At 38.4% G+C, this 63,156-nt stretch overlaps 2 protein-coding genes across 3 annotated transcripts; one reads left to right on the top strand and one right to left on the bottom strand.

Annotated features, from left to right (window-relative positions):
• Window positions 1-3,504: 3,504 nt before the first annotated feature.
• kcnj20 (potassium inwardly rectifying channel subfamily J member 20) lies at window positions 3,505-7,152 on the top strand (the record flags this gene model as incomplete). Its single annotated transcript, XM_084418854.1, is given in 11 exon segments — window positions 3,505-3,670; window positions 4,021-4,043; window positions 4,047-4,056; window positions 4,059-4,112; window positions 4,115-4,258; window positions 4,261-4,290; window positions 4,293-4,333; window positions 4,337-4,468; window positions 4,471-4,511; window positions 6,886-7,000; window positions 7,003-7,152. Coding segments are annotated over 11 exon segments (906 nt in total).
• Window positions 7,153-12,550: 5,398 nt separating this feature from the next.
• zbtb32 (zinc finger and BTB domain containing 32) lies at window positions 12,551-29,455 on the bottom strand. 2 transcript variants are annotated; one of them, XM_084418824.1, is made up of 5 exons: window positions 29,344-29,455; window positions 24,758-25,759; window positions 21,576-21,676; window positions 13,318-13,491; window positions 12,551-13,153 (listed from the first exon to the last, which is right to left on the bottom strand). In XM_084418824.1, the coding sequence occupies exons 2-5, from the start codon at window positions 25,684-25,686 to the stop codon at window positions 12,924-12,926; spliced, it is 1,434 nt and encodes a 477-aa protein (XP_084274950.1). In that variant the 5' UTR covers window positions 25,687-25,759; window positions 29,344-29,455; the 3' UTR covers window positions 12,551-12,923. The 2 variants fall into 2 exon arrangements, with proteins under 2 accessions (XP_084274950.1, XP_084274951.1); XM_084418825.1 differs by lacking the exon at window positions 29,344-29,455 and adding an exon at window positions 28,801-28,930.
• Window positions 29,456-63,156: the final 33,701 nt, after the last annotated feature.

The raw sequence follows: 63,156 nt of genomic DNA, 5'->3' as shown, positions 1-63,156 counted from the left end.
AAGATATTCCTGTTTATTTGTCAGCAAAACTGTCATGCAAACCTTCCCTTACCTTCCCCGGTTTCAGAGAAAAGGCTTAAGATAGTCCCAGACTAAAATGCATGTTTGAACTGTCTTAACTGGAAGCAACTTGCACTGACATATCTTAAAATATTTCAGGGCCACTGTTTTGTCTCAAGATGCACAACAGTAATGTTTTTTTTTTCCTTCTTTTTTTTTCTAAAGTACATTTTAAAAAGCTACTTAAATATCCTAATTTAACTAAGGCCTAATCCTGGCTTAATCTAAGCCCTGTGTGTGAAACCGGGCCAATGCAATATAAGGATAATATCTGCCAGATTTGTGTCCATCTATAGTTGCCACCATCTGAAGTCTTCGTGAGTGTTGGTGTCATTAGAAGTCTTCACAAGTGAGGCTGGATCCAAACTGGAGCTGCTGTAATCTCTAGTGAACTTGCTGGGCATCCTGAGATAGAAACAGGGAAGCAACAGGAGAAAGATTAGCATAGCTGCTGTCATATTATTTCAGGCAAAAGATGATCATGTGCACTTTTTATTATTTCATCACATATAACTAGTGCAAGATGATGAGATGTGTAAATTGAATGCTTGGCTACAGACATGTGTCTTTAATCTAGATTTAAATTAGGATCATGTTTCTGGGCCCCAAATATCAGGAATTATTAGGATTATCAGGAAGGTTATTCTAGAGTTATTCCCTTACATTCTATTGAATTAATAGGAAATCGTCAGATTTCAATGAGAAAACATGACCTAACGAGTCAGCATTTTTATATTTGAATACTATACATTCTCACAATGCAAACATCCTAAACATTTCTGAGTATTATCAATGTTGAAAACAGTTGTGCTGATTAATATTTCTGTGTAAACCAGTCTAACAGTTTAATCCATTTTCTTTTCTCTTTCTCCAGGATTAATTGTTAAATAGACCCAACTTATATAAATGGTAGTTTACACTACTATTAAAAAGTTTGGGTTCAATAGAATTATTATTTTTAAAGGAATAGAAAATAAATATTTTTATTCAGCAAGGATGCATTAAATTGACCAGAAGAGAGAGTAAAGATTTTTCAAATAAATGTTTTTTCTTTCTTTCTATTCATCAAATAATCCTGAAAAACACAAAAATGTGAAGCAGCACAACTGATTTCAAAACTGATAATAATCATAAACGTTTCCTCAAATCATCATATTAGAATGATTTCTGAAGGATAATGTGATGCTTCTCCATAGAAAACAGTTTGTTTTAAATGTTTTAATATTATTTCACAATATTATTGTTTTTACTGTATTTTTAATTAAATAAATGCAGTTTTGGTGAGCATAAGAGACTTCATTCAAAACATTTTTTTTTTTTTTTTACCAACAACATTAGTGTATGGTTGAAGTTTTAGTTCCTTTATTGTCTACAAGTGGAAATTTGTCTTTGGCTTGGTTTTACTTACTAGTCATATGGGTGATCACGCCTTAGAGATGATGATCAGCTCAACTCTGCTATGGTGCAGGACATCAGCATGGAAGGATCTAGGAACACAACAAACCATTTGTCACAGAGCCAACAATATTATTATACAATGACAGGTTTATTAAAAGGAAAGAAGATACAGCAGAAGTGAAATGCAGAAAAGAGAAAGAACAGACAATGATTTCTTAATTAGGATAACAAAATGTATGTTTTTAGGTTTACTTTTTCATTGTGTTGTGTTTAAAACCCTATAACACTTGTGGTGTTCCCGGTCAAAAATAACTGGCCTACAAAAAAATAGCTTATAAATCACTTGTTATGCTATATTATCACCCAATTCTGGATTCAATCTTTTTGTCAACTTGTTTTCTTTCAGTTACGACTGTTTTTATATTTCTATTTGCATCTGATTAATCGTGGGCCTCATTTATCTGAGAGTAGGCATTTCTGAATAATTTTGGAAATATTAAGTAAAATATGAACATGTTCATTATGTTCATGTACACATATGTGCATGTGTGCTTGCAAACATTGAGCCCTTGGACCTGAGCATGTGTGGATACATGCACACACACGCTACCCAAACACACACACACACACACACACACACACACACACACACACATTAAAACACAGAAACTATTTTGAGTATTACACACATTCTTTTTCACAGAGAGAAGCTTGATCCTACCCTGAACTGCACCTAATATTAATTTATCCATCTGACATTGATACACACAAAACAAATCAAACTAGTTTGATCAACAGTGCAATGTTTTTCATATTTTATTTAATATTTCCAAAACTATTCATAAATGCCTACTCTCAGTTAAATGAGGCCCACGATTAATCATATGGAAATAGAAATATAAAACCAGTCCTAAATGAAAGAGAACAAGTTGACAAAAATACCAATGAGATCACATTAACTAGTATTTTCGGGAAAAAGAAAATCTTCTGTTATTTAATGAGCTTCCTCACCTCACCCGTGTTTCCGACTTCTCTGGCAGCAGCTTTCTTCAGAAATGTTGACATTTTGGAGCTTTCCTCTGTTGTACATGGATTATTTGTGTTGCTGCTGAAATCACAGAACAATTTTTATCAATATTTGTTAACCATTGAGCTAGTTTCAGCAATTTTTAAGCACTCCATGTAAGTGACGTCACCGATTAACAGTACGTTTACGTTAAATAAATTAGCTCACGTCCAAGCAAAATCTTTACAAAACTATCAAAACCTCTCATCTACACATAAGATGTGATTAAAGGCCCAAACTTAAAGGCCCAAGCTATAAAGTTAGCATAACGTTAACGTTACCTCTTCTGAAAACGGTTGATGCTAACGGACTTTTTCGAAGACACTAAACCATTTCTATTAAGTAAATATTCAACAGAAGCGTGTCAATTACAAGTAAGATAAGTGTCAAGAACAGTTGTGTGTATTATTTGTGTGATTTTAGAGGCTAAACTCACCTGAAAGCAGTGAAAACAACAGCGAGAGACGTAGTTTTGCTGACAGTTGCAGTAGTGCGGTCCCGCGCCGTTTCCATGGCAACTCATCTCTGCTTCCGTGTTTGAAGGCGACTCGAGTGTTCACGCGCACGCACATTAAAACGCGTCACAGTCACACAGCATTTACAAACATAAACATCTAGAATAAGAAATTACTTGAATGAAAATCTCATTATTAAATCATGAATTTAAAACTCATTTTGAAGTTCTATGACCCATTCATATGTGCAAATTACCACAACTGCACGTGATAGTGGGACAATTGTGGCTTTTTTTTATAATTTAAATATTTTTTGTTGTTGTTTTTACGAACACTCAAGCCCCATATTTCATTTGAACGCGTGTTAAAAATGCTCATAGGCAGTATTTTTTATATCACCAACATTTTGCTTTTGATATTGCTGCAGCTATTAGGTCAGTTTCACCATTTTTTTTTATTCTGTGCTTTCAGATTCTTTTAAACTGTAAAAATTAATTAAAACAAATATACATTTATAAATTAAAGATGTCCTGTAAGCGCTCAGAAACACGTGGACCGACTATCGGCTTGCCACTGGTGTGCCGACGGTGGCCCAGCCGCGGAAAACCGCTGGTGGCGTGCCACCCAAAAAACGCTGGCAGACCGACGGGGTTTTCAGATTGGTCGGGTTGCCAATGGTGTGCCGCCGGAGGTCCGACCGTGTCAAACCGCTGACTTTGTGCCGCCCAAAAAACGCTGGTGGACCGCCGGGTCATTGTTAGCTGGGTGGGTTCCAATAATTAACTAGTGTATATTATAATCAACTTCGTCTATATTAACTTATTGTTTGTGTGTGTGAATTATTATTATTATTATTATATTATATATTCAGTTGATCTCTGATACCTCACCAAGTTAGACGTTATGATTTCGACAAAATGCGTCGGGGCAGTATATGTTGACGAATCAACCGCATTTCAACGTTGAATCGATGTTTTATTTTCGACGTAATAACGTTCTGATATACCGACCAAATAGTGAACGTTGACATTTATCTTGAAGTTCCTGCAGACACTGATGTTTGCTAGCCCAACGTGGATGGTTTGTGTCAGCGCTGCTCTTCTCGGTGGAGAGACAGATGACTATTGGTTATGGTGCCGCACGGTCTCGCCGAGCTGCTACGGAGATGTGCTTTTGGTCATGGCGCAGTGTATTGTGGGATCCGTGATCATGGTGGGCTGCATGTTCGTAAGAATTTCGTGTCCCAAGAAACGCGCCGAAATTCTTCTTTTCAGCCGGACTTCAACCGTGATGAACATCTCTGCCTTATGTTCCTTTAGGCGACCTGCGGGAGAGCCACATGGTGGATGCCAAATAGTCTCGGCAGATGTCTGAGGGGGAATTTCTCCCGCTGGAGCAGTCTGAGATAGAACTGGGCTATGAGAGCGGCTCTGACCATCTGTTCCTGGTGGAGCCACAGGTCATTCAACACACCATCGATTCCAGCAGTAGCCTACTTTCTGTGAACTTGGGATTATTGTCATCTTGCAGCTGTTTGCAATGAACAAATCAAACAAAAGTAATTGAAATAACTCAACACAACCTTTTTTAAAGTGATTTCCGCAAATTCAACTGAAAATGTAACTTTTAATGACTTCTGCAGTCGCAAAATTATTTAACCCCTTCATGACAAGCATCTTTAGTACTTAGTAGAACACCCTTTTGCTGTTATGACTTGCTGCAAACAAGATGTATAACCAGACAGCAGCTTCTGGCAGCGTTTCTGAAGAATCTTAGCCCATTCCTAATGAGCAATGTCCTCCAGTTCAGTCATATTCATGGGTTTGCGTGGTACAACCACCTTCAAATCCCAACAGAGATTTTCTATGGGGTTCAAGTCAGGTGACTGTGAGGCCACTGTAGAATCTTCCAGGACTTCTTCTGCAACCAAGCCTTGGTGGAATTTGAGGTATGCTTGGGATCATTGTCCTATTGGAAGGTTCAATGACGCCCAAGCTTCAGCTTTCTCACTGATGGCATGGCATTTTTTCCTAGGATTTCCTGATATACTTCAATGAATCCCTCTTGCCTTCCACACACTACAGGTTTCCAGTGCCAGAGGATGCAAAGCAGCCCCAGAGCACCACTGAGCACCACTATGATTAACTGTAGACAGAGTGTTCTTTCTGCATATGCTTCATTCTTCTTCCTCCAGATATACCACTGATCCAAAGAGCTGAAAAGTTACTGTAAGAGCCATTTTGTCTTTATTTAAACTTTGATATTTAAGTGTGTGTCCAGTAGGGGTCTCTCTTTGGTTAATTGGTTACTGAATTTAGGTGGGAACCTTCCTTCGGTTGACAGGTGTTGCTGGAAAATAAACTGTAAAATAAATCTACAATGTAAGCATATTAACTTATGTGTGCACATTGCAGTGAATAATAACCAGAGCGTTGGCTGCTTTAAGTAAAAGACTTGGCTGCTAACAGTTACAGTTTTGTTTCATCGTTCCACAAAAGAGAATTCCAAAACCTCTGTGGTTTATTTATGATTTTGAGCAAATTGGAGAGTTTTCTTGTTCTTTTGTTGCCACCAAGTCTTGCTGCAGGTCTTTTGCAGTCACTCAAGGGTTTTCTGAACCTGCCTTCTCAGAAATCTGGTTGCAGCCGTTGATAGCTTCCTTTTTTTGCCCTGTCCAGGTAATGTAACCACTGCTCCTTTAACTTTGAACTTGTGAGCTATGCTTCCGTTGTCTCTAGGAACATTTAGTTCCTTTGCTATCTTTTTGTATCCTGTCCTTTGTTTGTGATGGGCGATGATCTTCTCTTAACATTTGAACCATTCTTTTGACTTATTTCTGCCATATTTTTAAATTGGAGTCAAACGTGACACTCAACAAACCTAGCTAGTTCATGTATTTCATGTGTTCTAGCACACCAGTTGCAACTAATGAAGCCCTTGATTATTTGCATCAGGTGTGCTTGAGACAACACCGGTTTTGCAGATCTGTGCTGTTGTGAGGGATTCTATTCAGGGGGTTGAATAATTTTGAGACTGCAGAAGTCATTAAAAGTTGCATTTTCAGTTGAATTTGCAGAAACCACTTGAAAAATTTGTTGCGTTGAGCCGTTTCAATTACTTTTGTTTGATTTGTTCGTTGCAAACAGCTGAAAGTCTTTACATTTTGCTAATAAACCTGAATACATTTGCAATGGGGGTTGAATAATTTCGCATAATTTCGCAAATATTAAGCATTCTTTTTTTGTACATTTTTGTATATTTGGGATATTTTATTCTTTTTATTTGTTGAATTTTTACTAAATCTGGTATACTATTAAAGTATATTGTATATGTAATGGGAACAACAAATTAAATGTTACAAAAATTAAACATTTGCCAATTCTCACATTTGTGAATCTAACAGAAACTTGAATGAATGAATATGAATACATGAATATATTTATAGTAGCCTAGTAAAGTAGTATTTGTAGTAGGCTATATACGATTAGTGTTTTTGTTGTTTGTCATCTAACACTGATATTTTGTTTCTACTATATTTTAGTAGTTTTAGTCAACAACACTGATTACAGCAATGAAAATGAGAATTACTATTAAAAACAAAAAAATATATAATTTAGGTGGATGAATTGAGAGTAATGTTACAATTGAATGATTTCATGATTTCGAATTAATAAATGAATAAAATAAAATAAAATAACCTGGGCATGTTTTCAAGATATTCTCATACATATATTCTCACACAAATAAAATCTAATCTACTGAAGTGGAGTCACAGGCTCACAGCTCCAGTAAAGTGATGTATTACATTATAGTGCCATCTTGTGGTCAAGTTTAACGTTACGTTAGAGTGTCACTTTAATAAGACGCAATGCTTTCTCAGATCGTTTGACAACTTTGTTTTGACAGGAAAGGTGTGACGTCCTATATCGAGACGGATATCGAATGGGGAGCCAGCTTTGAGCCGTGCATGACATTGGAGAAAGGGGCGTTCCGAGTCGACCTTAGACGGTTCCACAGCACATATATCCGGTGCCTCTTCCGCAAGATGCGCTGCTTCATCTACAGACTTTGCAAGTCGGACTGGAGCTTCAGGAATCTCTCAAAGAGAGTGTGAACTGGAAATTGGGGGGGCGATCAAGAAGACGACATCGTGAAACCACCAGGAGCATGTAGCCTACTTTCACTATCTCTTGTTATGAGTGCGATAGTAACCATCCACTTTATGGATGGTTCTCATGTAGAAATTACCCTAATTATGAGATTCTATCAAAAGCGTTGACGTCCTCTTAGAACTCGTAATTACAACGTGTATCTCCGAATTTTCTGAGTTAATCCTTTTGTTTCAATCAAGCGTTAAAAGTTATGGGAACTGCTTTTGAGTGTTCTCCTGAACCATAAAAAAAAGAAAAAAAGAAAGAAAAGAAAAGTAGGCTAGGCTTTACAATCATTAGACAAAATAATGTCCAACTAAACTGTTTCAGAAAAATGTTCCATAAATGATGCAGGCTATATGCCAAATACCATTATTTTGTGGTTATGTTTTAGTGTTATAAAAGACCAGTCAGATACCTTTAAAAAAAGTTTTTTTTTGCTCATACTTTTGAGAGAACCTTGCCAGAATGTCCTAAGAACGTTCACTTGGCATTATGGTAGCTAACACTTTTCGGTTCCAGAACGTTCTGGCAACGTTAGTTTTTGGTTCCTTGTAGTTTCCTCGTTCCTTGAACTTTCTTATTTGGTTAAAAAAATAAAAAAACATCAAGTGGGAACGTTCTGTGTTTGCTGGGGACATTAGCCTATTACATTCATGTAGGCTATGCAACATTTCTTAGTAGTCTAGCTTCTGGAATGTTCCCATATATTTTCTTTTTAGGCTTCAAAAATATTCAGTAAAGAATTCTGTAAAATGAATCAGTGAGACTGAATCAATAATGGCATTATTTTTATGAGAGTGTGTGCTGCTTTTTTAAAAACAGGCATTCACTTACTGAATTTGCATGTTGCGCGGTACAACATGGGCTATTCGGTAAGTGGATGCCTGTTTAAAATCTCAGCGAAAGAAAAACACATAAAAAGAATGGCATTATTGATCCAGTCTCACTGAATAATTTTAGATTTCTTTACTGAATATTTTTGATGCCTTACATTTTTGTTATCTCTAAAAAGCTAAAAATCTGAGTCTGCCATACACGATTTTCATGAAATATATAATAATTGGTAACAATCTTTCCCATGAGTGACCTAAATTAAGTTTAAAGTGCTACATTTCTCTTTAAAAACTAGGAAAGAAAGAATAAATATGACAATGAGAAAGAGACCAACATTTAACAAGTAGTATTTTTCTAGAAACATAACAGTATTTTTCAAGAAATTCTTTCTGTTTTAAACACAATAAATAAATCTATTTTTCACACACACAAACATTGTTGTGAAATGTTTGGTTATTTATTCTTGACCTACAGAGTTGCAGTAAGCTATGATAATCATCAAGGTGGTGTTCTATGGTGAACAATCTGTGGTCGCCAACTAAGAGGTCACACTTTCAAGACACCATTTCGCTTGGCGGTGTGGCACGACTTTTTTTGTAACAGCGCGCGCGGCTCCTCATCCGAAGATGCACAACTTTACACAATACACAACAGATACACAACAGTGCATTTCTGCAAGATGTCTGTTAAAGATCACTTCATCTGGAAAGCATCTGCTGTTTACTAACATCTGATAGACATCTTTAAGATGTCAGTTTAACATGCATTCAGTTTAATCATTACATCTTACAGTTTTTTTCAGTCGCTAACAAGCGTTTGTCCAATCAGTGTTCACATTTTCAAAACTCTAAACACAATTAGCACAGCATCGGGCTTTTGTGGCTGTACCATTCACACATTTCTTGTCGTTTTCACACAATATGCAGTCAGTGAACACATTTCCATAATGCTTACATTTTCTTAACAGACAAGCTATACCTCCCAACAAAATGATGGATTGTTTTTGTAGTATTTACAAATGTTAACACACAACATCCCACAATAGCAAAAACAATATTCCAAACCTTAGATACAGTATGGACTGCATTTATTTATTTACCATTTACATTAACTTTTACCATTTTTGTACATTTCATGATTTTAGCAAAATGTGATTTTGATTGCTAGCAAAATGTGTTGCTTTTGAACAATATCATGAAGAAACAAGCTTTTCGAGTCCATATGCATCTTCCTGGAGTAATGATGCTGAAAATTCAGCTTTTCATCACAGGAATAAATTACATTTTACACAATTTATTACATGACATACATATTTTTAAACAGAAATCAGTTATTTCAAATTGTACTAATATTTCACAATATGAAAGTTTATAAAAACCTCTGCTTCTGCAATGATATCAGTTCAACAACAATATATCAGTGAGAGAGTCAAGGAGCTACAACGACAATATGTCCAGGTATAGTGTACTGTATATTCAATTCAATGTCCAGTTCTATAAGCTTTGCACTTTGCAAGTAGGTAACCTACACAGTAATAGGTTACAGTATAGTATACAGTAATGACATGATTTACATAAACTTTGTTTTGAGAGTTATGGAATTGGAGGCCAGCCAGGCCCCTCATGAATTCATATACATATAGATGAGGCAGGATTCAATCTGGCCAAAAGGCGTCGACCTGGACGAAATGTAATGTGAAGGTGGAAGGTTTATGACCATCAGCCACATGACCAGATGTCCCTCCTTGAAGCCATGGATGCTGGCTCCAAGGGTGGATCCGACATACCAACCAGTTTTATCCCAGGTGCATCGCCTTGGATGATATCAGATGTGATCTTGATGAAAACATGTGGCCTAACCCTAAAGATCGCAGAGATTAGATACAGTAATTTTGTGGGGGGTTTTGTCCTCCCCCCCTCTTGTGTGTTTCATGGATATTTTGTTCACTGTAAGCAATACTGTAAAACTTTTTCTGTTCTATCAAACCGTGTTTCTACTGTACCTCCTGTAGTAAACAGTAAAGGAATAAAAACTGATTTGCTTTTTACTGGAATGCTTATGAATGTGAACAGTACTGTACATGTGGACAGTTCCCAACCAAGAATTTAGTGTAAAACGGTGGATTGCATGTTTTGCATGCAAATACCTGTAAAACTGAAACATAAAAGTCTATGCAGTTTTAGTAATGTCAACAATAGCCAGGATTTTGAAACCTGGTGTACTTTGATTGACTGCATGTACCTTGTGAAGTGAAAACAAGTGTTATTCTTTGACAGAAAAATTTCATTTTGAGTCAGATTTCCAGTGTTTTGGTAAAGTTAGTGTGTGCAGAGAAACATGTGTTCTGTTTTGAAATGAAGAGTTAGTATATATTTAACTAAATGTGTTTTTGAGAAGACAATTAACCATTTGGCCAATTGTGTTTTGTAGGTGTGAGTCTGTGTTAAGAGTTTAGAAAAAGTATCTGAAGTATGGGTAAGCGCTTGTTAGCGATTGAAAAAAACTGTAATTTGACCTGTTTGTCTGCCCCTGCTGGTTGATGCCACAACTACACCATTAAGGATCGTTTACCATCAGTGGCCATTAAAAATGTCTGCACTTTCGCCAGTATTATTGTTACTTTCCTATAAGCTTTTCATTTTAAAATCTGTTATAATCATTGTAAATGAGAAATGTTGTATTTGAATTCCAGCAAGGATATATAAATATTTATGTAGGCTATGCTTAGTTTTATCTTAAAGGGATACTCCACTTTTTTCGGAAATAGGCTCATTTTACAACTCCCCCAGAGTTAAACAGATGAGTTTTACCGTTTTAGAATCCATTCAGCCGAACTCCGGGTCTGACGGTACCACTTTTAGCATAGCTTAGCACAGATCATTGATTCAGACGAGTCCAGTAGCATTTCTTTCAAAATGACCAAAGAGTTTCAATATTTTTCCTATTTAAAACTTGACTCTTCTGTAGTTAAACCGTGTACCGTCATATCATTACGCCTGCTGCGCACCCATGGTACAGCCGCACAGTTCCTTGATTATTACGCCGGAATGAGAGTAGTTCCTAGCCATATAGGCTTAGAAAATCGCAACTTTTCATTTTCCGTCGATCTTAGTACACGGTTTAACTACAGAAGAGTCAAGTTTTAAATAGGAAAAATATTGAAACTCTTTGGTCATTTTGAAAGAAATGCTACTGGACTCGTCTGAATCAATGATCTATGCTAAGCTATGCTAAAAGTGGTACCGTCAGACCCGGAGTTCGGCTGAATGGATTCTAAAACGGTAAAACTCAACTGTTTAACTCTGGGGGAGATGTAAAATGAGCATATTTCCGAAAAAAGTGGAGTATCCCTTTAACAGTAATTGTCATTTCAATCATGACAACTCTGAATAAATTTAAACAGTATTTATTGATAAGAATAGAATGTACATAGGCTTTCTTGGCAGACTAGATCTGCTGACGATGACGAGTTAAAGGGATAGTGAAAATTCTGTCATCATTTACTCACCCTCATGTCATTCCAAACCCATAAGACTTTTGTTCATTTTCAGAGTACAAGTGAATATATTTTTAATGAAATCAGAGATTTCTGACCCTCTATTGACAGTCTACGCAACTATTACTTTGAACCTGAAAATAATTCATATGAATCAAGCTTTTTAGTCCAAATTTTCTGAAGAGACATGATAACTTTATATGATGAACAGATTGACTTTAGGCTTTTATTCACATATAATTATTCATCAACTCTCACATCAGTTGCAGTAAACAGAAGCTCAAGCATGCTTTCTTGACGTGTGAGAACCAGTGAGGTTTATTCTCGTGTTGTTACATAGCAAGTTTGAGCTTCAGCAAGAACTTATGAGGTTCATTCCTATGCGTCAAGCTCGGTTGTGCTTCTGTTTATGTTCCCTGATCAATGATTATATGTGAATAAAAGCCTAAATTCAATCAGGTCATCATATAAAGCGATCGTTTCTCCAGAAAATTTGGACTAAACCGCTCAATTCATATGGATTAGTTTTACGATCTCTTTATGAACTTTTTTAAGTGTCAGAGTGGTTGCGTAGCTGTCTATGGAGGGACAGAGAGCTCTCAGATTTCATTAAAATATCTTCATTTGTGTTCCGAAGATGAATGAAAGTTGTACGGGTTTGGAATGACATGAGGGTGAGTAAATGATGACAGATTTTTTTTTTTTTTTTTGTGAACTATCCTTTTAAGGCTTCTGCCAAAACATGCAATAAATACAGTGAATAGAATGCGAGCTGCCGCGAGGAAAGTAGGGAGAATCCCCTAGCAGATTTAAGCAGGTGGTGATGGGGAAGGTGGAGGGCTTGGAAAATTCCCATGTCCAATTGGTTCGGAACAGAAATGAATAGGCTACATAGATTGAACAAACAGATTGATTCCCCAAAAGTGCTCGGCTGACAACAAATCAGCTGCTTGGAAAAGATTCAAGACTAAACCATGTATTTATTCAGAATATAGGCCAACTGTCATACTCTTCTTCATAGGCTTTCATGTAGATTGATTAATTTGCATATTTCCAGACACAGATTAAAAAAAGCCACAAACTCTTTCAGTTTCAATCATAATGCTTTTATTAAAAGATTGCATACAGTGTGTAAATAGATCACATAGTGAGTGCTTAGATAAATGTGTCAGATTTCACCAGCTCAATAAATAAACATGCATTTTGTATGCTATTGTGATGATTGATATTTCACCGAGAAAATAAGCAATGGCAAATTACAATCTACATCATCTAGACGTCTTCAAAGAAAACTTACATCATTGGCACAAATGTCCCTTGTATGTAAATTAAATATATTATCACATTTGTAAAATGGCTTCAAAATAGATTCATAAAATTATTCAAAATAACAAAACTGTATTAAATGTTCTATATCTACACGTTAACCCCCTGGACTCAAATGTCCAGTTTTTGCATGGTCAGGTGTGGCAGTTGTACAGGTATGTGCTGCTCAGGCTCCAGTCTGGAGGGAAGTCCTGCGTGGAGTGATTCTTCAGGTGTTTCTGCATGGCTGCCAGGCTGCTACAAAACTCCAGGCACAGGGTGCACTGGTACGGTGTGGCGCCGCCGTGAGTGCGCAGGTGCTTGATCATGGCCGAATAGTCACGGGAACGTTGGCCGCACAGCCGACACTCGAATGGTTTTTCACCTGGAAGAACAGAAAATAAAAATGAATTCAAAATATAAAAGGTTACACTACTAACTCAATGCTACTAAAACAGCACTGATTCAGATTACAGATCTTATCTTGATACAGTGAAACACAATGTTCGATTTCTCAGAAAGTGAAAACGTTCAAAATGTTGGCTGTACCTGTGTGGACCCGGTGATGAGTGTCCAGCTGGTGTTTAAGGCTGAACCTCTTGCTACACTGTTTGCACTGGTAAGGCTTCTCTCCCCCGACACCCCTCCTGAGCGAGCGCAGTGATCGCCTGTCCCGTCCACCTCGGCCACAGAACTTACACCTGAACGCCACCTCCCCCGAACCTGCCAACGGGGTGATGACAGAACAACAGTAGGTGAGTAACTGTGAACAAGTGGACTAGAAATAGAACACTTCTCTGTTATCAGTGGACGATCTTTTTAATGCAGTTTCATTTCAGAAGAAAACCACAGACAAAGAGGTTTGAACAGTCATATGTGGCTCAGTTTGCATTTAATCTTCAAAGTCTATTTACCCGTTTTTTTATGCATTATGTTTTTATTTTGCATGAAAGCGGATTCATTTTTTAAAATTCATTTTGGCACTTAATCAAAACCTAAACATTCAAAGGTTTGCGGTCATAAGATTTTAAAAAATGTTTCTGAAAGAAGTCTCTTCTGCTCACCAGGGCTGCATTTATTTGATCAAACACAGGAAAAACAGTAATATTGTAAAATAATGTATTCCTGTGATGTTTTCAGCATCATTACTCCAGTCTTCAGTGTCACATGATCCTTCAGAAATCATTCAAATATGCTGATTTGATGCTCAAGAAACATTTCTTCTTCTTCTTCTTCGTGTTGAAAACCGTTGCTGCTTATTTTTTTACATTTTTTTTTTGAAAACTTGTGACTTTTTCCCGCAGGATTGTTTGATTTAATAGAAAGTTCAAAAGAACAACATTTATTTGAAACAGAAGTGTTTCGTAACATTATAAATGTCTTTACTATCACTTCTGATCAATTTAAGGCATCCTTGCTGAATAAAAGTATTATTTCTTTAAAAACAAACAAGCAAAAATCAGACTGACCCCAAACTTTTGAATGGTAGTGTAAGTTTTCAGTTCAAATATATGCCTGTTGTCTATGCATGTTCTTTAAAGACAGAAAGAGTGACCATTCGACTAAAACTCTCAACACATCATCATGGTCTCTGAGGCAAAAACAGTTTCAGTGCTTGATGAGAAAGCAGGGTTATTTTTGGTCTGACGCTGGTCAGCTCTTTGGCCCCTCATATCTGCTCAAATATGTTTAAATTTGATGTGCTGCTGGTGATGATTGTTCCATCCTGTTAAAACACCAGTTAACCACGCGTGAAAGTGAAAGGAGTCTTAATATAAAAATAAGGGTGACACATAAGGTTCCATTTGTTACAATACACTACATTAGTTAAAAAATGAACAAACAATGAACAATACTTCTAAAGCATTTGATAATCTTAATGTTAATTTCAACATTTACTAATACATTATTAAAATCAAAAGTTCTGTTAACAAATATTAATAATTGTTCATGTTAGTTAAAACATTAACTAACATTAACAAATGGGACCTTATTGTAAAGTGTTACCAAAATAATTTAGCTTTACATTTACCAAAACATTTACAACAATATAAAATATATACCAACCTCTGCATCTATATTGCATTTTCTAATTTAATACAAACATTCCCATTTTAAATGATATTATCACAGCAATTTGAGTGAACTGAATTTCACACTTTTAGACATTTATTAGTAGGCTAAGCCTTGAATGACAGCAGATCTCGAGCTACACGAACATTCGAAGGTTGAGCATCTTGTTTGTTTCACTAACTTTGTATACAAAGTACATTTTCATTTGGACCACTTTCAAAAGACCACAACTTTATCAGCATTATTGACATTATCGATGTGGTCAATCTCATTTCCAGTCGACCTGAGATGTCTGCACGATGTTTGATCAAATGGTTTGCAGCATGGCCAGAGAAATATGTTGTACAACTTTCTTAAGAAAAAATATGTGTAAAGAATAATGTATGGCATTTCAGGGCTTCTGTACAGTATTCAAAAGTATTTTGTTTAAAATGTTTTTGTTTAAACTATATTCTGTGTATAACTATGTTATATTCTGTAAACTATATTCTATATTCAACCCGTGAATGGTCATGCAGCTCGAAATCTGTTGTCATTAAAACAAAAGATGGACAAACCAAAAACTAATAAATGTCAAAGTGTGAAATAAGTTCACTCTAATTGCTGTGATGATAATATCATTTGTTGTGGAAATGTTTGTATTAAATCAGAAAATGCAGAAGATGCATTTTGATCGGTGCTATCAGACTTTCTTTTTAGAAATGTTTTAGCTGCATTTGATATTTTCTGTAATCCTAAAACTTTCTCGTAATTTCCATGTTTAAATTAACCTATGAGAACCTTACTATATATAATAGCTGATGCTAATATGCTTAGACATTTAAAGAAAATAAAAAAAATAAACAGTCCGAATGATGACTGAGAGACATACCAACAACATCTTGACTTGACTAAATGTTTTTTTGTGTGTGTGTGTGTGTGTGTGTGTGTATATTTTTGATTAGTTTCCTCAAGTAAGTCAGACAAAAAAACGTGACACTGCTTGTTAAGGAATCTTCATCGGAAAGAAATCAAAACATGAATTTAAATTCTAGCTGTTAAATATCCAGTTCTGTTCAAATAATAAACCAATCTTATGTTTATTTTATATCAAATGTAAAAACGGCAAGATTAAAAGTGATTTATGGTCAAAAATAAAGTGACATCTAAGCTTTGGTAGTGCGCAGCCGAGGGGCCCAATTTTAGATAAACACATCCTGTGGCAACTTGGTGTGCGGCCTAGTTTATAGCTCTCCCTGTCCCCACACACACACACACACACACACACACAGATATACATTCACACACCACATCCTCCCCTGTACAGCTCAAAGTGTGAAAAAAAAGCATGGTTAACACTTTCTGCCTTTATATTCGCTAAGAGAGCGTTTATGACAATCATATGGACATTTGCAAGGTTGTGTAAGCTTACGCTTCAGAGCATGCTGAAAAAAAAAAGCAAACACAAAAGTAATGTGAAACTAAAGCAAACATACTCGCACATGACAGACATTGTATTCACACATATGTAAACACCCACACATTCCCACATACCCCACACTCTCTCACACAACACTAAACCAGGATGCAGCACAGTAACATAAAACTGCTGCAGAAACTTGCGCTATTACAGCACAAGTTTGCTGTTTGAATAGGTGACATCGTACAATGTGCCCAACCGTTCTTAAAACTGCCGGCTAAAGTTATCGAATGCATTTTAATAAAACCAAAACCCATCTGGACACTTTGGAAACTTTGCAGCTGGTACCCTAAAATGACTTGAGTTGGCGTAACCAAATGTTGTCAGGTTGAAAGAGTCATGTGAAGCACATTTTTAGGTTTTGTGACAAATATTTTCATGGAAGTTCATGGAAGAAAATCGGATATTTCAGAACTTAATGTATAGGTTGTTGACATGCTTTTCTTCTAAAATTAATTTAATAATTATTAGACATGCAATTGCGAATAAATAAGGGACTACATTAGAATATGATTTAAAAAAAAACCACAGGACAATTTCAGTTAATTGCAAAAAAAACAAGGTGCTACAAGGTGTAAAAAAAGCTGCATTCCCTAAAATATACACTTCACCTTTTAATTCATAGAAATATGCATTTATATTTATTTTAAAACTAAGACTACCCACATGTATGTGATAAACTAAATACAGTATAGATTACATAGTCTCTTAAAGATAACATCTCATAAAAATGTGTTACTATCATTCTCACCCCAAAATGATCCGACGTGCACACAAGCTCGACACATAAAAAGCGCTCTAACCCCAAATTGGATGAAAAAAGAACAAGTCGACACTTCTCTTTTGGTACTGTATTCAAACCACCATGGAGCACAGAGCCAATCAACCGCAGGACTGTGCTGATGCACCACGAGAAGCCACAGTTTTCTCTCGCACACAGCTTTACACCCCAGTTTAGAAGGTAAGGGGTCATTTGGTTCTGTACAATGAGAGAACACTATGTGACCTCACAAAGCACAACCAATATTGTGACTACACAGTGATCCCTAAAAAGTATTTGGACACTTAAGTAACTTACAATGCATGAATGTCATTGCATTAGATGCCAAGCGGAATCTGAAAACAAATGCTGCAGGAGTGTTTCTCAGAAATAACTTTTCATTTCATGAACATTTAACCAACAGGTGTCAATGTGATCTTTTTTTTTCTTTTTTTTTTTATCTGATGCATGAAGTAATTTCCCTTCAAGTTCACACATTTGTCCTAGCAGATTAACCACAGTTTTATTGCACAGCTTAATTGCATTAATGTCTGATAACGAGAAAAAACTCCAGAAAAACTCTAAATACTAAATAAATGCATTATAATAAAAAAAATATAAAAGCAAATTTATTAATTGCATTGTTGGGGAAAGTTACTTTTAAAAGTAATGTGTCAAAATATTACATTACTTCCTAAAAAAGTAACTAATTGTGTTAGTTGCTTTTTATGTAAAGTAATGCGTTATGTTACTTTTGCTTTACTTTTTCTCGCCTCGGCTGGTCTTGCTTGTTTGTTTTTAATGACACAAATAAAAAAAGGTTTATTAGAAAAAAAATATTTAAAAACAGGTTACATTTTATTTTTGGCAAATGTAAAAGTCCTTTCAACAAAAGTGAAATGAATAAGTCTCAGGCTGAAAGAAATGCAAATTCACGCCTGTCCAGTAGAGGGCGCAGCTAAAAAAAAAAAACGTTCAGCTGTGCTGCTATTCTGGATTGCAGGAAAATAGGATGCAGAAGAAACTTCAACTCTCTTACTTCAGTAATAAAAAAAAATTAAAAAAATTAAAAATAAAAAAGAGACAAATGTGACTGTGCCGAGGGGAGTGTAGTAAAGCAGAGTCTGCACGGGGAGAGAGAGTGAAGATGAGCGGTGACAAGTGCGTGATGATTAACACCTGTCTCTAATTCCAGTAACTGACGGAGAGACAGAATAAATAGAGCCTGCAGACTCTGAGGACATGTTTTATGTGTTGGAAATCTTTGCTACTGTATATTGAATGCGCAAGATCGCTTTTATTTATGAACATTGTTACAGTGGTGCCGAAGCCCGTGGCGAAGAAGTGTGCACGCCGCCATGCAGCCAGCACAAATACCACTTGCGGAGCTGGTCAAATCGCTCACCGGTTTCCACCAGACACAACACCAAGCCCTTATGGACCTCAGACTGGAGCAGGAGGATTGATTCCGTCTGCTGGACAAGGGGCAGGAGAAGGACTGGCGGGTCATCCAAAGCTTGTTTGGCCGGGAGGTCACCCCGGACGCAAAACGACTCGGAGACTTTTGTGGACCTGTTTGAGAAGAAAGCGGAGGAGGCCGGTGCGCCTGATTCCGCTGCTGTCCGGGGAAGCACAGGAAGCAGCACAACCTCCTGAACCTCCTGCCAAATGGCGACCTCAAGCTATGTGAGAAAAAAGATCTTGAAGAATCCATTGTTTCATCATGACTATGTTAATTTAATGAATGATGTAATCACCAAGGGCTATGCAGTGAAGGTAACAAACCTCAGCCGTAATGATGGAAAGGTATGGTACCTTCCTCATCCTTCAACGGATCATCCGCTCCGCCAAACAACAGCGCCAGCGTTTCCGGTTAGTGGAGCTGGGGGATTGGGGGATAGGGGGATTGGCCCAGCCCCGCGACGTCAAGGAAGTAATCGACCTGGTGCTGGAGCAGTTCATCGCTCGTCTGCCGCGCAGGACTGCCGAGTGAGTCCAGTGCCACCACCCGACGTCACTGAACGCTGCCATCCAGCTGGCCGAGGATCATATGGTGGCATGCACAGGGGGCGGCGAGCCCCTCCCTAATGTTTCTCTCTCCAGCCCTTATCTCTTTTTCTTCTGTCTCTCGTCCCATCCCTATTCCCAGGTCATGGAGCAATGCGCTCCCTCGACAGCCACAGCAGGGAAGAGGCAGTCTGGCCTCTGAGGTTTCCCAGGGTTACGGATCTTGGACACGAGGAGACGTGTCCGAGAGTGCCGAAGCCTCCGCGTCTTTTTCGCCTCTCCCCTCTCTCTGTCAGTCTCTTGGCCAACTTTCTGCCGGCGGGGCGGTGGGAAGGCCTGGGCCTGTCTGTTGGAGATGCAAGGACCCAGGTTATTTCCAGGATAGGTGTCCAGTCATGGAGCTGCGGGGACTTGGATCAAAGTCCCCGACTCCCCGCAGGCTGGAACACATCTGCATCTCAGCATCTGGAATGAATGCGCACTGTCCTGAGATCGCTGAGGGTGGCGGAACTCACAGCAAACCCAAAGAAGTGTGCAATTGGGAGTTTGGAGGTACAGTATCTGGGCTTCCACTTGGGACATGGACATGATAAGAGCAATTCAATTGCAGCCTGCCCAAATCCCAAGACCAAAAAGGAGGTGAAACAGTTCCTGGGGCTGGTGGGATATTATAGGAGCTTTGTGCCTAATTATTCAGAGCTCCCCAGTCCGCTGACTGATCTTACTAAAAAGAAAGCTCCAAATCTGGTCCAGTGGATGGAGCTGTGCCAATAGGCTGTAACCAAAGTGACAGCTGCTCTGTGTGAAGGGCCACTCTTACAGTCTCCTAACATTGATCTCCCCTTTTTATTGCAGACAGATGCGTCGAACAGGGGGCTGGGAGCCGGAATAACTTCCAGTAAGTGAAAATCCTGCATAATGCCCCTTTAATCTCTTCTATTTTCTGATGACATGTTTACTGGAGCAAGGGCGGGACAACCCGTCACTCAAGTGAGATCAGCCAGTAGCAAACCACAACCATCTAACAATTCCCCATGGACAAAATCAAGTCTATCGCAACTTCTGTTTCAGGCTCAACAAAGATGAACAGATGTTTCAATTCATCTATAATGCTAGATGCTAGCATTTATTTACATTTATGCATCTGACAGACACTTTTGTCCAATGTGACTTGCATTACATCACAATTTATCAGTCATGCATTCCCTGGAGATCAAACCTATGACCGTGGCATTGTTAGTGCCATGCTGTGCAGTTTGAGATGTAGGAATGATAATAAAATATATATTTTTTTATATAAGTAATAATAAAATAAAGCTGAATAAATAAGCTTTCCATTGATGTATGGTTTGTTAGGATATGACAATATTTGGGCGAGATACAACTATTTGAACATCTGGAATCTGAGGGTGCAAAAAAAATCGAAACATTGAGAAAATCACCTTAAAAGTTGTCCATTAATGTTCGCGATTGTTCTGCATTCACTCACACAAATAAATGTTTTATATATTTATGGTAGGAAATGTACAAAATATCTTCATGGAACATGATCTTCACTTAATATCCTAATAATTTTTGGCTTAAAAGAAAAATCGATAATTTTGACCCATACAATGTATTGTTGTCTATTGCCACAAATATACCCCTGCGACTTATGACTGGTTTTGTGATCCAGGTCACATATATAGATAAATAAAGATTCAAAAATGTCACCTCTGCTCTACCTTGTTTCATAGTCTAGCTTTCCACTCTTAGAATAAAATGTTCTATATAGAACCCTAGGGTTCCTGACTTAGTCTACTGTTTATGATCCATTTATTCATAAAGTTTAATTAAACAAAAAACTGAATAATACAACAAAAATAATTCATTAAAACTAAATCTATAAAATGATCCTATGATGGGACCCTCTAAAAGGTTCTATATACAGTATGAAGTGCCTGACAGAACACTTTAAGGTTCTATATTAAACATTTTCTTCTAAGACATAAACCTGGCATTGACTATAAATATTGTTGGCCTTTTGACGAATAGCTTTGTTCTTCTGTTGTAAGACGCTTTAGATAAAAGCATCCGTTAAATGCATAATTGTACATGTAAATGAAATAAAATAAAAACCATTTAATGGGAAATTCTGTCTGAAAGATTTCATAGGAATCAAGTTCAATTGATAGATGCATGAATTTTACATTTCAAAAAACGTTGTCATTTTTTCCACTGTCTTCTATCCTTTCTTTTACTGCTGTCAGAGGAAGGGAGGCAACGGCCACCATCTCTACTTTAAATTGCTTTCAGCTCTTTGAGAGATACACACCATTTACATCCTGTTGCGGGCATCCATTCCTCTGAACTACGAACAATGTCAATGCATCCAAGGCAAAATCAAAATCAGTTTGTGTTTCTGCAAGCTGCTGCATGAGTATCTATATGCCTTCTTTATTCTGTGCAGATGTACGTGTGTATACAATTATTCCAGATTCATTTTTGTGCATTTACACAACATATTACCTGAGGTTGATGACCCAGTGGTTGGCCTCCAGGGGTTTTCCAGGGCCGGCTTACCGCAGTGTCTGCAGCATATCTCCCTCTCCTCTTGAACCTTTGGCTTCCTGTGGAAAATGTTGTCATGTTAACGCTTATTCAAAGATGTCCATATTTTCCATGCATAATTAGTGACATTAGCTTTTAGGACTTTATTCATCATCAACTTATAACTTCATAAAACCGAGTCACTGCATTTTCCTCTGGTGTTTTTTTTTTAACCACTTGTTGATCTGGTCAGCTAACACCTGCAAATTGAGATCATCTAGAGATGTATTTCAACACATTCAAGTGCTTTTGCTAGACCACAGCTAATTATTACCAGCAGGTAAAGGTCAGTGAGAAACCCACAAGCTTTAAGGTGTTACTGCTGATGCTCTCTGTTAGGCTTAGTGTGTTATCACATTTGTGCTATTATTTAGGAGAAAGTGCACAACAAGTTAAAAGTTTTAAAAGACACTTGCCTGAACTTGTTTCACATGCTCTTAAAAAACGTTTGATCAAAATGTTGTAAGCAGTTCCTAAGACAAATATAAATACGCCCATGGAATGACTTTCTTTACTACTTTATTTTACCTTTTAATCAAGTAAAGTGTCAGCTTACATGTGTATTCCTTCAACGCTTTAAAAAGCATCTCAGGATGCACCTGATGAAGTATAAAAATAATAAGAAATGAGTAGGTGTGGAGAATACGAAGAGGAAATGTATGAACAAAACTCTATATACAGCGCTCTGTAGCCTCACACATGTAGACACACAAGGCGGCAAATTGCCATTCAAATGCATCTCAAATCTGTTTAATCAAACGATTAAGACTTATCAATTATCAATTTAGACTTACATCACCTCCTTCTGTCTAAAACAAGACCAAAAAGTATAAGAACAAAGGTTTTGCGCTCAGGTAGCAGGAAACAAAGCAAGTCGACAATGGTTTCCTCTGCCAGAGTAAAGCAACCTGCAGTGCATCTACAGTGTGAAGAAAAGATCATCTGATTTTATATCCGATTCAAATATTTAGAGCCAAAATAATAATAATAATAATAATATGCTCTTCAAAATATAATAAGTGATATTCTATAAGAGCCTTCAGATATTTACATTATTTTCGATGTTTAATCATGAACTTGATGAACTGGTGAGTGGGTGGTTTGTACTGTTTCTATGTATGTGCATGCATAGAAAAGAAAGAAAAAAAGTTTCAATTTTACACTCACATTGAGCAAAACAAGCATAAAGATCTCTGTCTGAATGGGGCACCTGTTTTCGTGTGTGGCGAATTGGGGAGTGGAACAGACTTTGGCTAAAAATGAGCCTGAAATAGAACATCATGCTCTGAGGGTGGAGATGGCTGACTTTCATATTTGCTGTTTCTAAAGTCGGGGATAACTGGGGGGCTCCCCTCAGTTTCAGCCTTGATAGTAAGTGTTGTTTTCCAAAACACTCCCCCGACATATCCAGTATTTAGTGCACATGATGCTTCTGTGCTTTTATCCTGGCTCAAACACTTAAAATATCGACTAACAGATCTTTATGACCACAAGCATATCTATATACATCATACATGTCTAATTACAAACAAAAGTGATCTTAACAATATTTATTATTCATACCCCAAAGTGTTTCATTACAAGAATATGTCATAACACTATCCATAATTGTCTTTATTGAACTATTATTCCAGTGCCACTGAACCAGAGGCCGTTATTAGTTCCCCTCAATTTAATGGAGCCTGTTGAAAGACTATTCATGTAGGTGGAACAGGGGGCTGGTTGGGGAAAAAGTGTCTGTTGGAAAGTACAGAAAGAGAGCATATACACTACCCGTGAAAAGTTTGACATGCTTGATTGAATTTGTTTCTCAACTTGCTATAGAATACTGTTGTTGATGTATACAATGCAAAGAAATCACAATTTTGAACAAAAACTATTTTTGATAATTATTGTATCTAAAAAGATGGTTGGAGAGGACGGTGAAGATTAAAAAAAAGTGTGCATGTGAACTTCAGAATTTTATATTTAACAATCAGGATAAAAGTCTAATTCGAGCAATCGTGGTCTTCTTCAGTATAGTATTGCATAGTAGTAAACCAGTCCTTTATTTAAAGTAATGCAAAGTTGGATTTTGTGGTGTTTGCTTTGGTTATGACTGTAAATGTGTTGTTGCATTGGTGAAAAACGTGTTTACCAGACTTACGGTGTTCCGCTGAAATTAACTGACTATAATGTGGCTTCCTGCCGAAAATATCGTTGTAAAAAGAGATTTCTTTCACCATGCTGACAATACCCAGATGTCTCATAACCCTGGACTTCTCCCTGCAAAAAAGACTATGGACACTGGACTGCTGAAGGTCAAAGTTTAAAATATATATAGTTTCTTAATGTTTAAATGTTATTGCATTTTTAATGCTCATACATACAGACAGCCCAAAAGTATTTGAACACTTAAAAGAGGTCACTTTCTTCACGAAATATATTTGGAAGGATGTTGGTATCCAAACAGTTTCCACTCTATGGACAAAAATATTATCAAAAAATAATATATATGATGTTCCACAGAAAAAAAAAAGAAAGAAAAGAAAGTCATACAGGTGTATAATTACATGAGGGTGAATAAATGATGACAGAATTAAAATGTGTGGGTGAACTTTCCCTTTAAGCCACCCGTTAAACATGAATATCATTGCATTAGATAGCAAGCATCTTAATGTGATCAATATCTATTGTTTACCATTTAAAACCAATTTTTTTGTAAAATGTTTTGCTTGAAAAATGTGTACATTGATATTTATTGATAATTACGCACGAGTGATAAGTTCAAATGGTAAGATTGCGTCTGTTTAAACCACCTCTCTCTGAACAAACTCATTTTATTTATTGGCTTTGATTGAATCATTCATCAATTTCTTTATGTATCTGGCTTTATGTTTTGTCTGTATATAAAAAAATAGATAATTAATAGTACAAATCAAGCTAAAAATCACTATCATTATGACCATTAAAAAATAATAATAATAAATCTAGTTTACCTCAAGCTATTCTTATTCACTTGTCTTTCTTTAAAATCAGTTTAACATGGTTGGATATTTGATCAAATCAATAACATTTTCATTTCGTTTCAACATCTAGCGTTTCAGAAAGTCGTTTCTTACCTCTCTTGACTTTCTGACTCGGACTCTGTTAAAGCTGTACTGATAGAGGTGTTCTTTCCTTTTAGACCCGAAACAAAGGGACTGTCTTGAGTCATCTGAGAAGAGTGTATGAGAGGGTGATAGGGGTGAAGCAACCCGGGATAACCCATAAGTGAGGAAGAGACATGTGGTTGGAGCGAGCGGTGCAGGAAGGGGTACATGGGTGTGGGGTACGGGTACGCTCGGAGCGAGTGGAAGGTCATAATTTCTCTACACACCATGCTACGAGACGGGTTGACTGGGGGCCAACAGAAGCGAGGGGTCGAAGATGGGGTGCTGGAGGAGATGACGGGTTCTCTGGAGAACACCGGAGGCTGAAGAGACACAGGGGAACAGCTTTTCTTGTGTGGATCATGGACCGACCTCTTGTGGTCTTTATTGGTGGAAGAACGCTCTTCTTCTAAAGAACAGTCGAGGTTGTCTTTATCCGTAGAGTGGCTTCTTTTGGACAACTCGGTGCGCTTGAATGTTTTGTCGTCTTGGAGTGACTTTGCCACTTTTGTGTCTGTCTTAGTAGGGGAATTTGGACTACTAAGTTGTGCTTGACACTGTTCCACCAAAGACTCCACTTCCAGGTACTCAGCACCCCTCAGCAGCTCTTCCAGGTCATCTTTGGGCACCTCCACCGATTCGCTGTACACATAGTCCAAGATTTGCTTGAGTGTGTGGGGAGAGACACTTTCTATTGCGCATCTGTACCCTGGACCTGGACCGTGCTGGTTTGTTAACTGACGCTTGAGCCGCTTGCTCGCCAGCGCTAGGATCAGAGCGTGGGCTTTAAATGAAAGGCCTTCCACGGTGAGAAGCGTGTCACAAAGGGTCCCTGCCTGACGGAGCTGCTCCGTCTGATGCAGAAAAGGCACGTGGTGAGGGTTATGAATGCGGATCATCTTCAAAGAGTGAAAGGTGCAGCTGAAGTGAGATGATCGGGTTTGATGTCGAGCTGCGAAATCTCATGTCAGCCTTTGGAAGGGGGAAAAAAAACAGAGGTTCAGTTTGTCAAGGGAAACTTGTTTAAATTTGTCAAAGGAATCGTAGTCGATGTGAAAGAGAGACAGACAAAAGGTTCTCAGCTACAAATCTTAAAATAATCTCTCATGAAATGAAAATGATCAAAAATCAGTAATTATATAAATTGCATATTTGTTGTTGTTGTATACAACAAAATATGCGACATTATTAGAAAATAATTAAAATGCTAATGTTATAAACTCTATGTGCTGCCGTCTTGACCTGGTCTCTCTGGAAGATGAGATAGCAATATCTCAATGGGATTTTCCTGGCTAAATAAAAATAAAATAAAAAATAAAACTACGGTCACAAATAGTAATAAATGAAAACACTGAAAAATATTTCATCAAATATTACATTATCTATTGATAATGCAATGTGCAATTGATGATGAGATTTATTCTTTTATTTTTTAAACCCATCTCTCTCTCGGATGCAAACTCAATTTATTTATTGGCTTTTAGTTGTTTATATTTTTTATTTATTGACGTGTCAGGTTGACTGGATTTTTGAAGAAATAGATCATTGATAGTCCAAAAAAAAAAAAAAATCCAATTACCCATTTTTTAAATCTAGTTTCCTAAAATCAAATTAACTGTTTTGTCATAGCTATTCTTGTCCATTCATTTGAGGGTACGTGGTAGAGTGTACAAATCATATCAATCTCTAGACATTAAACAGTCATGTATAAGACAAGAAGATAGTTTAATCCTAACCAGTATCATTGCCATTTTACAAGCACCCAAGGATTAATCAATCTTTCATAGTTAAGGTTTACAGACAGACAGACCGAAAGAAAGAGTGAAACACAGATAAGCCCGAAGCTTGAAACTTTGCATTTCACTTAATTTCAGAGATTGTGAAAGACATATTCAGAAGAATCAGTAGGGTTGTTTTTTTTCGGAACTCATCAGCGTCACAACACCTTCAACCTACTTTCAGCCATCAGGCAGACAAACTAATTCACAAAATGAAACTCTAGCAATGTTTAATCATTTCTATCTCACAATAGATTCAACCATGAACTGGAATTGCATTGTCTAGGTATGGCACAGAGCGGAGGCGGGCATGTCTGGTCATGTCAAGGTGCAAGGGCCTTTCGAATTTTGCATCACCTTTGAAATTCTGTGAAGTACTGCGATGAAGCCACAGACCTCTTCAGAATGTGAAACTCTGACTAATGCCGGTACGCTGAGACTCGTAAGAGTTCAAGTTTGTTTGATCAACAACAACAGTATCAAAGCCATACAGTAGGTCGGTTTAGATATGCATCTACTGTAGTAGCAGTGTGATGTGGTGTCTGGTGGAACGTTTGATTACAGTAGGCCTACATCGCAGCTGTGTACTAATTCCTCACAATCGCGCAGAAAGTGGACACGATTTCAATACTCGATCTTGAAGTGCGTGCCAAGAATGACTCTCCAAATAACATGACCATTCTGGAATAAAAAATGGCCGCTTTTAGATATTATCATTGAGATGTACATGGTTCGAGATGCAAGTATCTCAATCGGCGATATTCCTATGACCCATTGTCTGTTTTTGGTCATCGATCTCACAATTGCGTACAAAAGAAAGTAAGATTACCGAATGCCTGCAAAAACTTGCTGATACGATCACTCCCCCTCAGCGCAGACGCAACGGTGACGGATTGTGGAACATATTGTTCTGAGATGACGATGCTTAATGTTCGAATTACTAGAACTGATGCTAAACTGGCTAAAAGTGAGACACACACACACACACACACACACACCACAAAGCATGAAAGAACAACCGAAACAACCTTAACATTAATATTGTAAAAAATGTATCAAACAGGTGTGTGCAGATACTTATTTTTCACAACTGTCCAAATTAACTGATGGGAGTTTACACACTCAAGTCAGGTGTTCTGGAACCAAGTTAGCCTATTTAAAGCGATAGTTCACCCAAAAATGAAAATTGTAATCATTTACTCACTCTCACGTCGTTCCAAACCTGTATGACTTTGTTTTCTTCGGCAGAACACAAAAGAGGATCGTTAAAGAACATTGGTGTCTAAAAACATTGAATTTTCAAATCACAGAGACATTTTTCGAAATGTTTCGGATGACAAACAAGTGTGAGTAAATGACCACAGAATTGTTTTCGGTGAACGGTACCTTTGACAGAGAATACGCTCGGCTAAAAAACAGAGAAGGCTTCTGAGGTCCTTTGCAACTTTATTTGTAGCATTAGCTTGAGTGTGTGTGTGTGTGTGTGTGAGAGTACCATTTAAAAAAAAAAAAGCATGAGTCACATTTTAAGCTACAATATTAATAGTCTAGTGTATTGTAATATAAGTGAGTCATATTACTGTACTAATGCTACACCATAAATGCAGCGAACAGTATGTCGCAATTAGTGTTTAAACATGCAAAAATGAATATCAAATAGCCAAAAGCTACTAAGTTTTTGCTTTTCATAAGTCACAAAAAACGTATAATCCAAGCCGATTTGGCAAAAATTATCTAGTTATGTATTGTATGTAAAGCATATGGGATATGCTAAGCATATTCTACATTTTAAATCTAAAATAGTTGAATAAACATGAACTGTTTCATGCATTACTGCATTTACTGTATATTCTACAACTATCGTGATCACAGCAACTGCCAAGAAACAGGTCAGAGGTGCAGAAAGTTGTTTCTATGTTTATGACTATAGTACAATTAGTAATGCTAAATGAAATGCATATGGATACACCAATAACTTATTTTGCTTTCTTAAGGTTTTGCTAAATTATTTCTAAGACCAATTTGTTTTACATTTTAATGCTCAGCTATAACACGCTAAATAAAGAGTGTCACATACCTCACCAGTTCCTATTCTTTTTTCGTCCTCTTCTAAAGCCCTAGTGAAGTTGAATTCTCATTTGAGCGTGAGAATAAGAAGAATGAAACTGAGGAAAAGGCTATGTAGTCTATCTAAAACTGCAAATTCTGCAGTAGTGCAATGAGCAATTGACTTACCTGCCGTACAGGCCCGTGAATGTCTTAACGTGATACGCAAGTTACACTCTGTCCCATCACCAAACCAAACCCTTCCCTTCATTGTATGAAACTACAGTACATCAGATGTCAAAACTATTATCCAATGACAGACATTAGCCCAGGCCACAAAAATCTATGAGCGACAAAAAAAGTCACCTATAGATTGTACAACAGACAATCAAATGCAGGTGATAACTTTAGAAAACTGCACAAGTGCATCGGTCAGACCCACATAAAGACACAGCGAGAGAAAGAGGCCCATGAGTAACAGGGGAAAACCTGTCTGCACAGTGACACATCCTCTCCGGGCCTGCAGTCAGAAAAGACCTCAACACACAATCAGACACTTGCACGGATGCTTTTGTAATCAAAAGATGTTTTTCCAGATATAGAAAGCACGGCACTTGGTGATGGGGGAGGGGAGGATGTAGAGAGACAGCAGACAAGATGAGAAACAGCAAGATGACACTAAACGATGGAAAAGAAGAAGAGCCTGACTCACAGAAACTTTCAAAGACGTACCTATGAGCTCAAGGTGGAGGCTGCGTCCTGCCGCGAGCAAGTCAACAGAGACGCATTACCGCGCATTGCGACCTCAACCAGAGGTGTCATCGACCAGTGGATGCCTACATGTGGGTGAGATATAGCAAGGCCACCTCTAAACTCAAGCCAGCCCCTCCCCTTGCACCTCAGACATCTGTGATTGGTCTTTTTTTCTTCCTTTCTATCACCATATGTTTTTCTAGAAATCAAGTGCATCTGTGCTGTTGACTTATTTATCCATCAAAACCTTTTATGATAGCTGCAGAAATACGGACCTGGTCAAACTCAGAAAGTTGATTAATGATAATATTTCCAATTAAATAAACATTTTATAAGAGGAATACAATAAATTAGTTTTCATGTTAGAAATAGCACATATTGCTCAAACTTCTATGTTCACTTAATAGCGATACTGTCATAGAACAAAGCTAATATGATTTCCATATTTCTAAATTGTGTTTAATATTGTATCCGACACATTCAAACATATGATAGAGACATGAAAAATACTAATGAAAAACTAAAAACTAATGCCCAACTCACTGTAAAAATATTTACAGTGTAATATAAATATTACATTTTTTAATATGTTTTACATGAAAATACCATTTTAGTCTTTCTACTTCAAAATTTCATGTTTAATTCAATGTGTTACTATTTGTAATTATTTAATGAATTAACTAGCAGTTTCTGAGTGAAACAATTGTTTCAAAGCAAATCCTACACCACATTTTTTTCAATCTATTTGTCATGGGAGTGAGGTAAACAATCACTTGTGTTAGTTGTTGAACAGGACTAGATTAATAAGCTTAATAGAAGTGAATAGAAATTAATAGTGGATACGTTGTTTACTTTTACTAATAGGTTTGCCTTAATTTTCACACTTTTTTTTGTGCCCTTTTTTGGTGCAACTGCCCACTCTTTCCCATGTTCCACACCATAATCACAAAATATCATGTTATGGAAAACAGCCAGTTTAACATGAAAGGAAAGGCGAGATGCAGAGGTAGCTGTCGCTCTGGCCACAAGTGAAACTCACAAAAAAAACTGTTGAAGACTCACCTCTTCTATCATCACCTCACCTCTCTGAAGATTTATCAGTGCACACATGCATCTTCCAGTACCCACGCTGATGATACAATCATATTTTTCTAAATTAATGCCATTGGTTCAAAAGCAACTCAACCCACAAGATAAGAACAATTCCAAGAAGAAAAAAGTGAAAGTGAAGGTGTGCAAATTAAGTAAAATCATCTTATCAGTCATTGCAGTGGAGGCTGCAGATCTTATCAGTTTATGATGTGCAATACTTCAAATTTTAACGGAAACTATCGTTATAATGTGGCATTTTCTTCATACTAAGGAAAGGCCTGTCTTTCCAATGGTGTTAGGGGGTCCCTAGAGGTTACAGTCAGAATGATAATCTCTGCAGAACATGAAAAGGCCAATATAATTAATCAATTAAATAAAAAAAAACAAAAATAAAAAAACAGTTGAGTCATCGTTAAATTATCATTTTTCTGTCTGACTTAACTTAATTTCTGTCTCTCAAAATTATCATTTGGCCTTAGAAGACGTGAATATAGCTCACGTTACAGACCAGACTACTTTTGCTTATTTTTTTCCTGAGGTTTGTAATGAGGTAACAACGAGTCAGAGTTGTCTTTTTTATGAACCTTTAGAATATTTAGCAACTTTTGTTTGTTTTCAATGATTGAACTTGAATAGTTCAATTTCTTTCTTGAAGACTGTGCTGACAACTTTTGAGTTCAGCTTGGATTGAGAATTATTGACACAAATTTCATGATTAGATTCACAAGCTTGCGAATCAATCTCGATTTGGACATGGATACATGATCATTTTTCTCAAGAAAAAAATATTTCTCAACCAATGTAAACTACAGGGAATCATGTCAACTATTAAGTTAAAATTAACAACTGATTTGCATAAAGTTGCACATAAGGTCATTTTTCTAATAATAGCACAATATATTTTTAATATAAGAGTAATAATAAACATAATATAGTGATTTTTTTTGCAAAATACTCTCTAGACTAGAGTAAAGTTTCGTTTAATCTTTAATAGAGTTTACAATCTGTTGTTACATTGAAGTCTATCTGCAGTTGAAACACTATTGCACGATTACATGAGATATGTGATACATTTCAGTAAGTTGTACAGTAGGCTACTGTATCTTTCAACATACCCTCGGATGTTCATTCATGTATAGGCCTATTTTGTGATACGCCTACAACTAGTAGCCTAAAGAGGAAGAGATGGTTACTTCACAATCACATGCGTTCCCGCTTCGCTTGAACTGAGGCAATACCGTAACGCCACATTGAAGAGCGACAAATGCAGGCTATATCTTGTTTAATATTTCGTAATAGAATTTACATAATTTGAAAGCTGAGACTTTGTTTCATATCAAAAGTAACCTGCTCGGTCATGTCTGTCGACACGTTGTTATGTCCTCTTTGCTCCGCGATGTTTTTTCACTGCGTGAGAAAATGGACGTGTATGCGAGCGTTACCCCCAATTTCCACCAGATGCGGAACGGCTGCGGAACGGCTCCGCTGCGTGACAGCTCCGTGTTCCGTCGTCCGTCAATACCCACCAGGTCCGACCGTATTTGTTGCGGAACGGCTGCGGTCATGACTGACAGCTTAACCCCTCATTTACACTGCACACGTGTGCGGTGCATTACGTCTGCAACAAGGTTTTATTCCATCCTCCACGCGGTGCCAACTCACACCAGGAACATTTCAGAAGCGGAGCGACTGGATGCGCGAGACCACGTGATTTGCCTGTCCGACGTGGGTTTTCTTGATTTTTGGGTTTCTACCATACAGTCTATGGTTTCTACCAAGGATGTTGGTGTGTAATACGTTTGGGAGTTTGCACAGGGTGTTTATTTTGAATTTGACAATGTTTTTTTTTACTTTTATTTTGTATTTCCGGTGCGACTTGGACGCGCGTCCGTCAAAAATAGACTAGGCGCCTATATTTAGCGAAGCGGCGCGGAGAACGCTTCTGAAACGCGCCGCGTCGCGGCCGGTGTAAACACTTGCATTGACTAGAATGGGCGCGATCAGCTCCCGTGTCGCAGCCGTAATGTGCCGCAGACGTGTGCGGTGTAAATGAGGGGTAAGTCACAAGGACCCACGAGATCTCGCAAATTCACGTAGGCTATGATCGCGCGATATAAGTGCTGAATTGCTGCGGAGCTCTCCGGCATCCGGCAAAAATAGAAGCTCTGCGTATCTGCTCCGGAGGGCTGCGGATCGCCAGAGTCGGAACGCAGCTGTACCGCATTCAGTGGAAATACACTCATTGACTTTAATGGAAACCTATTGACTCCGCCGCCGTGCCGGAGCCGTAACCCAGCCGGTGGAAATTGGGGGTTAGAACACCCTCTGTAGCGAGTTCCGGGTTCAGCTTGAGAGTTGACAGCCGTATTCATAAAACTATACAGGGCATCAGATTTAGTTCTTGATTGCTGGGTTTTGTTGCTGTTTGGTTGTTGAGCAATCTTGATAATCTTGATGACAACCAGTTTTTCATAGGGCCAGAGGAGTTAATCTAAAATCCGGCAGCTCCTCAATAATTTAATTGTGCTTGAGGAACAAATGAAATAAAATAAAAGCATGTTAACCGTGACGTGACGTGCGTGACGTGAATTTTTGTAACGTCATAACATAAAAAGGAGCGGTTCCTTGTGCCAAGTAAGTGACCTTGAAATTGTAATTTACTTCCTGTTTCTATTGAAATTAAGATTAAAAACGCAACTAACCACAACTGTGGGGATGTCCGAAACTGTAAACAGTAGGCTAAGTGATAATGGATGAATACTGTAGGACATTTCCCCAGTGCTATGGGTGATTTTGATGTCTTATTGCCCTTGACTGAAATTGTGTTCAATGTCTATTTGCAAAATCTTTGGGGGAAGATTTGGCTGATCTATGTGTGCTTGTTTAATTTCATAAAATGAAAAATTTTGAATAAATTGTGATGAATAAAATAACAGAATATTAAAAATCGATTGGCCAAGTTTTGCTAACCTTTATTTATATATAAAAAAGAAATTGTTTTGCTCATATTTATTATTAGTAGGCTTATTTTCAGCACCCCCGATCAATGATCTAGTGTCCCCTCAGCACCTTCATTCAAAATGATCTGGCGCCGCCCCTGCTGTCAGTACAGGTCAAATAACATAAACGATGGCGTAGCAGGTGGCTCATGCAGTCCTTAAACAGGAGGCCCTTATTTAAATTCAATACTTTTAAAATATATGCAGGAATTGACAGTCCTGATCACTGTTTCAGTGTTTGATTGCTTTAAGGACTGTTCACACCAAGGACAAGTTAGAACAAAGTTAAAAACATTGACAGCCAGTCCATCCACTGACTTTGCAGTGCACTTATAATAATGAACGCTATTATCCATTGGGGTGGACGGATGCTAATATAGTTATAGTTTATAGTTTACTTCTTGGTATCGTTCTTAGTGTGACCGGGACTTTATTCTCTTCCCACTCATTCAACACCAGTAGGAGCACCTGCGTACTGATTATTCACAGTTGCATTGGTGCAAACGAGGTTTTAAAGCTCTTGTTGTAGATATGCTTTTTGGGTTCAGTGCATAGGCTATTCTGTTCTGAGCAAATGGATATTAGTTTTGCTCAGTTATGTTAATAATGAACATAATGAAATTAAGATTTGACAGTCCACTTTCGGTTTATATCTGGTTTCTCTCAGGTTTCTCTCAGGTTCTGGAAACACTTACTTGATGAAACCACAACTGAGAGAAGTAGCTTGTAAAGTAGCTTGCCAAAAGCAACTTTTCACAAACCATATATACTTTTTAAATGTGTTTAGGCTGGGTTTTATGAGTGAAATATGTGCATGTAGGCCTAATTTTTGAGTGCTAGATGCCAACAGTTTTGGGTGGGTGGGTGGGTAGGTTGGGGTTGGGGTGGTGCTAGTGGCTCGTCTGGCAGTTGCAACTTTAATGGTCCAGTAATTTCCAGACTGGCTCCCCCCCACCCTTTGAAATAAATGTCAAGTTTTGCATACTGTACGCAACGGTTTTCAGAGCCACATGAACATTGTGATGCACAATGAAACTGTACTACAATGACTGAAACCCCTCAGGGAACCTAAATCACTTTGAAGAGACCCTCTACTCCTCTCCTTCTCTGATGTATTTTTTTTTAAAGAAGGGTATCCCCACCGCTAAGGTTACATATTTTAGATGTGTTTGTACTGGGGTTCTGCCTATGTCATGTTCTTGCTCAGCTTGGGTTAATTTACAATCAACTGTTTTAAGTGAGAAAATTGAAAATTTACTGGCAAGCATTAAAGACCCCTGGCTTCATATTTTGTCACTACTTGTGAAGCAATACTGTGTTGGTGTAATTTCAATTGAAACAGGAATTTGAGAAAATACACATATTATGTATGTATGTATGTTTATTTGGCTGCCCCCTATTATTCGACTAATCGTTAGTCGACTAGAAAAGTCTTAGTCAACCAAAATTTTATTAGTCGGTTGGTGGCAAAAAAAAAAAAGTAATAATAATTGAGGGACAGACTGTTAACGGCGGGTTCTTGTGGTAATTACAGTATGTTGGGCACGGGCAGGAAACCCAAAAGTTTGCCTATCAACGACCTCAAATATGGCTTTTAAAGGGCACCTATTATGCAAAATTCACTTTTACATGGTGTTTGAACATAAATGTGTGTTGGCAGTGTGTGTACACAACCACCCTATAATGATAAAAATACACCCAGTGCTTTTTTTATAATCCCCATAAATCATAAGCACTGTCTCAGAACGAGCTGTTCTCAGATTCGGGGCAATGTGACGTCACTTTGCACAGGCCCCTCCCACAACTGTTGATTGACACTGCAGTTTGAGCATAGACCCGCCCTGAGTGAGATGTACACAGAGTCTGCCATTGTTTCGACGCTTGAGCAGCTGTAGACAAGAATGTCTCCTAAGCGATTGAGGTGTTTTGTTGTTGGATGTAAGAATGAACATAGCAGTCTTCATTTACTCTCGTTGTTACTCGAGGATGGATCAGTACTGTTTGTGATCCAGCTTACGGTCTCCGGAGCGACAGCTCTGACGTTACTGACCATGGCAGAAATGAAAGTGAGAGCATGCACTTTATGACAGCTCATCGAGTCATTTTACGGATATAAGGTTTACCAGTTTATTAAGCACCCACTGAAAAGGTGTGTATATATTTGTTTACTGTTAGTTGTAACGAGTGTTTTGTGTACTTAGCTGTGTATGTTGATGATAATGAGAGAGAGAGAGTTTATGGATAAGACTTTAATGCGCACTTCTTTTACTGTGTTTATTCAGCTCTTACAGTGATTCTCTGGAGTAAAACTAACGCTCATCTTTTGTGTGATGTACAATAAACTTCACTGAACTCATCAGTATATTTTGGTCATCATTCGGACGGAGGTTTCAAAGGTTTGCAACAGCAGGCTTGTATTAATAGTGGATAAAAGCAGATGACAAATAAGTTATAACCATAATTAAACTAAACTATACCTGTTCTATCTCCATACAGCATATATTCTCTGGCTCTGTGGGCATTATTGTCCGACTCCGAGTCGAAATGAACACCGCAACTGAGAGTTTCTGTTCTGATATTATCAGATGAGATTGTCCTGGCTCTGAGCGAGCTCGTGATGCTCCGCCCCCTGGGCCGGCAGCAGCAGTTCATTTGCATTTAAAGGGATACACACTAAAACAGCATGTTTTTCTGAGCTCCAAAAAATGAAAATTTAAACATGCTGTAAAAAATTATCTGTTGGGTATTTTGAGCTAAAACGTCACATACATACTCTGGGGACATCAGAGACTTATTTTACATCTTGTGATAAGAGTCATAATAGGTGCCCTTTAATTTGAAACATGCAAGTAGCATCTTTACATGGCCGCTCGCTCCAACGTTAACCTAGATAAATGTGCCCTATTATTAGGCGCATATGTGTTCGTGCGGAGTGTGGAAGGGAGCTAAAGTAGCCTATAGCGCGCTTACTGCATGACATTTCCGGTAGATTTTCGAAGTGTGGATCCGTGCACACTCTATAGGCTAATATTGCCCACAACCCATTGCGCTTTGGAGGAGGAACTACAAACGTGAAGAACTACAAAAAGTGTTAAAAAAAAATACAAAACATGGTGGATATGCGTGACCGACGGTGAGACTCAGAAAGGTTTGAGTGTCTAATCAGTGATAAAAAAATATTTATCTAATGTTATCCGTGTTATATTTCATCTGCAATAACAATGTGGACTTTTATGAAGATCTGGTTGGCTATTAACTTTTAAATGCATCATTATGCATTAATATGAGGAGAGTCTCCGCATGAAAGACCCTCGACTGCAGATCAACGTGCTACTGCATTTTTCTCTGATTCAGTAGGAAATGAAATGAAATGTGGAGGATTTTAATTGTGACAAGATGATTGACAGGCCAGTTTACTGAAACAGGATGCGACAGAGAGCAACCGTTAAAGACGCAATTGTATGACGTGATAGTATGTCCCAAAGCTTGTGTACTCTTTTGTTACACACTCAAAAGGATCTACTTTTTCTTCACAAAAAGAGTACGTGCTTTTAGGCAGTAGTAAAAGTAGGCGAATTGAGACAGCATTTACTTCATTACTGGATGAATCAGTGTTTTTGAACAAATCTCTTGAATAAATACAAATCTCTTGAGTCACTTGTCGCCCTACTGGTGTAACAATGTAATTTATGCAGTCTTTATCTGAAGCATCAAATTACTTTAAAAAGGTGATTTGTTCTACCGTAGACATCAGTGTTTATATTCGAAATACAAACTTTTTTCCTAGTACTTCTGCGATCATTTGGATTATTGTAACACAGATACAGGCTACTGTGTGGTTGAAAATAACTGTTTGTGAAGCTGTTTTATACCGATCCATGACAACTGCTCTCTCTGGCACAGCAGCAGCATCAAAGCAGATCTGAATGTTCGCTGTAATTGTACTTGACAAAGGTTTAATAATAAACATCTTTTAACGATTAATTAAAAGCTCAAATGTCAAGCTTTTTATAGTGAGCTTTTCTCTCAGACATTTTATATTTTTCCCTGTCTGCTTTCTTTGACAGTATAGGTATAGTTAGACTCAAAGCTGAAAGACATGGACTAATAGGCACAACATTCAATTGGGGCAATAAAAGTGTCAGGTTGGAGATTATTTCAAAGACGATGTCCTCTTAACATGAAATGAGGCCAACTAATATCATTCACCACCGATGTGGTGCTCACAAAGATGATGTGATGGAAGCTTTAACAGTGCAGTTACTACAAAAATATGTTACAAGGGCACCAATTTATTTCATAGGTCTTTAATTTTGCACTTGATGCACTTTTTTTGCAAAGAGGATTCCATGTTTTAAGATTTTTTTTGTTGCTTTTTTAAAAAAAAGTAAATGTTTTTAAAATAATTACCCAACAAATATATGAGTACACCAGTTACAGAGGTTTATGCGTTTCCATGCATACTGAATGACCTAGTGAACTTAACAGAGTTAATCAGTAAAAACTGTATGAGGGTGGTCTGATTAAAGTCCCTGTAAACCGAAAGTTACGTCAGCATTGTGACATAGATCTAAGTGAAATGGAATATTGAATAGAAGGCAGGGTTTTACTTTAGTGCACCTCCTCTCCATCCCTCGCTCATAGCAGACTGAAGGTTGGAGGGGAAGGGTTAAGGATATTCAAGCCAAGCCGTCAAACTGACATCATCAGAGAAAGAACACCGCATTCCAGAGCGGAAGCAGCAAAAAAAAAAAATTCTGTGTATTAACTTGAACGGATTCATTGTTCACCACACGACTTCACTTTAACCTACTATATCTAAATTGGGCTAGCTTAGGAATTTAGCTCCAAAATTACATTTTAGTTAAAATGACAAAATATTAAAACTACATTTTTTCTCTTTTTGTAAAGAAAATATGAGTGATGCTTGTGCAAAACTCTCTGATGACAGAACATTGGTATGCAGTTGCAAATGTATTCTGGATTTGTTGCTATGTTGTTGATAGGGTGTTCTATTTTTTTTGTTTACTTACTGGCCCAAGTCACAAAAAGCCCAACCCCTAAGTCATATCATCAAACATCTAAAGTAATAGCAACCTGCATAATTTGAGGTATCATTGTTTCTAATACAGTATGATTATAAATAAATAATGTATGACAGAATTGTGTCTGTAACTTTTAGCATGACATTTTTAAACATGGTTACACAACCTGGAAAATTGACTGTTGTGAGACTAGCCTTACCAAAACCACTGCCAGCACATAACTTGATTAGCAAACGTTTATGGTTTAAACAAGAAGGTAGTGTGCATAATGTGTTTAAATGTCATTGTAACTACAACCCGAGAGCAGAGACCACCAGTAAAGTGAGTTAAGGGGCTTGACATTAATATCAAAAGCCACAGTTTACAGATCGCACAAGGACATTAACACATACGTATTGATGCCTACACACATATTGATACCTACACTTGTGATTTTGACCACGACCCCGTATGCAACTGAGTCACTTTGAAATAGACTGCATCATCTATCATCTGCATCATGCGTATGTGGTTTAGTGTGTGTGTGTGTGTGTGTGTGTGTGTGTGTGTGCATGCAAAAAAATGTATGTGTGAACAAACAGGAAAAGTGAACAAAGTCCTCTGGAATTAGGGTAGGAGTTGGCGTTAGCAGTGGTCTAAACAATGAAAAATGGAGTAAATGTACAATGTAGCCTATATTTAAACCCAGAGTGGTCCAGTAACTTTTACTTATGGAGACTAGCAGCTAGACTAGCACTGGATACCACTGTAACTAACACGTGAGTAAGTTGGTGATACTTGAAAGCATAATTGAAATGATAAGATCATAATAGTTATCTTCTCACTCAGTTTAATGTGTAAGAATGTGTCGACACAGAGGAAGGGTGGCCGTGGCAGAGTGAGTTGAGCTGCTGCGTGCTATTATTATTTTTGCAAATTTGTATGATTATCTCTGGCTAGCGAGCTAGCGCTAGCTAGTTAGCTTAACTCAATTCCAATGTGTCATAGAGTAGAGTCATAGCACTGAACGCCCGTCTATTTCGCTTCAAAAGCTGGACACGCGAATGGATTCAAAATGTTCAAGCGTCGAACTAGACGCGAATTTGATGCTCTATTCGCGTTTGGTGTAAACGCAGCATAATAACAGGCTGCGATGTCAAGATTGCAATGCTGGAATGTGTGTCAGAGAGAGAGAGGTGCGGGCGCGATCGAACAGTGAAAAAAAAACAACAAAAAAAACATACTCCAATCATTTTGTTCATACAGGACATCGTTAAAACTGCAAAGTGTTTAGCCTACTTATATTTATATAAAACACAACATTGTGCTTTTGTCAAACTGTAACCTACAACTGTCACCCAACCGAAATCACACACACACACACACACACACACACATTGTAGAGGAGATGTAGGCTAGGCCTAGACGCTGGCAAAATTTTTCATTGTATTCAAACCTTCTTCTGTAAACATAATATAGGCTACTTGAATTAATGTACAATACTTGCAGTGTCGCCCCCACCGACAACGCATAATAATAAATTGAATATTGCACTTAAAATGCTATTGTTTACCTAAATAAATTATCGCCTAAAATGACAAATTATATTGTGTCTTTCTGTCATTTGCACTAAAAACACCCCCGTCTCATTTTAAGGTCCCTAACCCCTCACATAATCATGACACATCGCACTCGCACATTATCTAAGCACCCATCCAAATAACATGGATTATCAATAAGACATTATTAGTGTCCATAAGGAAGTTCAATCCATTGTTATGGCCTGACGAGTCGCGGGAAAACCGCTACTCTTGAGTGACGCCGTGCGTGAGTTTTAAAATAGTACTTTTTGACAATCAAGTGCCACCCCAAATAAAAGACTGCCCTTTTGTCTGACTTTTTCCGTGTTTAAGTGCTATAATCGGGTCCCGGTGCATCTACCATCCCAAAAAACGTCTCCGGTTCCTATCGTAACCTCGTTTCCTTGAGAGGCGGGAACTCCTCCCTTTTCCTCCCTTCTCCACTTTTGTTGAAATATTGTGGGCTAACGCCAGCTTGGAACAGCTGGCCAATTGTCGCGAAGTATGCAAATACTGACAGGCTCGTGGGCAGTATAAAATGCATGGGCGCGACAATTGCGTCAGAATCACGACTGAATGCTGCACAGCTGATCGAACAGCGAACAAGGCAGCTAACTCAGTGTCTTGTTCCCGCTCTCTTTCGAGATCGGTAACTCTACATTGCATAGCTATGCTGCGGGAACTGTTTTAAATCCCGCTGTGAGAGTAGTGAAGATAAGCCCGGGGAAAACAGGGCCAAGCTACACCAACCACGGAAGAGGCAGACAGTCAGCCAATAGCCGCACCACTAGGAGTGTTCGCATCTGATAGGCGGAACGAGACCAATGAGACATCATCCCCAAAACTATAAAAATTTGCATATACAAATGCAATGAAAGCGAAGGCTGCACTGATCCAGGGCAGACACAACACAATAAGCACTCAAGCATGAATGTAAACACAGTGTCAATGGCGTTTGCGGTGACAGCCGTATTAAACACTGGTAGCCATATGCAACAGCCATACGAGTCAACAGCATAGCGGTAACCACTGCGTACAACTAGAACAGTTCACAATACATAAGGAACTTTACTCACCGAAAACACTTAAAACGCCACAGACGGTACATCCATCTGGCGAAGGTGTTTTCTATTCTATTTAGAAAAACATAAATCCTGGAAGACATACCTCTAGACCAGGCCCACGAAGAGGCAACAGCCCTCGTTGAATGAGCTCATATGTCAGGGGGGACAACCTTCCCCGGGCACGTGTAAGCCAGCGTGGCGGTGTCCACAATCCAGTGAGAAAGTCTCTGTTTTGAGACAGTTGACGTCTTTCCCTTAGTACAGCAACCAAAGCACACGAAAAGCTGGCCCGACTGAAGGAAGTGGCCGTGCAATTCACATACATTCGCAAAGCCCTGTTACAGGGCAAACAGCACTCTGAGCGTCAGCGTCACGCAAGGATGACAGCTCAGCAGATAAGCGGGCAGAGAAACATCCTGTGCTTTTAGCACGTAATGTTAGCGAGAGACTTAAGCACGTAGCCCCGTCTCGGCCAGAGAGTAACACTGCAGTCAACGGGTCCGAAACAGATAATATCACCATCCATGAGAACACGTGTAGTAAGTCTCCAATGCGCTTAGCAGAAGAAAGGGCTTGGAGCAGAGCCGTTTTTTTTTTTTTCAGGAAGAGCTCCTTAATAGCAATCAAAACCAAGAGCTCGAAAGGCGGTAGAGAATGAGCCCTCAAAACTAGAGCTAGATCCCACGGCGGCACTGAAGGTGGCCGTGAAGGACATAATATCCTCGCTCCCCTGAGAATCTGACCAACAGAGCATGCCTTCCGATCGATTGCCCGTACCCGGTGAATATAACAACTGTGAAATATATGCAGTTAGATCAGAATAGCCAGTTGCACTGAAGGATACAGGGCAACATAACGGCAGCATAAACACACATCAGTTTGTATATAAGCACAGCATCAGCGGCCGTAGCGACGACAATTGTGAATATACGCAGTTAGATCAGAATGGCCAGTTGCACTGAAGGATACTGGACAAATGACAGCATAAACACATATCAGAATGTACATAAGCACAGTGTCAGCAGCCGAAGCGGCAACGACTGCGCAAACCCGTAGTCAAGACTCAAGACTAGGAGATAATTGAGTATAATCACTCACCGAAAGCACTGTTCTGTGAAGATCAGCCGGTTGCAAAACATACAACCCTAAAGACATGCCTACATGGCCCATGAAGAGGCAATAGACCTTGACGAGTGAGCTCACATGTTAAGGGGGGTCTTTCCTCCTGACCGTGCACTAGTGAAGTGTTCGGTTGATGGGTCTCGGGTCCAGTATCAGACGGAGTCCTCCATCTCTCTGGGGCACCACAAAATAGCGGCTGTGCACTTCCATTCTTAGAACGGGGCGTTTTGAGGCAAAGTCAGTGACGGACCCACTCCTGACACGGGGTGGTCTACGTCTGGACTGAAGAGAATACCTGTGTTGAATTATCCCCAGTAGCCAAGGTGAAATGCCTGGAATAACTGTCCATGCGTTTAGAAAATGACACCACGGCCGTATTAGTTCTATGGCCGCTGTTGCCAGTTTGTAGACTGGAGCCCTGCCCCAGTGAGGCTGGTTGCCGATCGGGCACAAACGGTGTTGTGCACGGCGGGGGAACATTGGCAGTCTCCCGTTTTTTCCATCGGGAGGCCACTATAGGCACGGACTGCGACTCCGCGCTGCTCGGGGCAGGGCGAGTGACACAGTGTTGAGTGTATGAGGAGGAAATGCCCTTTGTGTGAAGGGATATGTGCTCTTATTGTGGAGCTCACACAAACAGCACACAAACCTTGCAAATGTCGCCTACAGGAACAGAGGGGACATAATGCAGAACACAGCGCTTGGGGGCGGAGCCTCTAGCAAACTCTCTCCTCCTTTTGAATGGTCCGTAGGATGAAGGCTTGGCAGCCAAGGACGGAGCTTTCCGTGGTCCGTGACGCTACATTCCCGGTCCCGCCCACTGCCTACGGCAAAGATCCGGCTCAGGGTAGAGCTGCAATGGGCTGCTCAGCCGATCTTACGCGGACGAGGTGCCGACGAAGAGAGAGACCTCGACGAGGGCTAGAACGAGCGACGTGGCAATATTCGTGACTCATAACCTTCGCGCTTCTGCAGCTCAGAGAAATGCTCAGTAACTGACTCCACGACTTCACCAAGGAGGCCGGAGGGAGTGATTGGAGCTGAGATCCATGCCTAGACACAAACGGACGGGCACAGATGCACGGCATTGGTCTCCTCGATGGGAGGCATGCGCACAGAGCCGTGGGCTTCCACCACGTCCCTTTAGACGTGCGCCGATTGTGGTGCAGACCACAACTTCACTACATGCTCAAGAACTGAGGCTGCCCCCCTCGAAGCAGCCTGGCGGCGGCTCGACTGGGATTGCCAGACTTACGTCCTTTTTACCGAAACATTTCGCCCCAAGTCCAGCGTGGGGAGGGCCAACCAAGCTGGTGGCAGTGGGCCTCGACCCCGTAATAGCAAAAACCTTATCGAGTGTGCACCAGCAGGTCGGCGCAGTGACCATTGTGGAGTCCACCTCGGCCAAAATCCGCACAAATCCTGCTTTGGTTAGCCATCAGATGCGAGGAAGAAAAGGTAACTAGTCCTCAGGGGCAACTTCAACGATGACAGTGTGAAGAAAGAGATTCTGACGCAATTATCGCACCCATGCATTTTATACTGCCTGTGAGCCTGTCAGTATTTGCATACTTCACGACAATTGGCCAGCTGTTCCAAGCTGGCGTTAGCCCATAAGATTTCAACAAAAGTGGAGAAGGGAGTTCCCACAGCGTAGCTACACAATGTAGAGTTACCACTCTCGAAAAGGAACTGAAGGCACGGTTTACAAAGCTCAAATCGTTTACAAAGCTCAAATCTTTGAGCTCGTTATTTGTAATCAAAATGTCATATCTCAGTCTTCTGGTGAAACAACCTGCCCTTCTTAAAAATGACTGCAATCTCGCATTGATTTTTGAGTGCAACACCCATATTTCAAACTCCAACCAACATCCCATGGATAGAACCATGCCCGTCCTACTTTTTTCTCTTCTCTGATAATCCATTACACGTGGATGCACATCACTACACATAAGAAAAAATATGTTGCTATACTTCCATTTCATCTTTAAGAGGACAGTCATATCTAGGGAGAATAAAGAATGACTGTTTTGACTTAGTAACCACCCAGAACACTCTAGAAACCATGTAAGATCTAAAATCACCACTCAGAACACATGAGAAACTGCACAGAAACACTAAGGCAATGTCCACGTATAGACTAACTGTGAATTTTGCACAGACAGTAATTACTCTTTTTTTTCAGTAGATGTAAAAAATAGACTTTTATTTACATAAAAAAAAAGAAAAAAAAAGGATTGTACAGTCTGACTAATGATACAATTTACTATGACCCTTGGAATAGTTTTCCAACACTCCTTACAATAAAGGTTTCAAAGAACCTTTATGGTTTCCCCGAAGAACCTTTCAGTGAACAGTTTTTAAAAGAACCATAGTTGTAATAATCTGAATAACCTTTTTCCACAATAAAGAACCTGTAGTGCTGTGGAAAGGTTCCATTAATGTTAAAGGTTCTTCATAGAACGATCAATGCCAATAAAGAACCTTAGTTTTCAAGTGTAAAGTTGTCACACTTTTTTGATAGTTGATGTACAAAGATTCATAGTGCAAGTAGTTATCTAAATAGTATATTTACCATTTTGGCATTTGCAGTTAGCTGTCAGACCTTAAATGAAGACCACATAAGCAGGTCATCTCTACCTCAAAAGTTAAACTAAAGTGGGCCACTGTTTAAAATGCTCGGAAGCGGCAGAGTGAGAACAGAGTCCAGTTTGACTCAACTGATCAAAACTTTCTAAAACATTGCAGTTTGCAAGAGCCGTATAAAAGACACTGGAAGGAACCGATCAAATTGTCATCTTCTAAGTCTGAGTCATGCCCACCACATATATGTGTTAAACATGTAAATACTGCCCTTCCAAGGGTCCTAACGAAACCTAAATAAAACAAGTCTGCCGTGGGTCATCGGTTCTCAGAAACCTTTATATACGCCCCCTTTCAGCGTGACAAGCTTCCTGAGCAGATATAAAGAAATGCAGCTTCCAGCTGCAATGAAAATGATTATTGAGCTAAATTTATATTCGTATGACAAGCCTAATCAAAGTGTATATGATTAGTTTCATTCTCTTTAATTACGTTTTATTTGCACAATACATACAAATCTAATTCTAATCAGGCAGATTAGTACGACTGGAACAAAATTGAATAAAAGTCTATGGTAGTTTACTTTGAACAAGAACAACTATCAAGATGACTAGGACTTACACAAAATGCATGAATGACAAGTAGTTTGTAGTTACCACAACATGACACCAGACTGATCTCCGTAAACACAGCCTAGTCAGAAGAGCAACGAATGTCAAGAGTTGTGGTTGAAAGAAACGCAGAGTGAGAACGAGAGAGAGACAGAGAAGGAGAAAATAAGTGAACACTGAATGTGTCATGAATGAATCTTGAACGGGGAACTCTCCAGTCGTGGTTTAATCATGAAATTCTCTGTAATTTGTGGGTTTGCATCAGCGAGATGTAAGGGCCAATGGAGATCAACTTGGTTACTTGTCAGCAATGCCGGTGTACGGGAACTGTGACAACTAAAATGCGATTTTTCCGTTTCATGCTTAATTGAACCTTTCTTTTTACGCACTGTATTTTGAGGTTGTCAGTGGTGTGGCCTCATCTTCAAGTCAAAGGATGTGATGAACAGAGCATGCAGTTCCTGTTTAGTTTGCAAGTGAAATGCCATACATCTGAAACCTGGACTGTTCTATTAATGTAGCGTGAATATCTAGGGTCTTTTGTGTGTGTGCATGATACTATGAACTAGAACTTTTACTAGATACTATAAACTTTTTTTTTTTGTCTTTGAGGCATATGTTGTATGATACCTGTGAAACAGTTGTCTTCTGAGCTTATCTGACATGTTGGAATTAGTTTTAAAGATATGATTGGTTGTGTTTAATAAAAAAAAATAAAAAAAGTGTTGTGTTGTGTTAAAAATGTAATTCTTGTAACAGCCTGTCTCAACCCCATACACCAGTTTTTTTTTTTGTTTTTTTTTTATGATGAAATAGGATGCTTATAGGTTAATATGAAGTAAAACAGCTTTTGCTATTGTTTACCTTTATTACATTACTGATAACCAATTACTGCATTAACTATTGGCAAGATTTTAAAAGACACCTTTTCTATTAAATCAGTAATATACATATACAGTGAGGAAAATAAGTATTTGAACACCCTGCTATTTTGCAAGTTCTCCCACTTGGAAATCATGGAGGGGTCTGAAATTGTCATCGTAGGTGCATGTCCACTGTGAGAGACATAATCTAAAAAAAAAAATCCAGAAATCACAATATATGATTTTTTAACTATTTATTTGTATGATACAGCTGCAAATAAGTATTTGAACACCTGTCCATCAGCTAGAATTCTGACCCTCAAAGACCTGTTAGTCTGCCTTTAAAATGTCCACCTCCACTCCATTTATTATCCTAAATTAGATGCACCTGTTTGAGGTCGTTAGCTGCATAAAGACACCTGTCCACCCCATACAATCAGTAAGAATCCAACTACTAACATGGCTAAGACCAAAGAGCTGTCCAAAGACACTAGAGACAAAATTGTACACCTCCACAAGGCTGGAAAGGGCTACGAGGAAATTACCAAGCAGCTTGGTGAAAAAAGGTCCACTGTTGGAGCAATCATTAGAAAATGGAAGAAGCTAAACATGACTGTCAATCTCCCTCGGACTGGGGCTCCATGCAAGATCTCACCTCGTGGGGTCTCAATGATCCTAAGAAAGGTGAGAAATCAGCCCAGAACTACACGGGAGGAGCTGGTCAATGACCTGAAAAGAGCTGGGACCACCGTTTCCAAGGTTACTGTTGGTAATACACTAAGGGGCTGTTTACACCTGGCCACTTAATGCGTTTTCACAGATCGGGTAGCTATCTGATTTATCAAAACGATTCCATTTACACCTGGTCACATAAATGTGTTTTTGCGAAACGGATTTAAATCTGATCTTCAATTCCCGCGCTATATGCAGATTTACTGGAGTGCACGTCACCAAAAGCAACAGATATGAACTGCATTTTATTGATCATCAGCTAAAATTTCAAAATCAAAGTCCGCAATAAGAGAGAGCAGCAACAGCCCTGGTAAGATCATTTCGTTTCTTTACTTTTAATGATGATGATTGTGTGTTAAAGGGGTCATATAATGGTACATGCACTTTTACAAGTTGATTGCACTGAAATGTCTGTTGGCAGTGCCTGTACACAACCATCCTATCATGATAAAAATCCATCCAGTGGTTTTGTTTTAATCTCCTTATATGTTTGACCATCTCTGAAATCAAGCCGTTCGATATTGTGACGTCATAAGATCGTACGCCCCTCCCGCTATTGTGATTGACAGCCGTGTTTCAACACAAGACCCGCCCTGAGCAAGCTGTGACAGCCGTCGTCATAGTAGTCCGCCATTGTTGATATGCTGGAGTAGAATGGCGTCTAAGCGATTGTGGTGTTCTGTTCTTAGATGTAATAAGGAACACAGCAGTCATTTGGATGTTCCTAAATCCGAGCCGTTGAAGAAGCAGTGGCTGAGTTTTGTTTTTGAAGCAATATGCCCAAAGGATTGACGCGGGGATTCCCTCACGGGGATTCCCCACGATCGTCTGTGCTTTCATGTTTGCGCGAATCATTTCACACCAGACAGCTTCACAAACAAGAAAAAACGGATCGGTACCAACGTGTTCCTGCTGAACCTCCAGAAGATGTGAGTGTAATGTTTTATTAACCTTTATATTAGTATTTATATTAATCTTTGCGAAATTTGCAAACCTTGCTGCAGGCTTCACGATGAATGCGTCTAAGGCAGGGATAGGCAACTCCGGTCCTGGAGGGCCACTGTCCTGCAGAGTTTAGTTCCAACCCTAATTAAACACACCTGAACAAGGCAATCAATGTTTTCAGGATTACTAGATAGATACAGGCAGGTGAGTTTTTATCAGGGCTGAAGCTAAACTCTGCAGGACAGTGGCCCTCCAGGACCGGAGTTGCCTATCCCTGGTCTAAGGTTTACACTCAGGGTACATTACGGCATGTTTTCTATGTACGACGTTCTCAATATAATTCATAATCCCACGTTTATAACGAATAACACGTGGTTATTGTGTTAGATACGGTCAGAGAATGTCTAATACGGTGTACCCACAGAACAGAGGGGCGGGGTGAGCAAAGCTCATTATCATTTAAAGACACATGCACTGAAACGGCGTGCTGAAAACAGAGCTGTTTTTGACCAGGTAAAATTAGTGTTTTCTTACAATACTAATGAGAATTTTTAATTAAAGTATATTACAAACTTTTAATTTAGACCCTAAAGAATCATATTAGCTTGTACAAAAATGGCATTATATGACCCCTTTAAGCGTCTGCGACTTACTTTCACTTTGATTTGCGATAGTTTGCACGTTGGCTTAATGAAGAGATGCTCAGCTTCTCATCTGCGGTGATGCGTGTTCCAGTAGCGTCGTCATATCTGGCTATAACATTACATATAGCATATAACACTCTCACACGTTTATTTTTTTAGCATTTCTGGGAGGAGTAGGCTACAATTTGCATATGTGGTTTCAACAACCAGATGCATTTACACTTGTCCAGTTTCGTCTGGAATGTGGCCCAGACCACCTCCTGAAGTGGTTTGAGCGATCGGATTCAAATCCGTCTCGAATGCGTTTTGGAGGGCGTTTACACCTGGTCTTTTCACGATCGGATAGCTATCCGATCTGAGAAAACGCATGAAGTGGCCAGGTGTAAACAGCCCCTAAGACGTCATGGTTTGAAATCATGCATGGCACGGAAGGTTCCCCTGCTTAAACCAGCACATGTCAAGGCCCGTCTTAAGTTTGCCAATGACCATTTGGATGATCCAGAGGAGTCGTGGGAGAAAGTCATGTGGTCAGATGAGACCAAAATAGAACTTTTTGGTCATAATTCCACTAAACGTGTTTGGAGGAAGAAGAATGATGAGTACCATCCCAAGAACACCATCCCTACTGTGAAGCATGGGGGTGGTAGCATCATGCTTTGGGGGTGTTTTTCTGCACATGGGACAGGGCGACTGCACTGTATTAAGGAGAGGATGACCGGGGCCATGTATTGCGAGATTTTGGGGAACAACCTCCTTCCCTCAGTTAGAGCATTGAAGATGGGTCGAGGCTGGGTCTTCCAACATGACAATGACCCGAAGCACACAGCCAGGATAACCAAGGAGTGGCTCTGTAAGAAGCATATCAAGGTTCTGGCGTGGCCTAGCCAGTCTCCAGACCTAAACCCAATAGAGAATCTTTGGAGGGAGCTCAAACTCTGTGTTTCTCAGCGACAGCCCAGAAAACTGACTGATCTAGAGAAGATCTGTGTGGAGGAGTGGGCCAAAATCCCTCCTGCAGTGTGTGCAAACCTGGTGAAAAACTACAGGAAACGTTTGACCTCTGTAATTGCAAACAAAGGCTACTGTACCAAATATTAACATTGATTTTCTCAGGTGTTCAAATACTTATTTGCAGCTGTATCATACAAATAAATAGTTAAAAAATCATACATTGTGATTTCTGGATTTTTTTTTTTTTTTAGATTATGTCTCTCACAGTGGACATGCACCTACGATGACAATTTCAGACCCCTCCATGATTTCTAAGTGGGAGAACTTGCAAAATAGCAGGGTGTTCAAATATATATATATATATATATCTGTATATATATTTCGCCAATCATTATTACATATTCGGGTCTAACACGGATGGATCTCTACCTGTCGCGGTAATATAAACTCTCCTGATATTAGAGTAACAATTACGACCTATTAAGACCTAGAGATGGTTGTGTGTGAAAATCACAGTAGATCAGCAGTTTCTGAAATATTTAGACCAGCTGTTCTGACACCAACAACCATGCCACGTTCAAAGTCACTTCAATCACCTTTCTTCCCCATTCTGATGCTCAGTTTGAGCTTCAGTAGACCGTCTTGACCATGTATACATGCCTAAATTAAATTGAGTCATTGGTAACCATTGAATGCAATTTTTTTTCTTACTATGGAAGTCAATGGCTACCCTCAACTGTTTGGAACAACTTGAGGGTGAACTATTCCATTAATATTGGTTTGTTTCTATTAGGGTTGGATTATATATATCTGTACCATAACAGTTATCCACCAATATTAGAGTTTTTATTTTATTTTATTTTTTTATTGGTGTTGGCTGATATTGAGTATTTAATACTTCTGTAATGCCTAAATTCATTTGTTCCATTTTGGAGCCTGGAAGGGTTCGATTTGAGCAGATGTTTTATACCATTATCACTGTCCTCATCAGAGCTCATTTCCCAGAACATTCAGCATCTAGCTCATATTCACGATCTCAAACATTTTCTCAAAACTATAATTTTCAACATCTGACAGCTGACAGCTTCTTCACCAGATCCACCATCAAGTGACAGTGACACTAATATTTGATTGCGTTCAGTACTTGCTTCTTGTTATATTGTTTATATTGAACTGATTGTGGAATATTAAGAAGGCTGATGTCTAAAAAAAGAAAGAGGAGGAGGGTTGTGAATGACGTCATGGATCACTAAAGACCCGAGATATGCGTTTAAGGGATATATATATATATATATATATATATATATATGCTCAGCAGCCACTTTATTAGGTACACCTTGCTAGTACTGGGTTGGATCCTATTTTGATTTCAGAACTGCCTTAATTATTCGTGGCAGAGATTCAACAAGGTGCTGGAAACATTCCTGAAATATTTTGGTCCATATTGACATGATAACATCACGCAGTTCCATCCATGATGCAAATCTCCCATTCCACCACCAAAGGTGCTCTAATGGATTGAGATCTGGTGACTGTGGAGGCCATTTGAGTGTAGGGAACTTCTTGTCATGTTCAAGATGATTTGAGCTTTGTGACAGAGTGCAATATCCTGCTGGAAGTAGCCATCAGAAGATGGGTACACTGTGGTCATAAAGGGATGGGCATGGTCAGCAACAATACTCAGGTAGGCTGTGGTATTTAAACGATACTCAGTTGGTACCAAGGGGCCCAAAGTGTGCCAAGAAAATATCCTTCACACCATCACACCACCACCAGCAGCCTGAACCATTGGTACAAAGCAGAATAATCCATGCTGTTTACATCAAATTCTGACCCTATTAGACCAGGCAACGCTCAAACCAGTCTGGCCATTCTCATCTGATCTCTGCCATCAACAAGGCAACAACTGCCAATCACTGGATATTTTTCTCTTTTCGGGCCATTCTCTGTAAGACCTAGAGATGGTTGTGTGTGAAAATCACAGTAGATCAGCAGTTTCTGAAATATTTAGACCAGCCGTTCTGACACCAACAACCATGCCACGTTCAAAGTCACTTTAATCACCTTTCTTCCCCATTCTGATGCTCAGTTTGAGCTTCAGTAGACCGTCTTGACCATGTATACATGCCTAAATTAAATTGAGTCATTGGTAACCATTGAATGCAACAGTATTTTTTTCTTACTATGGAAGTCAATGGCTACCCTCAACTGTTTGGAACAACTTGAGGGTGAGTAAATGATGACAGAAATTTATTTATTATTAGGGTTGGATAATATATGTACCATAACAGTTATTTTAATTTTTTTATTGGTGTTACTGATATTGAGTATTTAACCCTTTCGCACGTACGATCACACTGGTGTGATCAGTCTAGAGGCTGGTCCCTGGAGCATACGATCACACCAGTGTGATTAGAACGGTCAGTGCATGACGTGATCACCTGCTAAATTCAAATGTGCTTTCACACGTTGGCTGGCGCTGAGCCAGAGACAGGCAGGCGCTCAGAGCTGTCATATATCACAACTTTTCAACCACATAATGTTTATTTTAGGTTTCAGACATGTAAGTACTAAAAAAACAATACATTTAGAGTTTGTAAAATACACACTGATGTCAAAGGAAGAGGCAATAATAATCCTTACCATTATAAATAGTTTTATTCATATCAGATACACATTGTGTAAGTAACTTTAAAGTTTACTCTATTCTTCTCCCAGTTCACCTGCCACTTACTTTTATGTATGTCGGGAGAAGTGGATGAATTCACATGTTGTAAATCCAACAGATCCGATTCTCTGAACTGCGTCTGCGGCACAAACTAAGATGGCGGCGCCCATCGCGAATACAGCTGAACTAACGCGATCGTTATAAAGGTGTTTAAACAACAAAACACTTCCACTTGCATATATTTGACAACTGGAATATCAGATATTTCATGCCATATCTAACAAATTTGTGAATATTTTGAATAAAAAAGGGAAAATGACATAAAAGCAGATCATCATTCATTCAGCTCTGTTGTTGCTGCGGTGTGTCACGTGACAAGCAATGACGCGTCACCATAAATGGAAACCATAAAGCAACACATTCAAATTACGGTCGCCTTGAAAAACTCACGCTGGGGGGTCAGCCAGAATATTTTAAACTTACTTGTGAAAGGGTTAATACTTCTGTAATGCCTAAATTAATTTGTTCCATTTAAAACTAATGACAGTTTTAGTGTTGTACTTTTAAAATTATTTAGAAGAAAATTAATAAAATCACTGATTAACCAATATATAATCTTAGTTATCGGCCACATCATGTTAATTATCAGCTTATCAGAATCAGGCAGAATTTTCTAAATTCTAAATGTACAGGGGCCTCATTTATAAAACTGTGCGTAGGAACCTTACTAAAAGTGTACGTACGCACAAAAGCCAAAAATGGCTGACTGGGATTTATAAAGTGAATTCTGCGCACGTTCTGGCGTACGCATGGTTTTATAAGTCTGAATATTTTTTTGCGTACGCCAGAACGTGCGCAGAATTCACTTTATAAATCCCAGTCAGCGGAAGATTGTGCGCACATGCGTCTCCACCCGAAATAACCATATATGGAGCTTACAACGCCTAGTTTTACTATGCAGATCCTCATCTACATATCATTTGCATATGATTATTCATCCACGTGATAACTTAAACGTTATCACGTGGATGAATAATCATATGCAAATTATATAAACGGTACAAGAAACATTACATTAATACAAATCAAGTAGTTGTCTATCCTTGCCTTGTTTTTGAATAGCCTACATAAATCAAATAGTGTAAAATACATTTCAGAGAAAGTTTTTCTCAATCTTTTCCACTTGCCTAATTGTATTTTTAATTGATTTATATTTTTAATGGAAACAGATCGGCCTTGGGCATTATTTGCACGAAACTATTTTCTCAGACAATCTGGTATTATCATGATAAGCAATTATCTCTGTGGTTAAAACATTAAAACACAGCACGCCACAGGAAAAGTGTTCAAAAACATCGCATCCACAACAAATATTTCTATTGATTGAATATAAAAAAAAAATGTTGTAACTTTTCAGTATGATTTCATGTTTAAGTGTTTAACTCCATAATTTGAATGGCATATTTAATCTAAATGTTTATATCAGAAGTAAAACATAGTTTAAATCATTATTTTATTTATTTAAACTGCGTCAGTTTCACTAAACGGCCTAACGCGCTCGCTGGCGCGGACATTTAAGAAGGAAGGGATATTTGCTTCAAGTGATAGGCTTGGTGAGTGAAATTATATTTGTATTATCTGTCTGTATTATGTTTAATTTTAATTCTAAATTCTAAAAGTGACCAAAACGACATTTAACTCCAACTCACCATCGGTGTCGCCAAACTGCTTCGTCTCCAAAATGTGCGTACGCATGGGTCAGAGTTTGCGTGTAGGTGCGCATATTTTCACGTCAAGTTTTTCTTTATAAATCCCACCTTTTGCGCAGGAACTGGCGGACGCATGTTTTCAGCCCCGTTTTGTGCGTACGCAAGCTTTATAAATGAGGCCCCAGGTCATTCACCCCTACGACTAAAACAATAGCCCAGAGGCTTAAACAATAGTCTACCAGAGTCCCATAGTGGGTGATCAGTGTCAATATGGTTTTAGGAGGGGGGCTTCCCCAGTTTAAACAAGTGGAAAGAGTAGCCCCTTGGGTGAGTAATGCTGTCCACTGACACATCTTTGTCACTGGTCACATCTACGTCTAACCTTTTGTAAGGTAAAAAGCACAACGTCTCACACGATTCCATTGTGTCATATACTGCCCTTCTTTGAGGTCTGACTCTGTGTGAAACGATTGACGATACAGCTTTGAAATGTGTCTGTGATTTCACCAAGCTAAGCTGGATTTTCTGGAGAAGATAGTTAGTTTTGAAATAACCCTCTTTTTTGCATGAAACACCCCCGACCCACCCACTCCTTAGCTGTAGTGTTAAGTTTCTTGTTCCTCAGAAACGCCAGCACTCATCACACCTAACTTGCTTCAGAAGAGATCACTGAATGTACAGTAGTGTTTCCCAGAGTTGTGGTTTGACTGGAGGTATTTCCCTGCACGTTCACCCCAAATTTACATCATGTATACACACAAGCACCACATTCACCACAGTTATTTTTGACATGAACATAGAGGAAAAGGTCTACATGCTCCCACAAGTCTATGTGGAAATGTAAAAAATGATCACCCTTTTCTGCCTTTCATTATGTAATAGATGTATATAACAGAGATGGACAGCCACATTTTATATTATAGGCCTACACATTTTATATATTACTTTAGATGGATGGACAGTCTGACTGTATTACCCTAATAAAAGTGGTGACACCCTTTGAGTATATTTTCTTTTATGAAAATAGTTTAATCACAGGTACAATGTCAAGAAAAAAGCTGGAGAGAAGGTCAAACAAACTTTTATTGAGCCCTGTGTGAGGGTCTGGAGAACCCCCCTTTTCAGCCCACACACGTGCGGCTCTGCTAAAACAATGCAGTGGCATGTGGCATATCTTTCAGTTTTATTTTCTATAAAAGGTGGATGGTAACCCTGTACATTTCCTTTACAAAATACTAGACCATTAGGTGGAAGTTTACATTCCATGAAGCAATGTGCAAGAGTCCCTCAAATTTTTGTCACAGTTATTGAGGTGTGGTTTTGTCTTGAGTATAAACCAATCTTTTATGAAGTAATCATGCTGTTTTTTTCTGTACAACTATAAGGAGCATTTACACAATTTGGATAAAGAGGTATTGCTAAAATACACATTTGATAAGTGACTGTTTTAGTTAAAAAGTGGGGAAGAATAGGTGGGAACTGAGAGTGAGAGTGGTCAGGTAGGAAGAGTTAAACAGGAAACAATAATTATATAGTCGACAGCGCTACGCAGAACACACCATATACACACTCTACCTCACCCGGCTGCACATAAAAAACTAAAAAAATCATTGACATGTCCTAATGATCTTGCAGATGTGTTACTGTAAAACATTGTGTATTGGTTTGTCTGATGTAACAAATGCTTTTGGAGTGCATTAATAAAAAATAAATATATTTGTCAAGAAAATCCCTTCTGTTCTTTTTACTTCTTGTTTTTGGTCCCCATGAGGAAAACAGCTTGTACATCTTACTAAATGAGTGAAGCAAATATTGTTGATCATCTCCTAACAAGGCCACTGTGCCACTACCACATATTAAAGTGCCCCTATTATGCGTTTTTAAAGGTTCCTAAAGGTTTGTTTTGGAGGTCTCCTAAAACAGGTTTACATGCATCAAAGGTCAAAAAACACTTTAATTTTCTAATAACATACATAGCACATCACCTAATGCACCTAATGAACTAACCTCAAAGAGCCCCGCCCTTAATAGAGCTACTCTGCTTTAATTGGTCAGATGGCCCAGTCTGTTGTGATTGGTTGACCACGTGTGTCGAAAACGATACACCCATTACCAAAACTGAATTTCCGTTCCGGAGGCTTCCTAAATCCTCAGCTATTGTACACACTATAAAGACAGTAATGATGGCTTCAATTTGACCATAATTCAAGAGCTAGTTATTCAACTCTAACCTTCATTCTCTGCAAACAATTTCTCTGGGCGGTACGTTTTTACTTGGTATGTCGTACATTGCAACTGTAATTCCTCTAAATTAGCATTAACAAGTGAATGTCCATCAACAAGCCTGTGTGTATATTTCTAATTTATTGAGGTGCACATGTGGGAAGTGTATCATTAACCATATCAATGACAGGGCATATGTTAGCCGAGCACAAGCATGAATGACTGATGCAACATTGCAGTTTGTAAACCAAATCTTGCTCCATCCTTTATCATTACTCATTGTAGTAAGAACAACAGACAAACTGCATTAATTGACCCAGTTTTAGGTAATAGTGGCACACAGCTGATTAGCAGAAGCATTTCAGTAAGACAGTAATAACTTGAGTTAGCTGGTTGGCTGGAGACCTAAAGCTGCACTTGGTGTACAAAATATAAATCGCAAAACTCCGTATAACACTCAGTAGAAAATATACATCAATAATTAAAGGGGTGGTATAATGCCCCTTTTTACATGATGTAAAATAAGTCTGTGATGTCCCCAGAGTGTGTATGTGAAATTTTTGTTTTATAGCATGTTAAAATTGTCCCTTTTTTGGGGGTGAGCAAAAACGCGTCGTTTTGTGTGTGTCCCTTTAAATGCAAATGAACTGCTGCTCCCAGCACAGAAGGCAGAGCTTCCTTTACCTCTTCTCAACATTAGCCGTTTCTCAATATGCGTTCTTGTCTGTACTTGTGTTCTTGTGGACTTGTGAAACGTCATCAGTCGCTGCCCAAGTACTGTTCCAATTCAAAGTTCACATATAGCCAAGTCCAGTTCAAATCCCCGGATGAGTTCTTGATCCGCCCCTTTTACCGAGGATGCATCGAGAGGTGACTTGTGCGGACTTGAGACAGCCAGGTATCCCAGAATGCATCTCACACCAACCAGCAAGCGTCAATAGCAGAGGATAAACCCAGCGTAATTTAAAAATACTGCTGTTATTGTGTCACGAAATGTAGTTTTAAGAGTATTTCAGGCGAGAATGTAGTTGTTTAAAGCTCAAATCTTTGGTTTATTTATAAAGATAGCGCCTATTTGAAAATTTGATCTGACGTTTTCGTAGTTGTGAGAACCAGGCAATCGGCCGCTCGGTGCTCATGTACCCCGCCGAGAACAGCCTTTCCTCGGCTAGTGCTGCTGACTGCCGCTGGCTCGGATGTCTCTAGTTTAGTGGTTTAACATTAGATAAATCGTCTTGTGTAAATCTAACGGACGATTTATTTATTTATTTTATTTTATTTGTCTCATTAATCTATCATTTGTTCCCTGGCAAATCGTTTTAGCTGAGGGCAAAGTGAAGTTTCATAGCTTTATTTAGTCTATTTAACTTTAACGTTGTAGCCTAGAGAGCTGACTTATGTTTTACTGAATCGTTTGCTTTATTATTGTATAGCTTCTTATAGGCTACTTATACTTTTATAATGGCTATTATTGATCATTAAAACTGACATTTAACAAAAGAGGTTATGTCATTTTATTTTATATATTTAAAACATAAAATATTTTATTATACATATTGCCTACATTCTCTTCACTGTATGTACATACAGTATATAATAAAATAAATTGACACAACCCTGTCTCTTTTTGCTAAATGTTAGTTTTAATGATCAATATTATAATGTTTTTTATTTATCATATTTTTTAAATGAAAACAAAAAGAGTCAGGGTTGTGCTTTATATTTCGTGTTGTTATAAATATGCAGTGAAGATAATCAATTGCGTTGCCTGAACCACATTTGTGTGGCCATTATGTTTAAGATTTTTTTTAATGAAAATGAAAAGAGGCCGAGTGGTGGTTTATAACATATTTTGTTGGATAACCGGAGTAGCAGAGCGAGCTGAGTGACGCTATAAAGTACGCCGCTGTTACATTTCAGAATAATCGGACTTGTGTCCTCCCGTCCTCGGGAGTTCGTTCTCCTGAGTCGAACTTGTCAAGTCCGAACTACCAAGGACTCAAGTCCGAACTTTGCGTACTTGGTATTGAGAAACGGCTATTGACTCACCGTGTTCTCGGGGGTGGGGTTTATGTACATTTTAGGGTTTGTTGTAGTCCTTTTCTTTAAAAGCAAATATCTCCCTTTGCTTTGAACTTTGAGCATTGTAACTTTGCAGATGTTGTTTATGCTCAAACAGAAACATTACATACTAACTAAAGTTAAAAAAGTTAAATCCTAATCAACCCCCTTTAATTATATTTACAGGTTGTGATTCAGAGGAGCAAGTTGGTCCAAATAAACTGGGTACTGACCAATCTTTAATGGATAAGCATTTTACAAATCCCGCAATGACCTTGCTGAAATTTGAGAAGCAATCGTCAGTAAAATGACGGGAACACAACAAAAGGTTATACCGCGAGTGTATACAAAGAGAATTTGCCTTTGCAGCTCAGAAAACAGCGTCTTCTCGATATGTACACAACACAAACCAACTACATTTTGAAGGCGGGTCAAAGTAGACGTTGTTCGTAGGTAGCCAATGAAGACCATAGGTTAGCATTATGCAAATTTATTACATTGTTATGTATGAATGTTACAGAAGTAAGACTGGAATTACTGACCACTCCTTTTTGGCAAAACTTTTATTAACACTTAAACTAATAGCACTATTCAGAAATACAGGGGAATGCAACCACTACACATAAATGACACCAAACAAAGAGCTGAGTAAAGTAAGGGGCTGTTTACACGATACCATTTTCAACTAAAAACGTACAACTTTTTATGCGTTTTGGGTGCCTGAAAACCCAAACTTTAGAAAACGGGTTTCAAAGTGCAAGTTTCTGAAAATGGTCACGGGTGCAAACAACAAAAACGCGAATCTCTGAAGACGATGACGTCAAGTACATGTGTATTAGGGTGCAGTCTACAGAGTGTTTCATCGCCATCTAATGGCCTTGCAGCAGAATACAGCGTTTTTAGTCGTTTTCACGGATCAGTGTTGAATGGGGATCGTTTTGACAATGGTGTCGTCTGTATGCGGAAAACTCTTCGTTTTAAAAGCATATCTTTGTTGTGTAAACAGCCCCTCAGGGTTTAAATACACAGTGAGACATAATGAACTGAACGGAAACAGGCGTGTGGAGCTAATTATCAACCAAGGAAAGAATCTAACTAGGAACAGGAACAGAACAAAGTGAAAACTAAACCATAACTGACTATACTTGTTACAATTAGATGGTAAGCAAACAATGATTTCTCGAAATCAACACATTGGATGCAGGAGAAATGGGCAGGAATAAAGATCTAAACGACTTTGAAAAGAGCCAAATTGTTATGGCAAGGGACTGGGTCAGAGTATCTCTGAAATGGCAAGGCTTGTGTCAGCAGTGGTGAGAATTTAACAACCCCTGCATGACAATCTTATAATGCATTTTAAAATAGAGTGAAAACATTTGCATTGTTGTATTAATATATTTAATTTGTTATTTTTACAAAATAATAATTTTGTAAACAGTATTAATATTTATTGCTATTTATGTTTCTTATACACTCCTATTTTTATTCTGTTTAAAATGACATCAGAGTTTTGAAGAAAAATTCTGGCCTCACCCCTGCGAAACTCAAGGTTCGGTATCTTAATAGATTATTACCGACCTCTAGTGGTTGATCAGGAGAAGAGAGAGAATGAGATTTATAGCTACAAGAAATGTATAGCCATTTATAGCTGTATTTCAGTTTGCTTCAGTGTACTCTAGTGACATTTTTATTTTATTTTAATCATCGTATGTTTTTCTGCAGATCTTCAGGATGTGTGCAACTGAAATAGGAAACCGGTAATGTGAAGTCAGCCATGAATCACCCAAACATGCATCACCAAAATGGACAAAGGTCTGCATAACTGGCCAAGAACTGGATCTGCCAGATTGATGCATTATAAGGAAATCTTAACCCTGAATAACAAGAATAGACACCAGTTGATTGTTCTCAGACTGAGTGTTTTATGGTTGAGATTTCCTTCTTGTCAGCACCATTGTTTTGGGGCTTCAGGAATTTATCCATTGGTCAGTACCAGTCTGTGAACTACACAGAGAGTGACACATATTATGAATTGATTGCCTCTTTTTGGATATAACAAAGAATATATGGTTGCTGAAAAATACTACAAAGTAGGATTATTTACATACCATTATACTGTAAAGCAGTGGTTCTCAACTCTGCCCCTGAAGGACCCCCAACACTGCACATTTTATTTGTCTCCCTAATCAAACACACCTGATTCAACTCATCAGCTCATTAACCCATGTGATAATGAGCTAATGAGTTGAATCAGGTGTGTTTGATTAGGGAGACAAATAAAATGTGCCGTGTTGGGGGTCCTTCAGGGGCAGGGTTGAGAACCAGTGCTGTAAAGTATATTAATATTTTATATTTGCTTTTGTATTTATTTTTAATTTCAATTTTACTTAAAGTTTTAGTAATTTTTTTTGCGTTTGTCATTATTAATTTGTTTTATATTACTTTTTAGCTCTAATTTTCATATCAGTTTTAGTTTAGTACTTTCATTACTTCAACTTATTGTATTGCAGTTATAGTTGCCGAAGCATCATTTTACATTTTTTAAAGCTTTTCATCTAATATTTATATTTTAGGTTAATTTCAATTAATGAATATTAATAGTATTATTATTAGTTAACAAAAACCACACTATCACTCAATATGCAAATGTTGTAGGGCCTGGCAGATATATTTTATGATTATAAATAGTTAACTTATGCTATTTTTCCATTTAATCATGTCATAAGGTCAGTGTGGGGTAACACATTTGAAGCAATGCGAGTTACATAATCAGTAACTATTAAAAAACGCATTACTTTTAAATTATCAAAACATCTGAGTTACCTTTTTCAAATAAGTAAAGCAAGTTACTACCAAAAAAAAAAGAAAAAAAAGGGCACATGCCAGAGAGTGTATGGCGATGTGAATGACCCAAAGGCCATGAGGACTGGGTGTGCTGTTGTCTGTGCAATTTATGGTACCAGAGAGCTGTGGAGAGGATAATGGCTTCTGTGATGAAGATGGTTATATCTGCAAAGACTGCCTTTGAAGGGAATGCAGCAAAAGATAACTTCCCTGACTAGGTGCGAATCGCGATGTTAAGACCTACAGTATACAGGAAATGTTGAAGTGTTTTGTTTTGTGTCAAAGATGTCCTATCTTTAACAAAATGTTTGACAAATATTTGAAAAGCATACACATGCACACAAAAGCACAGAAACAGCTATACAACATGTTCAGTTTTTTTTTTATTTTTTTTATTAAATGTTCGTTCAGCTTTATATTTTATGAAATTCATTTATGGTGTTGTTGCTATGGCACACTAAAGACAATAGTGTAAATTTACTGTGTAATAAAATGATATCAGCCTAAATGTTATTCTCTTTTGATATTGGCCCATTTTAACAGAACCTGCTGATACTCTAACTCTCATAATTTTAAAACAATTATACATTTTCACAAATTTTTTATTTTATTTCAATAGACCCTTCCTATTTAAAATAAAATAAAATCATTAGATCTTATGCATAGCTAATTTGATGGCATTATAAGTAATTTACCAAAACGTGGCCCATTTTAGCTGACTTCAGGAGTGTCAGGAGTGGTTGCAGGAAGGCAGACAAAGATGAAGAATAAAGTTCCAATACGCAAGTTTAATACCTTGTGCTGGCAAGGTAATACAAATAATACTTGGACAGGCAGGGCAATACACGCTAAATGTAACGTAGACCGAAAAGAGAATGAATGTGAGGGATCAACTTAACAACTGAACAAAAGGAACACATGATGAGAATGAAAACAAACTAAAAGTCCAAGTAAGACAAGTAGGCTATTCTGAGACGCCATTTTAATGATCACAGTCTTAGTAACTGCGTCATTAGTTTACTGTGTCACTCAATGTAGCTATATTAATTAGAAATTTGATTTATATTTGTAAAGATGTGTAGAATTTAATTCAGTGAAAGTGTTGAAACCTATTGTATTTTCTACATTTCTTGTAGGAAACCGCACGCATATAAACACTCTTCTCAAACAGCATCTCAACATTGTACATATATAGCTATCAACTGAATAAAAAAAATTGGGGGGGAAATCTGGAGTATTGCACCTCTTTTTAATTGAAGAGCATGCGGAGGAAGCCATTGTACATTATATCAGTCATAGCCTACACGACGAATAAAAATCACAAACAAATTATGTAAAATAATTTTGTTCCAAACGAATGAGGAAAATAAAGTGGGTTGAATCGACTGAGCTCTAAATTTTTTAAAAATAGTTATAGAATCTGAAGGAACTCTATCCACTTGAGGTCTTGAATGCTCTGTTGTCATTTAAACATGTTAATTACACAAATAAGATGTTTAGCGTACATGATTGAATAGCCTATATTTATTTTTTTATTCTAGACTATTGTTAAGTTTTAGTCTCTGCACACTGGTGGTGGTTGAGGAGAGATCCCCTGACATGATTGTAAAGCGCTTTGGGTGTACAGTAGTACATATGAAAGCGCTATATAAATGCCCGATTCTTCTAAGTGAAGCAAACTTTTTTGCTGAAATATCCACAACATGTTAGAGAGCGCATGGTTCATCTGTCGATCAGATGAACGTGAAAGTTACATTCGTTACAATAGCAACAGTAGACTCCTGGTGCATTGTGTTCCAAGAACAACTTTTGTTATGTTGTGATCACGAGAAAACAACTTTTGTTATGTCGAGATCACAAGAATATTTTCTGTGCCTCAGAGAGCGTTCTGTGTGATATTTTCGGTCTTATTTATTGTTGTCTGTCCCGATATAGTGCAGATACATATAGACATCATTATGGTGAGCAAACGCTCCTCTTTGAGGAGAGTGTTCAGGTTCACGTTCCCCGTGGGGGCCTATTCTGTTAAAGAGCGGTGTCCGGCCACAGATTTGTCTCTCTGGGCTACTAAGGAGAC

Source organism: Rutilus rutilus, assembly GCF_951802725.1.
Source record: "Rutilus rutilus genome assembly, chromosome: 9".
NCBI classification, from domain to species: Eukaryota; Metazoa; Chordata; class Actinopteri; order Cypriniformes; family Leuciscidae; genus Rutilus; species Rutilus rutilus.
Note: the sequence above shows the minus strand (reverse complement) of the source record. Positions and strands in the feature narration are given on the sequence as shown.

What these genes read in the sequence shown, in the direction of transcription:
- zbtb32 (XM_084418824.1), bottom strand. Translation starts at nt 25,686, where the DNA reads ATGATCCGCATTCATAACCCTCACCACGTGCCTTTTCTGCATCAGACG. An exon ending in GAGTCAGAAAGTCAAGAGAG is followed by an intron (nt 21,677 to 24,757) that starts GTAAGAAACGAC and finishes CATTTTCCACAG; the next exon opens with GAAGCCAAAGGTTCAAGAGG. An exon ending in TCATCACCGGGTCCACACAG is followed by an intron (nt 13,154 to 13,317) that starts GTACAGCCAACA and finishes CTGTTCTTCCAG; the next exon opens with GTGAAAAACCATTCGAGTGT.